Here is a 62913-nt window from a genome sequence, read left to right as displayed (position 1 = left end):
CCCTGAATTGGTGGCCACAAGTGAACACAATTATTCACGCTCACACTCATACCTAGGGGCAATTTAGAGTGTTCAACCAGCCTACCATGCATGTTTTTGGGATATAGGAGGAAACCGGATTACCCAGAGAAAACCAACGCAAGCCCGTGGAGAACATGCAAACTCCCCACAGAAAGATCCGAACCTGGGATTGAACCTTCGATCTCAGAACTGTGGGACCGACTAAACACTCGCCCACAAGGGCGCACTCTCTATAATCATGATCATACAATAACCGCAATTTAATTGTTTAATGTTAACATGAACAGTGCAAGATTGTTTTTGGCTATACTTCTGTCTGCTTTTTAGAGTTAATCAACAATCACAAATACAAAGTTACATTCTCGGCGAGGTTACCATCCGACTCTCAATCATTTATTGCTGCATCACAAGCAAGCACTTTGGCTTTTATTGGCGTAATAAAGTGGAGTTCCATTTCCACAAAAATCCTCCTGACCTCTGGGACCTCTCTCTCCTTCAATTTATTCATCACACAGTGAAGATGCTATTCCACATTCTGTATTTACCAGTCAATTATAATGGAACATTGTTAATATTAAGGATCACTGGGTCACAGAAATGAGATCTCATATTGAGAAATATGTTTTGATTAGTGTAATCATGAAAGTGATTTCTAGATTAGGTGAAGAATAAGCAGCACTTACTTTCTACATGAAAATACAGTTAAAATGTCATTTTGATGTTTCTTTCTGTAAACCCTAAGTAAATGTGATTAAAGGCTCCAATTAATGGTAAGGCATGTTTTGTGAGAGTGTCTTTAGATTAACCCTTTCAAGGGCTGTCATTTATCTCATTGGCTTCCACTGACAGCACGAGTTGCCCAGTCCATTCTAAATATAATGGCAGCGACTTTTCATCATATGAATTGAAACACAAGCATTCACAGCCAGTCCTCCCAGTTTAAATAAATTGAATGTCCATTGATGTCAATGGAAGGCAATGAGTTAAAATAAAAATAAAACAGTTGTAGTTTACTTGACATCCATGACCAGAGTGTATTTCTGCTTTTAACTCTCTTCTCATTCATAATTGTATTTCTCCCTCTCATCTCATCTTCTAAACCGCTTTATCCTCATTTGGGTTGCGGGGGTGCTTGAGCCTATCCCATCTGACTTCGGGCCAAAAGCGAGGGACACCCTGAATTGGTGGCCAGCCAATCGCAGGGCACAAGGAGACAAATAGCCATTCATGCTCACACTCATACCTAGGGGCAATTTTAAGTGTCCAATCAGCCTACCATGCATGTCTTTGGAATGTGGGAGGAAACCGGAGTACCAAGAGAAAACCCACACAGCCCTCTACATGCAAACTCCACACATGTGGACTGACCTGGATTTGAACCCAGGACCCCAGAACTATGAGGCCAACGCGCTAACCACTCAATCGACCGGGCCGGGCCGCCCCTTTCAGGGTTATCCACAACAAAACAAGGGGTGTTAGTGATTCGTTTTGTTATGGGTTTTTCCCCTGTGTGACCTGTCCATGTTGATTGCCCATTGAGTTCACCTGTTGTCTCCCAGCTCCTGGTGTATCTCCTGGTTGTTGTCTCTTGAGTGACCAAGGTGTTTCTGATTGTCTCATCAACCCATGTCTGTCTATTTAAACCCCTTTGTGTTTGTCAGTCATTGTCGGATCACCTGCGTTGCTATGCCCTTGTCCCATGATCCTCGTTTCTGCAGGTTTGATTTACTTCTTTGATTTCAAAGTATATTTGTTATTTTTGGAAAACCTTACCACGTTTTATTAAAGTTTTGTTAGTGCACTCAATTCCAAGTCCTTGCCCACTTCCCCGCATTTGGGTCCTTCTATGTTCCACGCTTCCGCAATCAAAACATCAGTGTTGTTTAATATAGAAATTAAAGGAAAAAATATTTAAGGGAATTCAGCTTTTTTTAAATTAAAGATTTATGGCTTGCTGTGAAAAGATGGGTGATGCAGTAGTTGAGGTAGGAAAGAAGGGTTTATAAATCCTGCGGTGCCCTCTAGTGTAACTATAGTAGTACATGCATAAAGGTTTTGCTGTCTCAAATTTGTAGATTTCTTATTTTGAGATAGTGTGGCAAATTTGAGCAATGTCCTACTCCCATAACAATAAATAATTATCATAGGTGTATTGAAATTGGGGATATCGTTTACTCTTTTTTTTTCCGTGGCAAAAAAAGTGAAACTCAAATTGAGTCTACCATGTAATACCATTCATCACCGCTAAACAGCAGTATTGCTTTGGAAATATCCGTATCGATTAGAATATAGTTATCATTTAATTGTACTACACAAAATTTGTCACAAATAAATAGTCAAGTAAACAGTCAACCATATTCTTAATTATCATATTATTGCTGCTAAAAAAAGGAAAATAAATGAGAAGCAGCAGGAATTATTGACAAAAGATGACTGATTGGAAAGGCCCAGAAAAAAAGAACTAAATTAAATGTGTTCGACGCACGACATCACACAAGACGTAACAAACATTAAAAAAATTATAACAAATAAAAAAAACATGATATTGTGAGGGGGACTTTGTAAAGTGGACGACTATAATTGTGTAAATTTGAAAAATGCCTGTCCACTTAACCCAACAATACACATATACAAAATCTTAATATCCATCTGTATTACGGCACATTTAAGACCTAAAATTGTTGGGTGTGGTAGCAACCATAAGGAATAAAAGCACCGCATAAAAGCTAACATAGGATAAAGTCCATCCTATCCATAAACATACTACTAGGAACTGTTATGAGTGCGTGCCTCAGTGTCATCAGGTCGCTGCTGATGTACAGATCATTTTGGATACTGCAGACATTTTCTCTCAAGCATTTCGAATCTGCATATACTCCTCGTTCTTAATTTAGTTGAATTAATAGAATCTTAAAAATCATGTTTAAAACGGTGTTAGTTGGACTTTTGTGTGGCGCAGCTGTGTTGACAGCAGGAATTCTTCTCGGACACTACGCCATTGAAAAAATTAATGACTTTGAGTTAGACTGGATGAAGGACGTGTCCAAGGATGTGGATGAGAGGCTACTCGACGAGTTGTTGTCCAAGGTGGACAACAAACACATTGAGGAAAACCTAAGGTCAGTTTGTGATCCAATAATGGAAAACATGAAAAAATGCCATGAACACTTTTTGTTCTGAAAGGTTATAATACTCTAGAAACACATTGTATTCATCTCTCATGATGGTTGGATGATTTATTATCTACACTGTTCTCTTTTCTTTAATCCTAACATTTTACTGCTATATCATACTCTGCCAAAAATCCTGAATTATAATGTCAAGGACCCATAATCGTTGTGAGGATAAGCAGAAAATGAAAGCAGGAATAATGTCATGAAATGGGCCAAAAGATTTAATCGTTTTAACCAGAGGCGGCATACTCATTTTTGGCACTGGCTAAATCCAGAGTTAGATTTTCGTTTAGAGGGACCGTGTCTATCAACTACTGCTGCCACGAATAATTCACTAATCAACAAATGAATTAACTAGTATGTCGATAGTCAATCCATAGACATTGTTAACCTAAGAATTGTCCAGAAGCAAATCTTTTTTTGAATTTGAATATCTATACATTGTACTATTTCTGAGAATGTGTGTATTTGTGTGTGTGTGTGTGTGTGAATGCATTGTGTTTGTCCGGTAACATCGGACAAAATGGAGACAACACCGTACATCCGATTTGAATGTGATTTTGAACAAAAAATGGCATATGTATGGCTTTAGGATGTTACCGCGCTCGATTTTTGAATTTGGATGAGTGGTTAGCACGTCGGCCTCACAGTTCTGGGGTCCTGAGTCCAAATCCAGGTTGGTCCACCTGTGTGGAGTTTGAAAGTTCTCCCTGGGCCTACGTGGGTTTCCTCTGAGTACTCTGGTTTCCTCCCACATTCCAAAGACATGCATGGCATGCTGGTTGGACACTAAATTTCTGGGATAGGCTCGACCCTCGTGAGGATAAAGCGGTTCAGAAAATGAGTGAATGAACAAAGGAAATATTTTTGTATTTTATGATTTTTGTTTTCTATCTATAATTAACATTTTTACTTATAAACTAAAGGGCTAACAAATAAATAGTTGCAGTATTCCAGTACTCTCCATTAATTTATATATATTTTTATTATAAAGAAAAAGGGAGCCACCTCATGGTGTAGTTGCAGGGGTCTCCAAACTATTCCAGAAAGGGCTGCAGTGAGTGCGAGTTTTCGTTCCAACCTCTAAAGAGGAAACCTTTCCACCAATCTGGTCACTTAAAGTGCAATCAGTGGATTGCACTCAGGTGCTTCTTGTTTCAGCAGAAACCTGTTTGGTTAAAATGTTTGTGTTGGATCGGTTGGAACAAAAACCTGCACCCACAGCGGCCATCGAGGACCCGTTTGCAGACCGTTGGTAGCGGTTGACTCACTTGACTTCGGTGCGGGCAGGCATGGACGCGATTCCCACTGGTGGTGGTATGATTGTGAGTGCAAATGGTTGTCTGTCTCTGAGTGTGCCCTAAGGCTGACTGGTGACCAGTCTGGCATGCAGCCTGCCTTTTTTTCGCCAGCTAGGACAGGCTTCAGCAACTCCCGCACCCCTTACGAAGATGCGCGGTGCGGAAGATGAAGGAAGAAAAAGGGAAACTGTTGATTTTGTTGTTTTTGTTTGTTTTTTTAAACCTTTTTTTTTACATGGATGTCACTTTTTTAATTTAAAAAAAGGGAATAACATTTGCTAATTTCTGTACTATGCAACATGAAGTCAAGGTGCATGATTTACTTTTACAGACCACACAACATCATGTAGTGGGCCAGCTCTGCCCTACCCAGGCTTCTCGTTTGGCACTTGTGCTTTGAGCAGTATTTTTTTTTCAATCCGAACCATATCTATCTGGCTCTAAAGTGATGGCCTGCAAGCCCAAAAGGTCACGTTATTGGATAATTATTATAAACAGTGACAATATAGCATTGTAAAATTGCCCCCCCCCCCCTTTTTTATCTCTTTATCGGGCATTGACAGCAACAATCCTTTCATTCGCTGCCAGCTCTACCAGTTCAAATGGAAAGGATGTCTATCGCCATCAATGGAAATCAAACATTCATTCACTCATTGTCCGATTTCTTAATCCTCACAAGGGTCAAGAGGGGTGCTGAAGCCTAACCCAGCTAACTACAGGTACCGGGCAAGGGATTTCCCCTCGGTGGCCAGCCAATCGCATGCTCACGCTCATGCCTGGGGGCAATTTAGAGTGTTCAACTGGCCAACCCTGCATCTGCATCAGTACCCGGTAAAAAACTTGGAGAGATCATGCAAAATCCACACAGTGAGGGCTGACCTGGGATCTAACCCTCGACCCCAGCACTGCGAGGCCGACGCGTTAACCACTCCCCAACTGGACTGGAACTCAAACTATGCCTCATTTAATTTCATTTTTGAAATGGCAAAACATTAGTAGACCGACTGGCGTCGCGAATGGTTAGCACGTCGGCCTCACAGCTCTGGCGTCCTCGGTTCAAATCCAGGGACCACGTGTGTGAAGTTTGCATGTTTCCCCCCTGTGTGGATTTTCTCTGGGTACTCAGATTTCCCCCTACATTCCAAAAATGCATGGTAGGCTGATTGGACACTCTTAATTGGCCCTAGGTATGGGTGTGAGTGTGCATGGTTGTACGTCTCTTTGCGCCCTGCGACCGGCTGGCCGCTGATTCAGGGTGACCCCTGCATCTGGCCCAGGTGGGATAGGCTCCAGCACCACCCGCGACCCTAATGAGGATAAAGCGGTTTGCATTATGAATGAATGTATGAAAACATTAGTAGGTATTTATTTGCAGGGAGCTGACCAAATTCCCCCACATGGCCACGACAACCGGAGACGAGAAAACGGTGCAGCTGATGCTCAAACGATGGCAGGATCCAGAAAGTGGTTTGGACCAGGCATGGAGGGAGGAATACATGGTCTACTTGTCATTTCCTGATCCTGACAGGCCTAACACCATCACTGTGGGTGAGTTGGCATCGGAACCAAGATATAGTGTCTTAAATTCACACTTGCTTTTTCAATTTGTTTCAGTAAACGCATCCAATCATGTTCTGCATATGGCCAGAGAGAAGGAGAAAGCTTACACTACCGACCAGGAGGATCCTGCTGTGGTTCAACCTTATGCTGCTTACTCTCCTAGTGGGCAAGTGCAGGTAAATAAAAAAACAAAAGCAAAAAAAACACTTTAAAGCCCCACTTTCACAATTTTTTACATGACTATTAAATTAATCCTGTATTTAAAGTACATGATCAAGACTCACAGATATCCATAACTATTGAAATTGTACCAAAAAACTCATTTATGTAACATTGCCATCAGCTTTCTTAAAAACTGATGATGTCACAAGAGTACAGAAACCAGCAGAAGTTGTATGCCTCAATAGAAAAAGACTATCTAAACAAATTCTTATTGGTTTTATCAAGGTGCAAAAAATTCAAAAATTCAAACCAGAGGCTGAAGTGCCATAATATGTCTGTGTAACTCAGAAAAGGAGAGGCACATCCATTGACTCTACAAGCAAACCTAGTCATTAAAAATCTAATTATTTATCATCTGAAATGAATAGATTTTATTGTTTTAGTGCACAATGCTGGTGGGTTAAATTGCACTTGGAAAAGCCTTGTTGTTTTGGTAACCCTAAACGCAAGAGGAAGTGTACGCGAAGAGCCTGTTCGTTCGTTACATAGCCGACAGAAAATAAATGAGATTAAAACGTTTTTTTTTTTGCACTTCTTTATTTTACAAAGAAAAGCACCTTAGGTTGGGACTCAGTCCAATCTATTGAATTCAGTAAACACAAACGCACACACATGCACGCACTCACACACAAACGTGATAGGTGGCCTTTAAGGACAGTTCTCATAACTGTTGATGAGACGGAAAAGTTGTAAAGACAAATCAAGAGTTTGAAGTCCATTCAAGCCTCAGTTCAATGTTTAGCTCAAATAAAAGGTGGAGGATTAAAAATTTGCAGGAGAATAATATGACTGAAAGTGATGAGTGAACTTGAACAATGTAAATATGGGATATAGTATTGTTTGGATACTTGAGTTATTCAGACAGAAAGTCCAACATTTTTTATTTAAAATTCAAATAGTTAGAAAGACATGTACTGCTTTTGAATCTGCTTTTATGTAACATACTTCAGAAATTAGAGATTTATTTTTAAAATTTTAATTTAAATTTTTAAATAATGATGAAAAACAATATTTCATGTTTATATTGTTTTTCAATAAATCAAGTCCATAAATACTAACATATCCAATGTTTATTATTTTTTCTTTGCTTTCAAAACTGTAAAAAAAAATGTTGTTTTCATTAATTTCAAGAATAAGCTGCACTTGATAGTTTTAATAGTATTTTTAATGTTCAGTCATTCATCAGATGTACCGTTTATCCTCATGAGCGTCACAGGGGTGCTGGAGTCTCTGCTAACTATGAGAATGAGGTGGAGTACATTCTGAACGCCCAAGATAATTTTAATGATGAGAAAGTTGATTAGTCGTGATCATCCTACAAAATCAAGACAGCCATTTTCCCCATATTCATTGCCATTGCTACAAATCCAATCCCTTATCAGTGGTTTTAGTGAAAATAGATGGAACGTATCAGGCCGTCATGGGCAGCGAACAATAACCTTGTTCCCACAACCCCGTGTGGTTAAACATGTGATTAAATGCCCTTGGGTTTCTGAATGTATTATTTTCAATGGTTTAAGGGCAAACTTGTGTACGCCAACTACGGGACAGTATATGACTACCAGCGGCTGAGCCAAAAGCTGAACCTCACAGGCACAATCGCCATCACAAGATACGGCGGAGCAGGGAGAGGAGACAAAGTAAGTTTTACTCAAACTCTCGAAAGAACGTCATATTTTCTATTATTGAGTAATTCCAAAATACAGTATTTTCCGCACTATATGGCACACTGTAGTTTGAAACACACTTTCAATAGACGGCCTGTATTAAAACGGTTTCTATATATAAGGTGCACCTCATTATAAAATGCAGTAGACGTAGTAAACGTGGTGATTGGCGGGTTACATTATGCATCTAGATCACATGTCTCAAACCGATTCCACCGAGGGCCGCAGTGGGTCCTGGTCTTTGTTCCAACCGATCCAGTGCCGACATTTTAACCAATCAGGTGTCTTCTAAAATAAGTAGCACCTGACTTTAATTAACTGATTACACTTGCAAAAGGTATCCGCTTGTTGAGTTGGAATGAAAACCTGCACCGACTGCGGCCCTTTGAGGACCGGCTTGACACCCCTGATCTAGATGGAGCTGCACAAAAGGGAATGATGGAATTTCATACTACGATTAGCAATTTTTCATCCACATATAAGGCGCACCTGATTATAAGGCGCACTGTCACCTTTGTGGTCAGACCTATAGTGCGGAAAATACGGTACTTAAATGTGTGTGATCTAGGCTATCAACGCAGCGCCTTACGGTATCCTCGGTGTGCTCGTCTACACGGACCCTTTTGACATTAACGATGGCGTGATGTCGGACCTTAACGAGACGTATCCGCATTCTTGGTATATGCCTCCTTCCGGCGTGGAGAGAGGCTCGTACGCCTCAAACTACGGAGACCAGCTCACTCCTTACTTGGCTGCCAAAGGTAACATAAGTGCTTATAAACAAGTTGATTGTTTTATTGATATTTTTACTACTGGCCTTGAAGTATATAGTGCCACATGACGGTGTGCTTTTTACAACAAGTCCCTCTCAAGTGAAAATAAAGAAATAAATCATTGCAGAGTATGCATACACAATTGTTCACTATTTGCAGAAGAAACTTACAGAATTCCAGAAAAGGACATCACTGGGATTCCTCCTATTCCAATTCAACCCATCGGCTTTGAGGATGCATATGTTTTAATTTGGTTAGTGGATGTTAAAATATCTTTTAAATATGGATAAAAATACAGCAGGGGCTCGAGTAACCTGATTTGTATTTTGAGATACAAGCCAAAATAAGCTTAAAATTTTCACTCACTTGCAGCCTGTATAGCAGAAGTGACTATTTTTTGGTCATTGAATTTGAATTGAATGCTTTCATTGTCATTTTACAAGTATGATGAGATTTAAAGCTTTCACCACAAAGTGCACATATAACATCCATAAACAAACAGGAAAATGAATAATCATTTAAATAGGTGATAATTAAATAAGTAGTCCAAGTGAAATCAGCAGAGTGAAGCGGCCTTGTTCCGTCTGAGTCCAGGATGAAGTTCCATGGTTTTGCAAACATTCAGCGCCAAGTTGTTGAGAGCACACCACTTTCTGAGTCTATGGACTCAAAAAATAAAAAATAAAAACACAATAGATAAATAAATAGTCAACACAATAGATAAATAAATTGCCAACACAATAGATAAATACATTGTCAACACAATAGATGAATACATTGTCAACACAATAGATAAATAATTTGTCAACACAATAGATAAATAAATTGTCAACAATAAATACGCAGTAGTCAACATGGGTATGTGGTACAAAGTGACTAAAGTGGCTAGAGTAATGTACCAACACATGGATACAAGTATGGTCAATAAACAAATTCAACTGATATCTTAAGGTACAGATGCATGTGATTTGAAACGGATTTGGATGTTTTAGCAACCTGGCTGGAGATGAGGCACCACAATTTTGGCAAGGAGGATTCAACTGTACATACAACTACGGTGGTCCGGGCTTTCGAGAGTCTTCTCACTTCTACGACAGGTAGTAGTCAACAACATGACACAAATGGCTGCCATTCATGGTAATAGATGTTTAATCAGTTTTGACAGATAGATTGGAAGTCTATCCCCATCATTGATACTGAAGCATTGTCATTCACTGCCAACCCTTATTTGTCCTACATCGCTGCATAAAAGACACATGTAATAAAAGCATGGACGGAAGTAATGAAAACAAGTCAACATTTTCATTATACTTATAGCAACACATTAATTAGAATAGCCTTATACAGTAATCCCTCAAACATTGGGGATATTGTAGAACAGACATGGCTGTGATAATAAAAAAACCACAAAACAGCATCATATTATTCCAACATATTCCATATTAGTACTATTTTTTTTTCATTTTCAAGTAGTATATAATAGAAATACACAGTTTTAAGTTGACAATAATTTCAGTTTGCAACTTAGTCGGTGACAAATCATTCAACCTCAACTTTACATGAAATTGGCTTTTCTGAAGCATGCTTGAGGAATCTATATTATGTTGTGACTTCAAAAATGTAAGGGAATCTTGCTGTGTATTAGTGACGTGAAAATGGACATATTCAACAAGGGCACGGTGAAGAACTCCTCTAATGTGATGGGCGTCATCAGGGGAAGCGTTGAGCCGGGTAAGGCCCCCTGGTCCAGGTTTGTTTACAAATAATGCCCACGTACGGCTTCTGAATAATGTTCCATCTTGGTCTGCAGACAGATACGTGATCTACGGGAACCACAGGGACAGTTGGGTTCACGGCGCTATTGACCCGAGCAGTGGGACGTCCGTAATGCTGGAGCTAACGCGTGTGCTTGGCAAGACTGTCAAACAAGGTGGGCCGAGATGGGAATGATTGTATTTCACTGCCACTGACGACGATAAACTTCCAATCCGTTTGAACGAGGAAGCAATCGTCCAATCCTCCTGGGCCCTGTCCAAATGCATTAGACGTCTATCTCTGACGATGGCTGCCCAAGTTTTGCAGCTAATTGAATATCAGATAACTGCACTTTTCAGACTATAAACAGCCTTATTTTTTCCTTTGCCAGTTTGAACCAATCTGCTAAATTGTTAGATGTCCATTGTAGTGCACAAACTACATTCATTGATAATCCTTTTATATTCATTTTTATCTAAAAAAAATACTAATACTCTTTATCGAGTATATTTTCTCCATTTTATTTCTCTTTTGTGTGTATTTTTAAAATTGCTTTAACTAAAAAAAATGGGAAAGTTATAATTAATATAATGAAGATTAAAATGCAAATTGATATTGTTTTTTTCTTCATTTATCAAAAATATAAATAAAACAGTGACTCTTCTTTTATTTTTAATACCAATACTCTTGGATTTCTTTAACAGTCAATATTCTTTTTTATCTTTATTATTATTTATTCTTTTTAGTTAGTTTGAAATTTTATTTCTTCACATTTTTTAAAATTCAATTGGGGAAACAGTTAATATTTATTTATTTTTAAATATTTAATGTAATAACCACTTGTTTTAATCCTCTTGAGTTTCTTAACAGTGGGACTCTACAGTGAAAATCATTTCATTTTCTCTATTTTAATTATTTTAAAATGAATTCATAAAGTAATATTAACAAATGAAACAAAATAGTTTAAGACAGTGAATAATCAAGTTTTTTCTTCTTCACCTGGTTTGCAGGCAAATGGAGGCCACGCAGATCTATCATATTTGGAAGCTGGGGGGCTGAAGAGTTTGGCCTTATTGGCTCAACAGAATTCACTGAGGTCAACATTCCCCTTTCAAGCAAAACAAAGACTTGTACTGTATGTCTTCTTTTTTTACTCGACAGCAATACTTTACCAAACTCAGTGAACGCACCGTGGCTTACATCAATGTAGATGTTGCAGTTCAAGGTAACGCAGTTGAGTCCGGGCCGCCGGCATTTGTAAACCTGCACTTGGTTAAAAAGAGGGCAACCTTTTCTCATATTTAGCCCCACACTGTTTCTGTTTCAAATATAAAATTTTCGAATGACTTTTTTTGCACATTAGATTGTAGCCGAGGGTTAATTTCCATTTAGATTTAGTGTTTATATTTAGCATTTATAATTAGGGTTTAAAGTTAATACTTAAATTTCCGAGTTAGATTTAACATTTAAATGTACTTATTTAGAAATAAAAATTGAAGTTGCTAAATATTGTTTATCCAAAAAAAGTGACTTGGACATTTTCCCCCCATATTTTAAACACTAAATATGAGAAAATGTTGCCTTTTTTTAAACTGATCACATCTTTACAAATGGTTGAGTTGTCATTTGGTTCCATTTGCGTTTTACTAAATCTTCTGCCAGGCAATGCCAGTCTTCGGGCATTAGGGATGCCATCGCTACAGAATGTCATCTTCACAGCTGCTAAACAGGTCAGAAGCTACTTGTGGATAAACTTGACCCACTACATGCAAAGTTGAATACAAGTAACATTATGTTCACACTTGTTGAACTCTGGCTGCCATTGACAACACTAAACGTCCAATTTATTTCCACTGAAACCGACTGATCTTGGTTACAAATTATCCAGTAGAGGGCAGGCATGTCACAGCCTTTAGCACACCCATATTTTATTTGGAATTTGTCCTTTTTGTGTGTGTTTTTTTTTCATTTGAAAAAGGTAAACCCTTTTTGCTTAATTCATCAAAAATGCTCCTAAAATAGTACTCTATTTTTAAATTGAATGTCTATCGTTGTCAGTGTCCGGCAGTGAGAAAAATACTTAAATATTTTTTCAACAAAATCAACTTTAGTCTTTTTGTCAGAACTAGAATATATTTCTGCTTTGCATTTTAATTTTATTATTTTGATTTGTATTAATATGTTATTCATTCCTAATTGTATTCATGAAAAATATATACAAAAATACTTATTGGAAAAATTCAAATATAGTTTAGACCCGGTGTACAAAAATGTACATGTCACATTTTAGGGGAAGGGTGTCAGACTCAGGTTGGTTCGCGGGCTGCGTTAACGTCAAGTCGTTTTCATGTGGACCGGACCATTTTAGATATAATATTTAGATATATTTTTTTATAAATGGATTAAAAGCCCTGAAAATTCAGTTTTTTTATAGATGTAAAACAATGTTTATTTTAGCTTTTTTAAATATATTTTTTAGATTTTACAAAATGATTTTTGAACTTAAAAACACAGAAAAAAATGATTAAAAAATTACAATTATTGATTTAAAAGGGGGAAAATCAGGAAATTCAATATACATCTATACTCTTCATTTTAATTTTATCCTAAAACAGAAAGTCGGCACTCATGATTTACTTTCTCGGGCCACACAAAATGATGTGGCGGGCCAAATTTGGCCCCCGGGCCGCCACTTTGACACGTCTTTTAGGGTCATGTAGGCTATGCTATACAAATGTAATATTGAAGCTTAAAAGATCTACAATGTGATGTGCCCATATGTAACCAACAAGTCTTTGCAAAGTTACCATATTTTCTAACCCATAAAGTTACTTAGTATATTTTCTAACCAACATAACCCAAACATTCTAAAAATGTGGTTTTATCTGATCCAAGTTTGTCTGTTGGTCAGGTCAAGGCTCCAGGTGCAGATTCAATGTCTGTGTATGACCAGTGGATCCAGTATTCTAACAGAACAAGCCCAGTGCACGGAATCATTCCAAGGTATTGCCCCACTTTACAGAAATGTTTCATCATTTCCCTTTAAAATTTTGATGTTCTTAGCCCTTCCTAACTTATAATATATTGCATTCATTGTACATGCAACAGAATGGGATATCTCACTGGAGCAGGTAGTGATTATGCACCATTTGTTCATTACTTGGGAATCACTTCCTTGGATCTTATGTACATTTATGACAGGGTAAGGAAAATGCCCGTTGAAAATAAAATATTTATAGGAACATCCTCTAGTGCAGTGGTGTCAAACATTTTTATTTAGGGACCCAGTTAGTTATGGTTTCCTTTCAAGGGACACATTTATAGGGCAATGATCATTATTATTTTTTTCATTTTAGCTAAAAAAAAGGGAACAATAGGAAAAAGCCTAATTTCCCATTTTAAATCTGTCCCTATTTTTTATTAACACATCTTTCATTCTGATTATGGGCCAGTTTCTTAGTAATATATACTTTTTGAATATAGTCAGATTTTTGTAGTCCTATTTCTTACATTGAGGATGACAGAAATTGTATTTAAAGTTTATTTGAGCGAGAAACATGAAGTCCAAGCATATGACTTTCGGGGTCCATAACAAAAGACACGATGGGCCAAATATTACCCCCACAATGCAAGTTGGACACCAACGCACTACAAAGGAATGATGATTTTATTTGAAATCAATGCACTTTTCCTAATATGATTTTCAAAAATAAATAAATCATACATACAAAATTAAATAATTTCTAAATGTCAAATTTAACAATTAGTGAAAAGATTATTTCACTATTGATTGTTTCATATACTTGTTGATTATTTAACGGAATTCATTTTTCTCTTAGTCTAAAACAAACGTCAGGATTTACCCTGCGTACCATACGGCCTATGACACATTCGACTATTGCTCCACATTCATTGACCCTGGTAAGTGATTTAATTTGTGCACATATGTATTGTCCTTTGTTTACAAACACTATTGTGATTGGGATGTTCCAATGAGCTCCATTTACAGTAGAGTGTTCCTAAAAGTGTGATACAAGAACCAAGGGTGATTGTTATGTAACCATTGTGTTGAAAATGCTAAGAATTGAATTTCTAGGTCATTTTTGTTCATTGGTCGACAGGCTTCTACACTCACCAGGCCGTGGCCAAAACCGCCGGAAGCATCCTAGTGCGACTGGCAGATAGTCTGCTGCTACCAATCAACTGCAGCGATTATGCCGAAAGCCTCGAGGCTTACCTGAGCGAGGCTGTGAAACATTATGAAGACACACTCCTTAAAATGAATATTTCCATGGGTAAGGATCCATTTCTCCACTTGCCAATGAGTTATGATGAACCCATTGGTGCCTGAAAATATTTGCATTGGAAGTAGATGATGAAAACATTCATTCATTTTCCGAGTGTCTTATCCTCACAAGGGTTACAGGGGTGTTGGAGCCTATCCCAGCTAACTGTGGGCATCAAGCGGAAGACACCATGAATCGGTGGCCACCCAATCGCAGGGCACAAGGAGACGGAAACACATGCCCAGGGGCAATTTAGAGTGTTCAAACAGCCTACCCTGCATGTTTTTGGGAAGTGGGAGGAGACCGGATTACCCAGAGAAACCCCACGCAAGTCCAGGGAGAACATGCAAACTAGACACAGTGAGGACCCACCATGGGTCGAACCCCTGTGGAGCCGACAGGCTAACCACTCGACCACAAGGTCACTTTTTCATGGGTGTTATCGCCCAGGCTAACAAGCCAACCCTCCCATTTCAAATGGTTTGGCCGTCTACGCGATTCATTTCATAGCAGGAGGATGATTGGACTTCTAGCGTTGTCATGGCACCGAAAGAGTTATTATGTCTACATGTAAAATCAGGCACCAAGGGGTTAACCATTAAGCAGTCGAAAATGTACAGCGAGTTTTACAGTATATATATAGTACTGTTCAACATAGAACTCTTGAAATTCCCATCTATAACCATTGTATCTTGTTCCAGAGCCAATAAAACGATCAGTGGCCAACTTTCGCCATGCAGCGACTCGCTTGGAGCACGTCATTCAAAGCTCGGACCTGGCGAATGAAACGTAACACACGTTCCCTGTACACCAGATATCCATCCAAAACTAGTAATCAATGGTCATTACATTTTAAAATATTGTTTAAAACAAAAGGAAAAGGAGAAATTGTAGGAGTGCTGGAGCTTATCCCAGCTGACTCTGGGCCAGAGGCGGGGGACACCCTATCGCAGGGCACAAGGAGACGGGCAACCATTCACGCTCACACATACTTAGGGGCAATTTAGAGTGTTCAACCAGCCCACCTTGCATGTTTTTGGAATGTGGGAAGAAACCGGAGTACCTGGAAAAAGCCCACACAAGCCCGGGAGGGAGGACATGCAAACTCCACAAAGGTGGAGCGACTTAGACTTGAACCCAGGTCCCTAGAGCTGTCAGGCCGACGCGCTAACCACTCGCGACACCGGGCTAAAGATCGGTACCTAAATCCTATTTACAGTACAAGTTTTATCAGGACTTTGTTTTCTGTTACAAAGTACATTTAAAATCAAAATGTAAGACCATTAATAGAACAGAACATTAAATAAGGGATAATTTACACATGAGCTAATTAGTCGACTCCTTACAAAGTAATCAGTAATTGACTATCAGATTAATCAATTTGGGAAGCTCAACGTATGCACTTGACTCTGTCTTACCTGGTTTAGGCCACTGAAGGTGCGAAAAATCAATGACCAGCTCATGCTGCTAGATCGTGCTTTTTTGAGGCCTCCAGCATTCCCAAGTCAATATAGGTGAGCAACATTGATTTTATCTCAACACGTGGGCGTCTTTTCCTAATTTTTTTGGCACATGTGTAATGCAGGCACGTGATCTGGGCACCGATTGAAATCAGCTTGGCGACCTTCCCCAGTTTGAGCAAAGCCTACTACCAAGCGAAATCGTCGGGAGAAGCGAGCGCGTGGGCCCCAGTGCATCACCTCGTGTCGGTCATGAGTCAGGCCATCGAAGGCGCCGCCCATATGATGCTCGATGTAATCTAGATGACGTTCAAGATGTCGCCAACAGATGTGGCCAAGTGATGCCACTTCCTGTTGATAGGGTAATTATGTCTGCCACAGTGAATCGACTAATTGATTAGGAAAAGAATGAAATATTTTGTGACCTATTTTCACGTAAAAATTCCATGAATTATTTTCCGTTTTGTTTAAGGGAAAGCAGCAAACCATCTTACCTTTAATGCTTTGTTAGTTTTGAATGGAAAATACAGGACAATTGTCAACTTTTAAATAACATAATTTTTCTTAAGTTATATTTTTAACTCAAAAGCTTTTACATTTTTTAAATAGAAAAAAAGAATTTGAAAAAAATGAATGGGAAAAAAATCTGTAATATTTTAAAGAGACGGTCTTTTTAAAAAAAAAAAAAGGTAAATTGTATTTAAATTTTATTTTGGCAGAAAATAATTTATTTTCACTAGCCGGATCAGATGGTATAGTGGTTCACTCACCTGTCTTGGGTACGGGCAAGCGTGGGATCAATTCCCTCTCGGTGGCGGTGTAATTGTGAATGCAAATTGTTGCCATTGCCTGTGTGTTCCCTATGACTGACAGGTGACCAGTCTGGCGGGCTACCTGGTTACTGCCTGTGCACAGGTTTGCTAGGATAAACTCCAGCACCCCCCGTAAGCCATCTGAGGATGAGCAGTATGGAACATAAATGAATGAATGAAAGGATCTGGCCTAGGGGTTCGAGTTTGGTACCAGTGCCTTTCTCTCCAAAGCATACCGGTAGAAAGAATCTTGTTTAGTAAATAACAGATTTTCGTTTTTCTATCCCAGCTAACTACAGGCATCAGGCTTGAGATACCCTGATTTATGGCCAACCATCCGCAGGGCACAAGGAGAAAGACAACCATTCGCCCTCACACTCATACCTAGGGGCAATTTAAAGTGTTCAACCAGCCTAGCAAGCATAATTTGGGGATGTGGGAAGAAACCGGAGTACCCGGAGAAAACCTACACAAGCCCGGGGACGACATGCAAACTTCCCTCTTTCCGACCTGGGATCGAACCCTTGATCTCAGAAATGTGGGTTCCACATGTAACCACTCGTCCACCAGGCCGCCCTAACTATCAAAATTGTGCCATAAATAATAACCTAACAGTTTGCCTCTTCATGGTGGAAACTGATGTAGAAAAAAAGGCTGAGATTCCAACAGAGCGTGTATAACTAAATATAATACAAAACTCAACCGTTTGTTTTTGCCAGTCACTAGTTTTATTAATATGTACATATAAGCCCCCCGCCCCTCCCCCTCGGTAATTAAATATCCCACTTTCCACCCCTCCCATTACCTCCCTCAAGTCCTATCCCCTCTCAGAGAAAGGAAGGTTGTCTGGCTAAAAGAGCACACTACTTTTTGTGCAGCATATTGCTTCTTAAGACATTTGCAAAAAACAATCCATAAATTAAAAAATACTACACTTCTTTCATTTTTTTTCTCGTTCTGAAAAAAAACCTAAAAAAATAAATCTTTAAAAAAAAGAAAAAGCACACTGTCCCTCAATCTGCCTACAAAACAGGGAGTTCAGTCACACATGATTGAAATACTCACCGCGTTCTCATCAGTGTCCCTCAATAAAACCACTCTGTAGTGAGGGCTTGGAGAACTTTTTGCGTTAGGTGCACAGGCAGAGTGAAGGGCAGCGTGGTACAAACGGCACTCGAGGAAAACTTAGGTGTTGAAGTCACAAGGCATGCAAGTTAAACGTGAGTCACCACCAGATGTGTGAAGTCTGTATTCAGTCAGGTGTGTGTGTGTCTGCGTGCGTGTGTGCATTTCTTTGTATGGACTTTTCACCCATCTTGTATCAAGAGCGAGTCCTGTAGGCAATGGGCTTCCCTCCTGAAATCTGTCAGTCCGAATCCGGAAGCACGGGGGAGAGGGTCACACACGGGGGGAGTATTTTGGGTTACTTGGCACCTCGGTGAAAGACTTGAGTTCGTAAGGGATCCCCGTGTCAACTTCCACGGGCTTGCGGGAGAATAGCAGCCGGATATCGTTGTGCAAGTAGATCTTCCCAGATTTGGAGCTGTGGAATCTGAATGAGACAAAAATAGGTGAATTTAATAGTACCATCAGCTTCAAGGAAACCCAACCTTTCGGACTATTGGTCGCAGCAGCCCCAAAATTGAAAGGCTGTGGTCGTAAATTGTGGTACCTGTAGCACCGGTGGCGGTAGAGCTATATTGCAGGTGTGTCAAACGCTTCATTGGTCGTTTAATTGTTTAGCGTCATTGTTGAACTAACAATGAGCTGATTTGTCTTTTTTCAGCCTTTTCATAGCAAATACTGCTTCATGTATGCGATGCGTTAAATGTTATGGATAAAATGGGAGCGCAAGAATAAATTTGTTATTTCTTCATTTTGAATAAAAAAAGAGAATAAACTGAAAAATGTCCTATTTTCATTTTTTGGTATTTAATTAATTCATTTTTATTGGATATTTTCAAGAGGGAAATCAGTAAAATTATCCAAAGGGTCTTTTTCAAGTCTTTTAATAACAAATATTCTTTTGTTTTATATTTATATTTTTATTAGAAAAGAAATTAGTAAATTTTAAAAAGTACATGTATTATTTATTAATATTTGTTTTTAATTAAAAGACAAAAAATAAAATATCACTTTTTATCTCAGAATTTTATTGACCTATTTTAATTGACAAGCGGGAAAACAGAATATAGTATTCTCTTTAATTTCATTTCTGAAATGTTTAAAAATATTTTTGTTTTATACATTTGAAGGACATTTTTTTTGTTTTAAGATATGTCATCTTGCTCTTTTAAATTTTGTTTTTGCCAAGTTATATGAGATCCATGCACATACTTTTTGGGGGCCACACAAAATCAGAGAGTGACTGAATTACATTTTAAATTGATGATACTATAATCCACTATATCGATTATCATGTTAATTTCGGTTAAATGTAAATTTAAACATCAAAAGATTTTTAAAAAGTAATGAATCAACAAATAAGCATTTGGGCCTACTACACTTTTATATATTTTTGTGACTCACATTTACGAAAATACGGTATATTCCGACTCTAGTACCTGAGATGTATCAAGTAGCAAAGAGTCTTCCTGCCATCAAGCGGTGCGCTTCCTGTTGATGCTTGTTTCTTGGCCTCCACCTCATCCTCTACGGGCATCAGGAAGATGCGATGGCGAAGGAAGGTCATGTGATTAGTAGGCATGTCGTCGAAGTTGTAGGTCACCAGGAACATTTTTACCACAGTTTTGTTGGGATTAAATAAGGTCTGTTGAGGAGAGGCGATATACAATCGACATTTCAATCATTTGAAGTGGGAGGGCTGGCGGCCAATGAACCAATCACTGAGTTAACTTACCACTTGAATGGTCCCTGCTTTGGGAATGCTGTATCCTTTTTTTCCAAGATGCTCCAGGGAGATCAAACCCTAAGACACACACAAAGAACACTCCGCTATTCTTAAACACGCTCCCAGTGTTTCCCTCTTTTTATATTGCAAAAATCTCATGCCACACCAGCAGCGGAAAATCTTTCTTTTCTTTAACTCTACATGAAATATGAAGACAAGTGGGCTCCGTTTCACTGACCAGGAAGGGCGAGGGGGCACTTTGCTCTGAGATGTCGTAGTATGTAACCTGCACGGGCAAGGTGACGTGCTGCGGGCAGTACGAGCCGCTCGCGCCGATCTCCGCAGTGAAGCCTTCGATGCGGCCCGACGGAGAAAAGCGTCCCTTTAGCATGGATTCCTTGGACACACAATAAACAAAACAAAATGGAAATCAAGTAAAAAAGTTAAGATATAGAGGTGAGATTTAGCCAATGGTAAATTTTGGGAGATTTTCACTCTCATTTTTGACATAGTAAAGACTATCTGACAGTACAGACGCTCCACTACTTACGAACGAGTTAGGTTCCGAGCGATTGTTCATAAGTTGAATTTGTTTGTAAGTTGATTCAGTGCTATATTTTGTATTATAATTTATGTTTAAGGCCTATATAAGTATATTGAAGGTTTATATAAGTGCATTTGTATGTTTAAGGCTTGTATAAGTAACACACATTGGTTTGTACTGAAAAAAAAAAATTAATAAAATGGAGAGAATATGTACAGTACTGTATAGAGAGAGAGAGAGATTTATGTATTAGAAACTGGCCAAAAGAAGCGATCGAACGACGATTGCACAGTTTTCTTCTTTTTTTCATCATAAATGATGCGGTAGCACTGTATGGCATCATTCAATTGATTTGCAAACTTTGTGCAACGTTCAATATTTGGGTCCTGCTGCTCGATCTTTCTGTTTATAAATGGTACTGACGGTCGAACGATTCAAGTTGTATGACCGTGCAACGCTCACCACTCTCACGCGCATCAAGCTTCGTTATTATTGCCACTCGTTTCAAATGAAATGGCTTGCCTCTTCCTTGCAACTCCCTCACTAGAAGCATTTCGCTTTTCACCAACCATATTGAATAATGGCTGCACGAGATATTTCATGGTAAAAAGGAAAAAGGTTCTTTGCGCACTGGAGATACGTCACGCACTTACGCAACGGTATTAGCGGCGGAAAGAAGCACTACGCGCTATACAAAATCGAACTTACGAACATTTTTCGACATAAACGCAATTTGCAGACATGTTCGTATGTACCGTTGTTCGTAAGTCATATGTTCGTAAGTAGGGGAGCGTCTGTATTAGGAGGAAATTTGTGAATATTTTTTTCTTTTATTTTTATTTTTTTACCTCAAAGTTTCCTAAAAGTGATCTGCTGATGGAAGAGGAAGGCCAGCTTGAACGGAGCAGGGTTCTGCTGTCTGCATGTCTGCCGCTGCGCAGCTGCCGGCTGACCGAAAAGATAACAAAAATGGATGACATAAGTTCACAAGTTTTCAGTCACGTTGGACATGACAAAAAAATACAGTAATACCTCGGGCTTCGTGGATGGACTATCGCAAATTCACCACGTTGAAACATTTATAATGTAGGAACAATAATACAAACAGAAAATGTGGAAAAAAAGGCAAGTCACAGTTGGAGAGTATTTCCCTGGCCACTAGGGGGAGGTTATACCTCCAGGAGTTGAACGTGAGCTCAGAGAGGTTTTAAAAGTCCAAATAATATTGCACCATAAAATACTTATCCCTACGTCGCAGTTATTCACCTATTGCTGCACGTCTCGGAACCTATCTACCACGATAGACAAGGTATTTCTGTACATGTTTTCAGATATGATCTCATTATTATTATTATTATTATTGGTTTCTACTGATGGCGTTTGACGTCCAATCCATCTAAATTGGATGTCAATATGTGACAGACATTTAAAATCACACCGGGATAAAGAGCCACCTGATTGGACGCCAGGAATCATCGTGGTACTGTAAGAGTTAAGGATATAATACAGGCACCAGGAACCATTAAGTTTGAATTTGTACATTGATGACACTCACCTTTTGACACGTGGACCACTTTTCAGTCGTCTCCCTGACCTCGTACAGTCTGCGGCACACTAAAAACAAAAATATGAAGTTATTACTGTTGAAAATGACACTTTTTGAATACAGAACCAAGATGGCAAGTCATTTTCAGCACCCAAAATATGATGAACTGTCATATTCATTCATTCAATCATTCATTTTCTGACCCGCTTTATCCTCACTAGGTCGCGGGGGGTGCTGGAGCCTATCCCAGTTGACTTTGGGCCAGAGGCGGGGACACCCTGTATCGGTGGCCACCCGATCGCAGGGCACAAGCAGATGGACAACCATTCACACTCACACCCATTCCTAGGGGCAATTTTAGAGTGCCCAATAGGCCTACCATAAGAATATCAAATTTAAAAAGTAATGAAACTTAAATTAGAGAATATACAACAAAGATTCAGCACACCATAACATTGTTTTCGGCACGTGAAAGTCAATCATGTGTGTCGACATTCTCACTAAAATAACCCTTCCATCATCCTCAATGAAAGATCAATGAAGATGAATCAAAAAATTATATAAAATATTTACAGTTTTGCCCCCCTTTGTTTTTTGAATAGGAAAATGTAAATTCATAAACTACAGTGTGTCTTGCGACAACGCTGGGTTTGACACCCCTGGTAGTATGTCATCTGATTATAAAATCAATAAGATTTTACACCATTTCATCGAGAAATTAAACTAAAACTGATAAGTTTTGTAATTTTCAAGAAAATATTGTATGTGCCAGCACTGGTCGAAAGACAATACTAGTCTTCCCAATTCATTTAGACTGGGAAGGTAACAGGTGGTCCCAGCAGTCTCTCACCACTTCACTTATTGAGCTGTGAACTCTACTATTCTAGTCACATCACACCACCGGCCACAACCAACATTCAAAGCTCTTTCTGGGCTTCCTTGTGTTTGCATATTCACTTCCAGAACTGTTGTATGAGTGGATACACGCGCATGTGCCATTGTGTGTATTTCTGAGCCTGTTATGAGCCCAGTCTAACTGGAACAATGGATGCCTGACATGTGAATGACATTCATTCTGGAGACGTTTGCGCTGTTCCAGACGTATGCTGTAATCTTCCACTTTTTTAAATTATTTTTTTTAGCCTATATTTATTAACTATGAGGGCTGAGACAAATTGAGGGTCGAATAAACCATGATTATTTCAATAATTCCCTCTTAGACAAATAACATTTTATTTCACGTTATCTTACTCTGGGCTTTGTACTTTAGCTGAAAATGTGAAAGTAAAGTTGACTAAGAGTATTTACAAAGCAAAAGCAAATATCAATTAGAGAAAATATTCATAAAATATAGAACCATCTGCTTTTAATGAATACTATATGTGCTGTTTTTCCTATTAAAAAATGAATAAAAATTTAATAAAACAAAATGAACAAGGAAAGGCATGTTCCAAAAAATATATATTTTAATAAATATAATGTAAATAAGTAAAGGTTTTATGATTTTAAAAAAAAGTAAGAAATATTTACTATTAAGAGGCAAAAATGATGTTTCCAGTGTTTTTTGAATTTATAAATTATCACAATAGCTGTCGATTAATTGGATAAAGAATAATTTGATGACTTGTGGCAGCCCTGCCATCTATTTTAATTTCAAACCTAAGGTAAATGTGGAATTGAATCATTTTGAGTGCATTAGGCTCAAGAAACTAGAACTGGAAAATCATGCTGCTTTCTTATGATAAGTGTTGTTCAAGTACACCGAGGAGCGTCAAACTCGATCACTGATAACCGAGTCATGTAGTGGCTGTCATTTACCGTGAAAGAGAAGAGTCGGTCTAAAAATTGGATGGTTTTGTGGAAAAATATTTCTTTTGTCCCCAATGAACCTTGTAATACAGGAATAAAGAAAGAAGTTAACTGACCCGTAATCATATGATAACAAATGATTCAGTATATGATGGCAACGTCGCATTCCATTTTTACGTATTTGACTGAATATGTATCGCAGTCAGTGGAAGCCAAAGATTTCAATACATGTTGCACCACTATTTTGTATCGTGTGGGGTAATATGTCAAAATGTGCATTTTTCACATGGCATGTATTTCGAAGGTTAAGTTTGAGAACAGTGGATTCTCTTTCAGGGGTTGGTTATCGCCTGCTATAAATCGACAACTTGAGGTTAGTGTGACACAATATGAGTTCTGAAATGATCAGAAGTTGGGGTTGTTGTCAAAATTGCGGATAATAGACGCCCAGCCATGTGGCTCTTTTCATCCTTCTACTATGAACTTATATTAACTTATTACAAGTAGACGTCCAATAAATTGGAACTAGGATGGCTGATGGCGCTCCCAATTCCAAAAGGATTAGATGTCTATTGGCGTCGATGGCAGCCAGTTGTAATAAATGAATTGCTAATCGAAGACATGTTGATGAGAAGATAGTCGTGTAAGAATTGAAATTGTGACAACCATGCATGTTGTCCCTTTCTGTGTAGGAGTGTATGCTCACCTTAGAAGGAAGAAGGTGGTTCCAGTAAGGAGCAGCTTTAGCGTCAGTGCTACGACAAGATCCCAGGCCGGGAGCCAGCAAGGAAAGCCGGCTCCTCTTGGAGGTAGAAGGTCCCTCATCTTCCGAGCACGACTCGGTCGTTTCGCTCGGGGACAACAACCTCTTCTTGGCCGGCCAGTGGCCCGCCGATGACAAACGGTGGCCATTACTGCTTGGTGTCTTCTCCCATGAAGCCAGCCCGTTGGACGAGGCGGCGGTCTGGGTGGCGCTCCGCTCAGGTGGGGACGATTCCAAACCGGCGTCCCATTCTGTGGCTTCTCCTGGTTCCTGGAGTTCCGAGCGGTGCGGCGGCGAGAAGGGGCCAGGGGGGCTGGTGGGACTCGGGGGCTCGTACGTGGGCATCTCATACAAATGAGGGCTGGGTTGGCCCCCGGCTGTGCAATTACTCTCATTTCCAGGGCTTCCTATGGAATAGATGGGTGTGCGCCCCCCGCTCGGTGGCTCAGGTTTGGCGGAGTTTCCCAGAGAATAGCTCTGCTCACAGAGGTGCCCGTGAGGGTCACACATCGGGGGGGATTTTGGCAAAAGGGGAGAGAACACATCAGGGACGGGCCTGTCATGATTGTGCTGAGTTGGACGACGGGAGGGGTTGTGGCTGGGGGAGAGTGGGGGAGATCTGGGTAAAACCCCTCCCTCCGAGTCCCTGTGCTCCATTTGTGTGCAAGAATAGAGAGACCCACAACCGCCAGAGCTCTTTACTAAACCCATTAACACTGCTGGCATTGGTGCTGACCCACACAGCACTCCACCCTCGATTAAGTCAATGTCAGAGCAGTCCGCCACATGAGAGCGCTTGTGAGTCAACTGAGGCTCCTCGTGTCCCCGTTTCACACCCAAGCGAACAGGCCTAGCTTGGTTGTCACTGTGGGACTCCGTGGAGGTGCAAAATCCACCCAACTGGGAAAATATGGAAAGCTGGTAGACCTTTTGATGACGCAAATCCCCTTGGTCAAAGTGCCTGGCTGCTCCCGCTCTGACCCCCGAATCGGGGCCCTGTGCGGGGGCCGTGGGAGGAGGCAAGTCTCCCTCTTGGGCCGGAAGCTCCAGTGGAGCTTTTTTGTGAGATAACTCCACATGAATGTGCCGCATGCTTCCTTTGTTTTGAAGATGACAGTTGTGACGCACACTTTTGCAACAAGGTCCTCAGCACCAGGACAAGACAGAAAAGGACGTTCCACGGAAATGGGAAGTCCTATACTTGCTGCTTTGGGACTGTCATCCAGTGGGAGTCAGCAACATGAGGCGCACAGCCCCTGTTTGGAACAAAGGTTTTGTATTACTGTTTACTATGATCTGTCATTGAAAATGATACAAGATGTGAGGAAAAAAATTATATAATATACTAATACAAACAATGATACTTGCTTTTTGGATTATTACTAAGAGTTCCAATCAAAACACTTTAGTTACTTTGACGTTACATGCTAGGACTGCCATGAGTAATCAACAAACCAACAACTGTTTTGATGGTCAATAAATTGTTCAAAGACCATGTTGACCTAACACATCTTGTTTGAGCCTCTAATACAAGGTTGGGAACGTTTTTGACGGGGAGAACCATAAACAATTCATATTTTTTACATGTTATTTCTTGAGAGCCATACTGGGAATTTCAAATATATAGATAGTAAGTATAGATAGGTACATAAATAGATGAAAATGTGTGCGTTTTTGTCATTCTACCTATTTTTACAGAACAAAAAGTCTCTGGATTTTTTTGACAACATTGTTACACTATTGCTAATCAACAAGTATGAATGAGAGTAGTATTGCATGCAGTCTAATGAAATAAAGAATTATGATTACAGTGGCGCTAGAGGTAGTGTCAGCGCCCAAGTGCTGAGGTGACCCTATTGATGGGTTGGGACTCATCTCTCTCACCAGCATTTTCCATATTTTAGCTCACAGGTTAACAGAGGGCCTTATGCAGCCATCAAAAGAGCCACGTATGGGTTCCGAGCCATAGGTTCCCTACCCCTACCTAATCTAAAACGTAAGTATTCTCCTTTTTACTTATTTGTACTTTTTCCAAAATAAACAGAAGAAAAAAAACATCCTTATTGAGACAGTTAGGGCTAGAATAAAAGAAGAGTAAATAAGACATCATAAATGTCAATTTATTGACTAATATAATAATCATTTTTGGCAGCTCTATTATGGAACATTGTCATGCACAAATTACAAATTTGTTTCATTATCTCAATTGCTTTGTCTTTTTTCACTTGCCCCATTTTAAGACAAAAGATTAATAGTCCATCAACATTAACTCAAAATGTGACAGTTTAAATCATGTAGGTCTTAAGGTTATTAATATATTTACTAAATGATGTTCTAAATTTGCAAAAATTCTATCTATGAAACTCACCTCTGTGCCTGTCCAATTACTCGGCCCATGCAGACACGCAGCATCTGGAAGTTGTGTGGTAAAAAGTGTCTAAAAATGCAACATATCTACCACCCAAGCATCTGCCTAGAAAAGCGATTTTGAAAAAGAGAAGAGTTTAGAAATTTGTCAATAAATAGAATCGTTTATCCTACCAAAGTGTTATGTCAGTGTTTCAGCTGCCTCCTGACTGAAGGTCCTCCTAAACCACCAGTGACTCTAGTGGGACTCCATCTATGATTGGCCGATAGCCACACACGGCCGCCTTCGTCACCTGGCCGTGGTTTGGAGAGTGATGTTGACATCATGTCAGAGTCATAACACCCACAAATCCTGATGAGAGGAAAACAACAACATCAAAAAAACAATACAAAGACTTTAAAGAGATGTCATTTTGAACCTTTATAGGACATTCATCTAACCAACGGGCTCCCGTTGATGGTGCTAGATGTCCAATCTATTTTGACGGGGAGTGCCTGGCAGCGAATGATTGATTGCTCATGATCTTTCTCTGCAGAACTTCCAGTTCAGAAGGATCAGACAATGGTATTATTTACTTATAATTGAGACCTGGCATCCACATATGTGAACATGCCATTTTGGGTATTATCAAACTCACTTTTACACCAAATGTTAATTTTGTCCACCTCTACGGAAGCTGGTGTTTTGCATGTTAAGGCTTTTTTTAATGGCCAATTTTTAAATGACCAGAAATAACATGATTACATGATTGTGTAAAGCAAACAAAGTAGAGCTATCCTCCATACAGATTTTTCTGTTTTCTGATCAGATTTTTTTCGCAGGTATTTTGCTGATACCAAGAAATGCACTGTTTGCAAACTTTTTATAAGGCTCTTTTAGTATGTTTGATTTTTTACGAGAAGTACAGTAGACCAAAAAAGTGAACATGTTTGTCTAGTTGTTTGCTTTACAACAGTAGTAGTTTTGAAACATATGTGAATTGTGGATTGGATCGCTTCTTGTCACCAAATCTGATAGTCCAATTTTCCAAAAATAGCCATATGAACATCGGATTGGGACAACAGTAACTGAATAGCATCAAAACAACACAAACTCCACATTAAGTTGGGAATTTTTAAACGGTGATGATGAAAAGGAGCACATTATATAAGAAAAATGACATGTCTTGCTTAACAGGATCGAATTGGGATGCTGCCCTGTGAGGCCTGCCTGACCCACTTGGAACAGAACTTGGGAATGTACTGGGGGGATGTCACTGTGAAATGTTGCTGTGGCAACAAGTAGCCCAAGGATAACAGTTTCTTTGTACTTCACCACAAAGAGGAAGGAGAAAAGCATAGGGAGCAGCAGAGGTGTGTTCTAGGGGGACGTCTCTGGTGGCAATGGTGGGATTGGGACTGGTGGTGGGGGCTACAGAAAATGCCCCAAGAAAATATTTGCAAACAAACCTGGTTAGTAGTCGTCGTTTAAAAAAATCCCAAATTAGTTTATGCAAGTTGTGGATTCACGATTTAATAGACCACGTGCCGGAATAGAAGAGTGTGGATAATCATCATGTGATCAAACCCACTCTATTAAAGATGTTTTCCTGCATTAACAATATAATCCAATTTGGGCGCATGTAAATACTTATTCCAAAATGTTGGCAAAAACTTTTACAGCGCATGTCTGGATTATTTGCATCTGTTATTCTACGGAACTAACAGAAGCATAGCGACAGATAAATATGTGGTCGCAAGACTGAACCGATTGCTGGAGAAAAATTGTGAAACTGCAAAATAATGTCGATCCTCATCATATGGAGTTGTTGGATGTTCTCCCCTGGGCTTGTGTGGGTTTTCTCTCGCACCCCGAAAACATGCAAGGTGGGCTGGTTGAACACTCTAAATTGAGGGTGTCAGACTCGGCCTGGTTCGCGGGCCGCGTTAACGTCAACTCGATTTCATGTGGGCCGGACCATTTTAGATATAATATTCAGATTTTTTTTTTAATAAATGGATTGAAAGAACTGTATTGAAAGCCCTGAATATTCAGTTGTTTTTAATAGATCTAAAACAATTTTTATTTTAGTTTTTTATATATATTTTTATATTTTACAAAATGATTTTTGAACTAAAAACAGGAAAAAATGATTAAAAAATATAATATTGATTTAAAAGGAGGAAAATCAGGAAATTTAATATAAATCTATACTCTTTATTTTAATTTGATCCTAAAACAGAAAGTCGGCACTCATCATTTACTTTCCCGGGCCACACAAAATGATGCGGCGGGCCAGATTTGGCCCCCGGGCCGTCACTTTGACACGTGTGCTCTAAATTGTGCAAAGGTATGAGTGTGAGCGCAAATGGTTGTCCATCTCCTGTTCCCCTGCAATTGGCTGGCAATCAATTAAGAGTGTCACCCGCGTGGTGCCCATAGCTAGCTGGGTGAGGCTCAAGCACCGCCTGTGGCGACTTCTATTTCTACTAGTTTTAGTATAGTTGGTGAATCTGAATTTGTTCTAACTGAAAGTGTGATGCATGAACACACAAGCTCTAATCTGATCAATATTCTTGGTGTCCATGAAAAAGTGCATCGAAACATTCTAATCTGAGTTCTGATCAGATTAAATTTTTCCATGTAAACATATCTGATTCAAACAAAGGTGCATGTGATAACGTGTCATAAATATGTAAGGAGGAAGGGAGGCAATTTAGTATTAGTTAGATTAGCATTAGTTAAAATGGCACCAATATTGATAAGATGGCTACCAAGGCTCTTCTTGGAAATACTGGATTTAATTTTATGTTTTGGGCCACTATTACATATCAGAAAAATACATTTCAGTTTTTCCCCCAGTTTATTAATTCACATCCTGGCATTGACTACTATTGACATTTAATTTATTTCAACTGGTAGGAATGCTCACATTTTCATGCAATTGAGTGTGAGTGAAAATCCAATCCATTTTTATGGCAGGCAATGAGTTAAACGAGATTCTTTCAACTGTGACGCACAAGATAAAGGTGTTGTCTTTCTAAGGAAAGGACTGCCCCACCTCACCTTCCACCAAAATGTCCCTTTTACAGAGGTGAGCAACAATCCCGCTTATGCTCCATAAATTTACACTTTCAAACCACACTGTGACTAATTCAACTTGACTGCTTGGTTTCACAATATATAGTAGGGCGATAAAATAGACTTCAAAGTCCAATGTTTTGCCCAAAGACACCATGCTATCAATGGATATCTATATTCCTAAAAGGGATTAATTGCCTGGCAACCATTAGCAATATAGTAGCAGGTACCACAAAAGAAAATGAATCACCTAGAGACAATGTACGGGGAGAGCATTTTGTCACCTGTAATTACACTGCTGACATATGGTGATATTAAAGCAGGCAGTATTTCCTTTGGGAAATTGTGGCAGAACACAAGTACAGAAAAAAACCCATACAAACTCACATTTGATGCTTCATTTGAACAGCATGTTGCTTACACAAAAACGGTGGAAGGGTTCATTATGATTTAATGGCACTTGGGCACCAAGAACCGAATAATTGTTTCATGCCATCCAGTTGACAAATGAAAAGATGAAACATATCTCCCTATCCCTTGTGAAGGCAGGTGGGGTCCCCCGAGGCAAAGGCCCCAAAGGGTGGGACAGAAGGCAGGGGGATGGTAAAAAGGACAAGAGCTAACCGAGAGTCGGCCATGAGTATTTATAGTCGTTGTCAGAGCTCATTGGAGCCCCCAAAAGCCCGCTGCCAGGTCCCACTTGATTTCTGACCCTGTTTTGAACTGGAGAAAGACAAAACGGATTGACTCATACATAAAGATTTGCGCGAACTTCAGTTATTAGCATTACTTTTTTTTTTAATGGAACAATCGTTCTTCCATTTAAAAGTGTAGTTAAAAAAACAATAAGTGGATCTACTTTAACCTTGTATCTATTAAAAAATACTATATTTTTAAATACATAAAAAATTCAACTTGATTACCATTTTCGATAATACATAAGAAACTCAATATTAAATATTTTTTTATGAAAACTTTTGATGCCATTGACAACAAGATGCCCAATCATGTGCCTCTTAAAATCGAAACTCTGGAAATAGGTTTATCATTAGTAGATGTCCAATCAAGTTGAACTGGGAGGTTGGCAGCGACTGGATATTGTTCTTTAGCTTTAAGACCTCCCACTCCAAATGAATTGTAAACCAAGAGCCATCAATGGCAGTCCATAAGTTAACAAAAAAGTTATGAAAATATCCTCCAATAATCGAAAAAGCAGTGCAAAATCAAAAAAGAGAAAAAAATCAACAACAAAAAAACTAAAAGGGAGTGAAATAACAAATTCATTTTTTAAATCTAGAAATTAGCTTTGCCACAAACATAAAATAATGAACATTTCCCTTCTAGAAATGAGAACAATATGGTGAGCTTTTCAAAAACAATTGTGAAAAGTTTCAACTCAAAACTGATAATTTTACAATTACAGTACTCCGCCATAACTGCCACCTCATTTTTAAGCCGGATATTAGGCGCTTTGGATTTTAGTTTTAAATTTCAAATCCAGATGGGATTTTAAAAAGTATTTAAGATAAAGCCATGCTGACATTACACATTCATTATTAATTGAGAACTGTGCAGATGCTCTGTCTTGATTGTGACAACCAGGCACCAGCATGGGGAAATAAATGTCCAAATAGGCCTTCCGAATAGAGAAACTTGCCTTTAGAAACTATGCTAAGCCTCGGTAAGATTCATGGAGGAGAGGACTGGGGCAAAGTTCAAAGTCAGTACCAATCTTCGGGAATAAAATAGGTGTAACAAACAGAGAAGTGAAAAATAAAAATAATAATGTGGATAAAGTGGACTTTGCTGAGCCACAACCCTCCTTCCGTTTCTTTGTACAATACATAAAAAAAGGTTAAAAAAACAGTTTTAATCCCATTTGGCCATTGGCGAGAATACTACATTAGTACTACCAAATGAGGAAACGAACGGATGGGCTCTTGGTTAATATATGAGTGCTGTGTAGGAAATTGGAACAACACGAACACTGCTGATACAAGCATTCTTTCATTCATTAATTTTCTGAACCGCTTATCGTCACGGGGGGTGCTGGAGCCTACCCCAGCTAACTAGGGGCACCAGGTGGGGGACACCCTGAATCAGTGGCCAACCAATCGCAAGGCTGATACTCATACCTAGTGGAAATTTAGAGTGCTCAACCAGTCTACCGTGTATGGTTTTGGAATGCGGGAGGAAACCAGAGTACCCGGAGAAAACCCACACAAGCCCAGGGAGAATATGCAAACTCCGCACAGAAGGACCGAGGCCGACGTGCTAACCACTCAGCCGCCGGACCGCCTAATATAATTATGTATCTATTTTTTTTTCCATTGGACCGGTTGGTGAACTTAGTTGATTGAAGACAAAAAGGAGTGTATGCAGCCGGTAAGTTTCATATTTAAAAAACTTGTAATTTTGTATTCCATGATAAAACCAATAAAGACTTATCTACGTACTTTGTTTCTATTGAGGCATCCGCCTTCTTCTGTACACTGGTCACATTGTATTTTAAGAAAGCTGATGGTAATGTTACATAAATGATTTTTTGGGGTAAAATTTCAATAGTTCTGGATATTTGTGAGAATTAATCATATGTTCTTAAATACTCTGACAGGATTCTGACATTTATTTCATGTTTAAAAAAAGTGGGCCTTTAAAATTAATTACACAGTAAACCACGGGTCTAAATGTGCAGCCTGCGGAGCCGATTTGGCCTGTCATGTGAATTTGTGTGGCTCGCAAAGGGCCATAGTTTTTATTAATTAATAAATAACTTATTTTAAAACTAAAGAGAGTAGATAGTTTTTTTCCCCAATTTGAATTAAAAACGAAGATATTTTGTATATTCCACTCGAATTTCAATTAAAAAGTAAAAATAAAAGGATCAATTTAAAAAATGCTTATTAAAAACAAAATAGAAATTAAATGAATATTTTTGACTGTGGACTATTTTTCTGAAAAACCAAAAGGAATGCAGTTTTAAAAAAGGCTCAAATTTAAATGGATAGGGAAAAAAAACATGAAAGCAAATATTTGTTGAGGATCAAATGACAAAAAATAAACACAAAAACAAATATTTGTTGAGGATCAAATAAGAAAAGGTTTTACGTAAACAATGTCTCTACAAAATATAACTGGCTATGAAAATATCTTACTAATTCATTATATTATTATATAGAGTAATTGTTTAGTTTTTAAAAGTGCTTGCTACCATCCCTCCCACCCTAATTGGATTGGAAATCCAGTCATCAACGGCAGTCAATGTTTTGAAAGAAATGAGTATCTTTTTGTTAGAAAAAAAACAATGTAAAAATTAAAATTTAAAAAACAAACATGAAACTGTTGCTAAAATAGAGGGACAACTCAATTTTCCAGTTTTCCAAGATTAATTGAGACAGTAGGGACAGGCTCCAGCGACTGGAATGGTTGGTCTTTCAAAATCATGTTATCTTTTCTAATTATATCTTAAGATTTTGTTAACAAAGGCATTGCAAAAATGAGAGGAGACTATACCATATTTGTGTCTAAATGCATACATTTTCACAAACCATGATTAAGGATCGATTAGAAAATTGATGACCAACAATGTGACAACCTCTTCATTTTAATGATTTCTTACCATGATTTGACTAGGTAAGAAAAATTCTAGACACAGCACTATTTTAGCAGTTTTATATTCATAGGGAAGTCGTGCTATTCTATCAGTGTTGAGCTATATTAAAACAAGCTTTGAACGACTCATACATCCATTTTCCTTCAACTGTTTGTCCTCTACCTGATAGAAGGAGAAACTGGTTTGCTAACTGGTACTTTGACTCATACTTGGTATGACAAAGTATACAACAGGCCAACTGGGTCAACATATTAAATTTGTGCATAATTTTTGCTTTGCTTATTTTGTGCAGTAATAAAATATATGTTTTTAATTAGAAAATTGTTATTTAATTACAATTGGTCATGTTGATGTGGGTCGGAGTTTGTTGCTTATTTTAAAATATATATATATATATATATATATATATATATATATATATATATATATATATATATATATATATATATATATATATATATATATATATATATATATATATATATATATATATATATATATATATATATATCATTGATACCTGATGGCCACATACACGAAGATCACATTTTGGGTCACAAAGGTCACAATAATAACCTTTGCTGGTCAAGTGTGGCCTACATGACCCAGAATGTGATTTACACTTGTGAGGATGTGGTGTCTCAAATATAGTATTTAAAATTGGGAGGACTGTCTGTAAATGCTCATGAACGAATGTTCAGTCTTCCTAGTAAAAATGGGTTCCTAACCTGTCCGTGGGAGCCAACATATTAAATGAGTGGCTAATAAATGGTTACGAACCACAGGTCTAAACACAAAAAAAGTTTGCAAAAATTGCTTGTTTTAGGTGTCTAGTGTAAACCTGTATGCTAGGTTAAAGGCTTACAAATGTGTAGAACAGCAGGTGTTCCCGACATTTATCAGTGTCCTCGACATTTACAAGCATTCTCCGTCTTGCTAGAATGACATGTCACTTTTCTGATGACCTCCATGCAACATTTCACCAAATAGAGGTGCGATTGCATCAGTATGCCAGTCAGCAGCCGGCCTCCCAAATTCCTCTTGATTGTCTCATCAGCTTTAAGCCAGACCCCACCCGAGTTCAGCTTAGCCTTTAAACTTGTCAAACACACGTGCATACTTTCGACATAAAACAAGCAGAGACTGAGCTCCTCTGGCTTAGCCATCAACCTGGTGATTAGATTTCAGGAGCCACGTACAGTTTGGAAATCTGATGTCACCTCGTAGACAAGAGGATGGAATGACAGCTGACTGTGGGCGTGCATATGTGTTTATGTGTGAAAAGAAAAAGAGTGATTGAAACTTATGAACCTCCGAGTACCACGGTGATTCGCACAATAGCTCCAGCCATTTAAAATAAGCTGGCTGAGGGAATGCATAGTTGCTGAGAAGGCTTTTTGACACAGGGTCCCACTCTGGATCACCCTCCCTGTTTGTCTTTCTGTCATGTGGCCATTTTGGGAAGAGTCAACCGACCCGGCCTTAAAAACATCACAGCAATTAAGATCTAGTTTTGTAATGGTGACAGCAGAAGAACTTGTGACACTCACCCTCAACTCATTCAAGCTTGCGTCCGCTTCCTCTGTTTAGTCAGATAAAGGCGTCTGGGTCGCGTACCGGGGTCGGGCCGCCTTGTCCTTCTTTGCTACTTCCTCCAGAAGAGTTGAGACTTGCTTGTTTTGAGTCTCGGCTTTCCTCCCTGAGTCACACACACGCATGCAGAACTCAGAAAGTCATCAACAACTCTCAGCCCCCCCACCCGCTCTAGTCTCTGTAGCACCCCCTTCCCTTTCCTCCTTTTTCATTTCTCACATTCGCGCCTCTCCACGCCATCTCAAGCACAAAAGCCCCCTCACATGCTTGGTCCTCTGGTCCTCACCCCCTCATCTCGTCCTCTCATAGTGCCTTCAGCACCTCCTTTAAAATTGTCTCTCAGGATCGCACCCTCCCTCGCACTCTTACTGTTTTCTTCCTTCCTCTCAGCTGTTAATACAGCAGGCCTGCTTTGCTCACTCAGCAGAGAGTACATATACAGAGTATGGAAGCGGAGGGGGGAGTGCTATGCTATCAGCCGATTGGACAGATAAAAGGGGGGGCCAACTGTAGTAGTCGTCATCCTGATAGGCCCGTGTAGGGACTGAAAAAGCTGGGTGGCGGAATAGGCATATGCAACGCTCCACCCACCTGCTACTGCTTGCCTTTAGTTGAAGTAGAAAAGGAGCATTCTTAAAGTGAGCATGTGTTTGGAACTGCAAATGACATATTCAAGCACACTGGAGTCTTGGTCTCCATGCATGGCTGAGGGGGTGTACAAAAGTATTTTATTTCTATGCCTTTTGAAAAATACCACAGATCATCTTGATAAAATGATCTCTATTCATTTTTCACACACATTACCCCTTTTCAAATGGACTGGACTTTTATTAGTGTTAAATTCATTTAAAGTGATAGTTTTTCAGAGCCACAAACATACAATGCTGGACATCTATCATTGTCAATGACACAGAAAGAAAATATTTAATATAAATTTGCTAACTACAACAACATTCTCCTGTTGTACCGTATTTATTTGAGTATAACGCACACCCGTGTATAACGCACACCCATAATTTGTGACAAAAAATATATTACATATTAAAGATAGATTATTTATTCAGTTTTTGTCAGCTCACACCAAGAATTGGACCGGTACTAGTAACTGGCATATGCTGAACACATGTCGCCATGACAAAACATTTATTCAAAACATATGGTACAAAAACCTGGTAAAACAAACTACTACCAGTATGGACACAATTTTCCAATGGCATTTAAAATTTTAAATCCTTAAAGTCTATTTCATCATCAGTCTGATTTATTATCATCAGATTCACCAAACAATTGATTGCATTCTTCTTAAGCTATCTTAAGAATAGCGCTCCCTGAACTTTTTCACCGGCGGAGGGCAGTTTTTCATGTATAACACACCCGAACTTTGGCGCGTTATCCTCGAATAAATACGGTATTTAAAAGATTTCTCCTCTAGGTGAATCCTGATGATTTTGCAAAATTATCAGTCCTTTAAAGTTTAAATAAACAAAAACCTAAGATGTAAATATTTATGTATTCTCCCCTTCCCTTCACTGTTATCTTGCGAACATACATGTGGGGGTGCGCCATGTGAGGTGGCCGTCACCTCCGGCCTGCTCATGAAAGGCTTATCTCTAGCAAGTAGTACAGATAGAGAATGTGGAAAAATTTATCAGCTGAGCACCAGCATGTAGGGAACGTGTGCATTGTACCATCTGTGTGCTAATAAGGGGCATAGTGATGACGAAGCAAGAACTATTTTCAACAGCGGTAGGTGGAGATTAAGAAACATGGCTAAAGCTGTCAAGAGGACTGCACACTACTCATTTCTCTTTGTTGCAGGAACAAACACAGCACAATGGTTGACTTTTATCTTTATTTAGCAAACTTGGGATTGTTATCAGACGTGTGCTGGTCCTGACATGTGAGACCAAAAGCTATTGATAGCATCATGCGACTGCCTTCCTCGACATCAACCTATGTTCTCGGCCAGTCTCCAGCAAACGACACAAACACTTAGTGAGGTTAGGTCTTGGAAACAAACACACTCTGCTTCATTAGGCAAATGTAAATATGCTGCCTGGCCAAGAAAAATAATTCCTGAATCGGTATGCGCCCATGCAAAGATGTTAAGATTAACCCCTTTATAGAAGGCAACTGCATACTTATGGCCATTTAATAAAACTTAGTATTGATTCTACTACTATTATAATTACTACTACTCTTAATGACTATTTTTCATAATTTTTTTAACACATTTATCAATTAATAACATGTTAATAAAAACTTACTTGAATAGAAAATGCAATTTCTGGAGAAATTGTATTGGAATGCTTTACTATTCTGGTCAGTAATCTTCCATGAGTCACTTCCTGTTGATTTTTGTTCATCCCTGTTAATTTTGGGGATACCCGGATAACATTCTTTTAATTTCTGGTCCCTTGATGAATTTCTAATATGAACAGGAAGTGAACTGGATCACTTTCTGTTATGTATGTTGACAGTTCCATAACTTTCAGGAACCATAGGTCAATTATTGTTGACTGTGGGTCTCAATTAAAAAATAAATATAAAAATCAGGATAATTAAAAAAAGGGGGGGTTAACTTGAAAGAAAACGTTTCTACTCTGTTCCAAAAGTTTCAAATCATTAACCGGCATGAAGCATAAAACACATTTTAAAATACAAATTGGGTAAACAATGTTTGTGTTGTTGCTGCTGCAAAAACTTAACAGGGACTTTCTGTACTTTCACCTATCTACCAGCTAACATTTTTCTGTCTATTTAAGAGCCCATGTCACCCTCCATATATGGCAAAAACAGGCGTGTCATCACTATAAAGCCGAGCCCTCCCATTCAATGGCAGCTTGAGTGCAGCTGAGGAGACGGCAAGCACTGAAAACAACACTTTGACATTCCTTTGCTAAGATGCATTGAAGGGCCAGGGCACATTGCACTGTTTGTTTTGATTTCTTTCTAATATTAAAAGGGCAAAAGCTTGATGCGCTATTATAAAATGATCTCTTTAGAATATTGAAACAGTATTAGATTGACATGTTTGAACAAGGAGAGGAAAAGGTGGAGGAAGGGTGGAAGAGGAAAGTGTATTATGTGTCTGTATGTGAAGAGGGTTGAAGGGGGGTTGGTTGTTTTCATACTTAATGTGTTTAAGCGGTATGGGCTTCCCGTGCATATGCTAAGTGTATTTTTGTATAAATGTGTGTTATATATCTGCTTTATGCTTGGTAGGAGCAAAAAGCAAAGAGGAAATATGCAATGTTTCGCCATTTCCACAAGTACAAGCAATGGCAATGTGCTTATTTTTATGATGCAATGGGTTGGGTTTTACAGTAATTTCGTGTCATGTATATGATGTAATGGAGTAGAAATACTGAGGAAAAACGACATCTCATTACATGTGGCATTAACTCCTTGGTTCCCGTTGGCGATGAGAAATTCCAATCTATTTGTGTTAGGAGGGCTGGCATCGAATGAACGAATGTTTATTCACTATCAGGCCTCCAAGTTCAAATAGACTGGACATCGTTTAAAAAGGCATTTAAATTCACAGCAGGAAAGGTCCACGATTGGAAGTCTACGGCTATCAAATGGCACTGAAAGAGGTACCACAACATTAAAATCCAGGTTGTTTTTGACCCATAGTCTTCTCTATATCAAACATCTAACAGTCAAGTGATTTGAGGGTTGGGTGGGAAGGCATGTTTGAGCAGCTGGGTGTGGATATGTAAGCTTAGAGAGTGGAAATCACAGTATTAGCATACAGACTTTATTGTCCTTGAAAACACAGGGTGTGCCTTCTAAAAAATATAATAGCTACTAAACTGGAAATGTAATGGAATGATTTGAGTGTCATTTGCAGACAATGTGAGCTGATAAGTTACATTGACATGGTGCAAACTGATCATCAACTTGAGAATAATTAAGAATCAAGTAACTTGGTATTGACTATTGGCCAAAACTGTTTCACATGTAACAAACATTTTTGTGTCTGAAAATGACTCACAATGGCTATATATTTGCTAGTAACTCACTCTTTGGACGCTATTGAGGATGCCACTCAACAAGCTGTTTGGCCATACTGGACTCCAAGACTCAATTTATTGAAGTGGCTGGGGGGAAAATTCTGGATTAAATCAAGGTTTCCCCCAGAAAAATGTGTTAAAGATTACTTTGAAATATAAAAATAACACCCAGACCAAAGTAAAAAGCACTTTAAAGTGTATTCAATTTTTATCATGGTTTTCTCAATTAACTTATTGGCTGCCTCAACCACCTTAAACACCCAACCCAATCAGATTAATTTCAATCGCCATCAATGGCAGGCTTTGAGTTAATTTATGTCTATTTTATTTAATGATTTTTCTTAAATTATTTTTAATCACTCATAATTTACTTTTTAATTCATTTTATTTTTGTTAACTTATTTTTATTTGATTCTAATAATTCTGTTGAAACGTATTTTTATTTGATTCTAATTATTCTGTTGAAACATTTCTAATTGATTGTATTTATTCTGTTGAAAATTATTTTCATTGATATTTGGAAATGACTTTTAGATCTTATTTATGGTATTTAACTTTTACGATCTTAATTGGCTAGGATTGGCTCCAGAGATGGTGCAGTCAGTGGTTTATTCGCCTGACTTTGGTGCAGGCAGTCTAGGTTCGATTCCCACTTGGTGGCAGTGTGAGTGGTTGTCTGTCTCTTTGTGTGCCCTACGACTGACTGGCGACCAGTCTAGGGTGTAGTCTGCCTTTCGCCCAAAGACAGTTGGGTTAGGCTCAAGCAACCCCCGCAACCCTTTCGAGGATGAGCGGTATCGAAAATGAATGAATGAATAAATGGCTCCAGAGACCCCCAACCCAAACACCCTTATGAGAATAAGCGGTACGGAAAATGAATTTAGTTATTATTTGTCTTAATAAAGCATAACTAGATAGTTTAATTTTTTTTTTTTGGTTAATCAGCATTTGAAATGATTTTTTAATTTCATTGGTTTGTGGTCATAATTAATTATTCTTAGATTATATATATTTTCTTTTGTTAAATTAATTTTTCCACGAAGGCAATATGCTACACTAATACTCCACATTAATATCAAGTAGGTTGGTGGAAAATATTGCCTTCTTGGCAATTATAATTGGTCGTCTCAAACTTCAAAGTCATTGAAAAGTGATCATTGAGATAGAGCTTTCCCAGTTCTAATGAATTTGACATCTAAACATTACTTCTATAAAGAGTAAATACTAGTAGTTTCCTGTGAATTACATTTCTCCACCCACGAGAGACAAATCATTCAAATATTTTCTCATGTTACAAAATAAATACTAGGGTGGAGAGAGAAAAAGTGGAGCATGTGGAGAGAAAAACCAAACCACATGACTGATCTGCAGCGGTAGAAACTTATGAGACAGTCAAGGGTGGAAACGCAATGATGGGAGGAGTGTGGCACCCTGAATCTTTAGCGACAGGCTGGCCCAGCTCAGAGGATGGAATGTTCCACAGAAATATGCTGCCTATTCATGAAGGACAGAAAAAAAGCAATCTCTCCACCCCTTCACCCACCAATTTTTAGGGTCCTAATTTTGCTGCTTTGCATTGTGGCAACGTTTGTTTGTCTTGTTTGCCATTCTTCAATCCCCTCTGGACAACTCAATTCATTCTTCCCAACATTCCGTCAAAAAGAATGTTTCCCATTTGGAATTGAGCAGTCAAAGGAAATGAGTCCCACAGACCAGAAAGTTTGTTGTACAAAATAATGACAATTGTAGGCTCAAACCACTCATTATAGACTCAATTCTTTCGAGGCATAGCAGCTCATCCAGTTCAGGCTGGGTGGGAAAGGGTGTTGCTAGGATGAAGGGCAGGGAGAGGCCGTGCAAGGGTTAATCCTGAGATAAGTGCAACACACAAAAACAAACCCGCAGTCCTTAAGCAGCAGTTAGAAGATTGACTTAGTGGTGCAGGAGTCAGAGCCTTGTTTTGAGAGCCTGAAGGCTCACTTTTTTGCAGCTTCAAAATCAAATGTGGACAAGTTAGCGAGCACACTTGACAGCAGGACTAATGTCTCAAAACTCTCAAATGATAAGAAAAACTTAGCCCCTTCAAAAGAATATTACACTTTACTTCAAAAGAATTTTGATATATGATGTATTAGACACCATATTTTCTTAATACCTTATTTTTTTTCTCATGAGGGTCACTCACAGGGAGCCTATCCTAGCTGTCTTCGGGCTCAGGTGGGGGACACCCTAAATTGATGGCCAGCCATTCGCGGGGCAACCATTTGCACTCACACTCATACCTAGGAGCAAATCAAGTGTGTTCAACCTAGCCTGCATGTTTTTGGAATGTGGTAGGACACCAGACTATGTGGAGAAAACCCACGCAAGCCCAGGGAGAACATGCAAACTCCACACAATGATGACCCACTGACATCGAACCCTCAACCACAGAACTGTGAGGCCGATGTGTTTATCCACTCGCACAAATAAAATTATGACTGATTTGATTTTTCCTTTAAAACACCGGGAATCGGTTAATAATGGCTAATAGCAACAATGACAGGCCGAGAGTGGGCGAATGGACATAGTGACGAGGCAAAAGATGAACCCAAATGGGGCAGAGTGAAAAGGTCTAAACTCGATAAGCTCCACAGTGACCTATTTAATGCACATATTTTTATCTCAACTCAGACATTATGCATTCAGTGACTTTGGGAGACAAAAACCATTGGAGGAGATTGAGAGGCTGTTGTTAATCTGTAACTCATGGCGCTATTTCTCAGTGGGACCGTCTACACTTTGTCATGTCAGGATCGCTGATAGGAAATGATAATTGGTTGGAAGGATCCTCCCTTTCATTGATTCATTCATTTTCTGGAACGCTTATCCTCACAAGGGTCACAGGGGGTGCTGGAGTCTATCCAAGATAACTCTGGGCACCAATCGTGAGACACCATCAATTGCTGGCCAGCCAATCGCAGGGCACAAGGAGACACAACCATTCATACACACTCACAGATAGGGGCAATTTAGAGCCTACCCTACATGTTTTGGCGATGTGAGAGGAAACCCACGCAATCCTGGGAAGAACAAGGAAACTCCCAACATGAAGGCCTGGACCTGGAATCGAACCCTCGATCTCAGAACTGCGCGTCCGACATGCTAACCACTTGTCCAACAGCCCGTCTACGTTATTACTTTTTTCCATCTGAATGAACAGAAGACTAAATTCTTATACTATTTGACTAAGACTATTCATTCATTCATTTTATGAACTGCATATCCTCTTTCACAAGGGTCGTGGTGGTGCTGGAGCCTATCCCAGGTAACTATGGGCACCAGGCAGGGGGACACCCTGAACTGGTGGCCAGCCAATCGCAAGGCACGAGGAGACGGAAACCTTTCATGCTCACATTCATGCCTAGGGGCAATTTAGAGTGTCCAACCACCCTACCATGCATGTCTTTGGAATGTGTGAGGAAACCGGAGTACCACGCAAGCCCGGGGAGAACATGAAAACTTCACACAGGAGGACCGACTTGGGTTTGAACCCATCACTCGAGAACGGTCCGGCCGACACACTGGCAACTCATCCACCAGGCCGCCTTGACTCAGCATCACACATGGTAACAGGAGAAAAGTTTTTTTTGGCTTGTTCGATGCGTGTTCATATTATAAATGTGACAGATAGAAATCTGATTTTTATTACATATTTTATCTATATTTTATTTACTTATTTATTTATTACATATGAATGACTATGCGTGTTGCATATGTACAAAGAAATGGTCATTTGCATACCACAAAATAACGCTATGCAGGACAACTTATTTGATAGTTTGACACACCATCAGCTATTTCTATTTAGTGAACATTCCATGCTTGTCGCGCATAAATTTGCTGTGTAAGAGAGACAATGCTTTATTTCAAATTTACATCTGCCTCTAAAGATCAATCTCTTTATCGTGTGAGATATAATTTAGAACTACAGCGTGACCACAGTGCTCCCACGTCCCATTCTATCATACACGTACTGTGTTGGGATCAATATAGCCCCAAGCAGTGTTGAGTACTGAATCTAACCCGCATAATCATGTGTAATCTCTGACATCAAATCCTGCAGTGACACACTGTAGTGCTGAAAACCAACCCTCATCAGCTCAAAGCGTTTTGATGGAGTTTGCACACACAACAAGCAATGGCAGATATGAACGCCTGATGCATTTAGCAATTCTCTATTCATTGCTGAGTGCGTGTTCTGTGCACAGGATGAATGGTGGCCCTCGAGTCAGATTGCATCTGACCTGCGCATGGATGAATGTGCCACAGTTTGATTCCAGGCATGAGGCTGTTCATCCATTCTTTAGAAAAGAAGGAATTCTAACGGGCTTGCCTGGTAATCAGGTTCACATTGCTCACGATGTACGGTAACATGTAAATAACCTAATTAGACCCTGTTGGCTCCATGTAATCGTGCGCGATTTTAGAGCTTCTAATATTAATCACCAACTATTCTCTTGTCAAACTAATCAAGAAATGTGAAAGTTGGTAGATTTTGTTTCACCTAAAAACTGTCAGAATCCAGATTTTTTTGTGAGAATCTTGATAGTGAACATTGTCTTGCTTATTTCTTTCTTTTATTATTCATTCATTTTCGGAACCACTTGTCCGCACATGTGTCGCAAGTGGTGCTGGAGCCTAGCCCATCTTACTAAAGGCAGCAGGTGGGGGACACCCTGAATCGGTGGCCAGCCAATCAAAGGGGTCTAGGAGACGGACAACTATTCAGGCTCACACTCATAGGTTCAATTTAGTGTTCAACCAGTCTACCCTGCATGTTTTGGGGATGTGGGAGGACACCGGAGTACCTGGAGAAAACCATGCAAGCCCGGGAAGAACATGCAAACTTCACACAGTGAGAACCGACCTGGGATTGAACCCACTAACCCACAACTGTGAGGCAAACATGCTAACCAGTTAGCCACCGGGGCACCCAGGCCGTCTGTGTAATATTTTTTATTATAAATAACCAATACTATTTTTTTAAATAAATGTAATGTTTTTTATTTCAATCAAAGAAAAAATATGATGAACTGAAATCTGATATTTTTCATCATCAAAAGCAGTTCTTTATAATCCACCAAGATGAGATATCAGAAAACATCTGTTTTTGCTTTGGAGAACAATGCAATTGCAGTTATATAATATTCAATATCAGAGCTTAATATTTTGGTTCCAATGCACGTTTCATCCTAAAATGTAAAAGCTCTGAGTAATAGAACAGCAAATAACACGTGATTTATACATGAGCAAATCAGTCACCTCATTGTTGAAGTATCTGTCGTCTATTGACCATCAAAATAATCATTTGTGACACACCTGGTGATGATAACTAACAAGAGCTCTATGAAAAAATGACTTAATGAGCTTCAATACGTGAGACTGTAAATCATTACATTGGGCGGTAAAAGCATGGGTTGTGTATAACATTTTACATGAACTCTGTGCTGTTGACGAGGATAGACTTCCAGTCTTGTGGCTCTTTTGATCCTTCTGATGTAAATTCAAATTAGTAGATGTCCATCCATATGAACTGGGAGGGGCGGCGTCAAGTGAACATCAATCGGTGCCCTCCCTCTCAATCCAAATGGATTGGACGCCTTTCACTGTCAATGAAAGCCAATGAGTTCCTTAAGGAAAGAATTGAATTAAAAGTACCTCTAGAGGCCCACTCCATATTGACTGGGAGGGGCTGCCAGCAAACTCCCAGTCCTAAAGGATTGGACGTCTACCGGTCATGACGTCGCACTCAGCTGAGGACAAAGCCCAGTGGTTTCTCCCAGACAGAAAGGTGGGGAGTGGGGGCTGTCGACTTGCAAGATGAAAGCCCACCCTTACGTGCATGCGGGCTAACAATGTGAAATTGTGTATTGTACGGCTAACACAAACTGGTGAGTGTCAATGCAGAGATAACGTATACATCAATACCACCATGCCCTGCTTGTCAGGACACGGGATGACCCTGCCGTGCACGTGAGCATTATATCACTACCAGGAATGACTGTTCTCTATTGCAGCAGTGCATCGGAGCACTGCATGTAATCCCCCATGAATAATTGCTTCATCCACAGTAAAGAAATTTGGTAGGAATTCTTCCGTGCAGAATCCATGTTTCCTGGATTAAATGAAGGCAAATATTGAACACAGTGTGATTACTATCACTTTGTCCCAATGCAGCACAGACTGCACACAAGAAGGCAGAGTGCTGAAGGCAGACAAAGCAGGGGAACGCCCCCCTCCACCCAACAAGCTGCTGTCAGTGCCATCAACTGGTTCAGGCTGGATTCCAGGCATTCTTGTACGCATCATACACATTAGTCGACCAAAAGCAAATTGATGTCCACCATGGAAAGAGTGGACCGACAAATATCCACGGACGCCACCACGTTGGCACCATTCAGGGCTATATTTTAAGTTGGCACACACACAAAAGATATCGCAGCTTGGGTTAAGAATAATGAAGGATACTTACCGATTAAAAAAAATGTCCAATGAGAAAAGAGAGTTTGGATGGCGGCCTCTTCTCAGGGGTCGTTTGGCCTTTTAGAATGCTTTGTGTCGTGGTGGTCTCTTTGACGGACCCCAGGTAGGTAGCCGAAACGTAAGGGGCCAAAATCCACTTCAGAGCTACACGTTTGACGTCTAACGCCCTAAATACACACCAAATATCTGTAGCAGTATGCTTTTAGTTTCGTTTTCCTACTCTTCCGAAGCACATAGCTGGTCTTTTCTTGTGCTATGTCTTTCGATTGATCGCAGCTGTTTCCGTTGTTCCAACCTTGTGCCTGTAATTTCCTCCCCTGTGCCTTTAAACAGCGACGTTTCCGGGGTTTACTACTTAATACATAAAGGGAGGGCCTTAGGTGCCAGCTGAGCGCTTGTCATTTACTCGATTGGCTGTGCTTGGGCTATATAGCCAATCAGATTCCGGAATTACGCCTGGTTCAAAACATGTAGATTTATTCAAACACTCTGCACTGTGATTGGACGTTGGATTCACTAAGGAAACGCCCAGTACACGTGCGTTTAGACGCTCCCTGTCCCAACTATTCCTAAATCTAGTAGATATGGTTAATAAATCCAAAAGATACGACAAAATAACCCTCTCCGTTTGATAGGAAATGAAACATCACATTTGTATGGTTCTCATTATAGGATGGCAACGTCAATCGTTAAATCATGCGTCACGGGAACGCGGTGACGCTGATCTTTTCCTCATTTTGAGCGGAATAGAATAGTCATGTTGTCACTGAGCTAAAAATAGATATTATATTCCCATTTGCATCTGTAGTATCCGTTACAGCGCCCACCGAGCAGAGAGGTCTGAGAACAAAATTCTCCAGATGACATCAGGCCCTAGGAGTGCAATCTAGAATAGTTTGTTAATTATTGCAACTGAATTTGTTCTTACTGTGTTTTATATGCAGACCTAAATGATAGCCACCACAAAGGCCCGATTGCATACATATAACTGTAGAAATGCTTGATTACATTTTTTTAAGAAACATGTTTTTTAGTATTTTTTCTTGCCTTATTTTTTTATACCTTAGGTATAGAGAACATTGAACCTTCAAGAAACTGAACCAAATCAGTATTACATTAGTGTATATTTACACGCATATTCAGCAGGTAGCAAAAAAGTGGTATTCAGAATCCTAATCTCAATTGGACAAACAAACTTTTGCCTGTGTTATTGAATTGAATTGAATGCTTTTATTCTCATTATATAGGTATAATGAGATTTAAAGCATTCACCAGGAAGTGAACAAACAACAACAACAAACAAACAGACAAATAAATAATCAATAAATAAGTAATCATTAATTAATAAATAAGTAATCAACATAAGTAGTCACAACATAAATAAGTAGGGAAGTGCACAAATAACAACAACAAACAAAATGATAAATAATAATGAATAAAGCATCAATAACTCATAAATAAATACACTTTTGTCATAGTTACAAGAAAAACTGAGCGCAAAGCCTTCTCATCTCATCTAAGTGTGTAATGTAACTTTTTTTCCAGAAATAATGGTCTTATTCACGTAAAAAACACTCAACCCAATTAGAAAGTGTTTCCAACAGAATTAAACATCTTGAAGCGCCACTAGACAGGCCGTAATCATACTAAAAGCAGGAATTGGATGCAACATAATCAAAGAAGGTGAGCAAATATTTTTTTAGCAATAAAAAAGTGTGGATTGACAGCACATAACACTCCGGAAAAGGAACTACAGCTAAAAACTGGCGGATCTATTTTTATGTGGCATTTAGCGGAAGTACCGGCGGAACTATTTTTATGTGGCACCTATCGGAAGTAAACATACACGCTCTGCTCTACCCCATCTGCTAAATGTATGTATATTAGCAACTATGACCTCTGTGCAATATTTACGGCACTTTGTCAATGAGCGACTCACTGCTGCCGCAACGGAAATATTTGATGTTTTCGAGAGAACCATTGTCGAGTATCAGGAGGAGCTTCAGCGTCAGCGTCGAATGGTGGACACCCTCAGAAACCCCCAAATAAAGTTGCATTGCATAGGTTTGGAAAAATTAGCTGTCAAGTTTGCATCAAAACACAAGGAGAAGGTTTTGATGTAATATTTCAACACGTATGTGTCCATCCAGGAGTCCAGAACGATGACAACGAGCAGATCTGCACTGAAAAGAAGGTAGAAGAGGTCAGGCAGCATGGAGCAGAACCTCTGATGGATGTGACTTCCAGCCATGAATTAAATCCAGGTGTGTGAAAAAAATGATAGCGTATAATGTAGTTATGATTATGTTTCAGGGCCATTGACGGTGAGGAACGTCCAATCTAGTTGACTAGAAGAGGCGGGCAGTGAATGGTCGTATTTTATGGACAATAATACTTCACTCTGCCTGCCACTTATACTCAAAGGCAGTTCATATAGGTCCTTTTTTCATGCTGACAGCCAAGGAAAGCATGTGCTAGATGTCCTACTTACAGAATTGGTGGAGTTCAGAAATCATACTGAAAATGAAGACTTGATTTGGTATTGATTTAGAATGAGAATGAGTGTTTAAAAAGAAGTTATGTTGATGATCGCAGTAATAAACACCAGAAGACCAGATTGCTCTATTAGGTAACAGCAGACAAATCAGCAGTAGATATCAGCAGACACAAGCTCTACCCTGCAAGGAAACATTAATTTATTTGTTCTGACTTTTTAATTAAAATTATTCAAAGACAAGTTTGTTTAGTTGTGCAAGTTTCCTGTGTGTTAGTGATAAACAGTTTTGCTGGTGCAATTTATAATCTGGAAAACATGGTAGTCATCGGAAAATGAAATGTTACTGGTGGATTTGTGGTTTCTACACGTATAAAACCCAACTAATAACCTCCTGGTCGGTCTTTGTGTGGTTTTAGGAATACAGCAGGTCGACAAGAACCAGCAACTTTGTTGGCCAGAGCAAAATTCCTTTGCTCACCAAGAGGAACCAGAACTTGCACAGATTAAAGAGGAACCTGGCACCAGTCGTCAGGATGAACAACTAGATCCTTTCTTTTCCATTCCCGTGGTTGACCATCATTTTAAGAGTGGGGATACGATCGTCTACTCCAGTCCTGGTCAAAGTCCGTCCGAGGATGTCAACGCTCACAATGAGATGAGCAGAAAGTCATTCAGGTGTGACTGTTGCGGTAAAATATTTGGTTTTAGGTGTAAGCTAAAAAGACATATGATGACCCACACAGGAGTGAAGCCGTACTCCTGCAAAACTTGCGGGAAGGGATTTAACCAGACGTCCAACCTGAAAAGACACCTAATGATCCACACGGACGAGAAACCGTACGCTTGCAAAACCTGCGGGAAGCAGTTCAGGAACACTCATGAAGTCATCACGCACGCTAGAACTCACACGGGCGAGAAGCCGTACACTTGCAGCACGTGTGGGAAGACGTTCGCTCAGTTGTCCATCCTTAAGAGACACGTCATGGTGCACACCGGGGAGAAGCCGTTCCTTTGCAAAACGTGCGGGAGAAGTTTCAGCGACTTGTCCGTGCTGAAAAGGCACGTGATGGTGCACACAGGAGAGAAGCCTTATGTGTGCGATTTTTGTGGGAGGAGATTCCGCGCTAACAGCAACTTGAGCATCCACAGGAAAAGGGTGCATGCGGCCGAGGAGGCCGCTGGCTTGGAGACCTGAGATTGGGGGAAATTTGTTTTTACACAGGTTTTAAAAATACATATTTATTTATAATCAGAGGTTGATGATGAGTATACTTGTCCATATTTTTCTTTCATATTGAAACTTGCAAACAACTTACCGTATTTTCACGACTATAAGGCGCACATAAGTCTTAAATTTTCTCCAAAATAGACAGGGTGCCTTATAATCCAGTGCGCTTTATATATGGACCAATACTAAAAATGTTATCACGATAAAATAAATCAGTCGATAGGGTACAGCATCCTCTACAGCTCTCACAACTACGGCAAGCAGCCCCCGACTCTACTATTTTTCCCGTAGAAAAAGTACTGCGCAGTGACTGCTGGGATATATAGTTCTTTTTTCAATACACCCAGGATGACGGCGAACACACTAATTTGGTGCTCACCGACCGTCATTTCGGCTGTATTTACAAAATAAATCCTGCCACTAGATGTTAGCGTCAACAGAGCATTAAAAGCTAACTGCGAACTATATATATATTATATATGGATGAATATCGAACCGCAACATGAGATTATGGCTACGTGAGGCGTATGTCAAGCGACCGGATGGCTTTTTTCACGGCTCGCCGTCACTTTTGATTTGCGACCAAGTTACGAAAATGAAATGATGACGTGAGTACATTGTAAAATGGCTAAATAAAGTACAACCAAACTCAGTTTTGCTTCCGTTTCCTTTTTAAAAATGTGTTTTTAGCGTGTGGGTGTAGCCTGCATGTTTAAACTGGTGTATGTTTTGCCATGCCTGGCTGCGTCTATAAAAACGGTGCGTCCTTTGTGTGTTTAAAATACAGAAATAGCACTCGTTACTGACACTGCGGCTAAAAATACAATGCGCTCTATAGTCGTGAAAATACGGTAATTGACTCACAAACACCATGCGATGGCAACAAAACACCATTTTAGATGTGAGACGATAGTATTCCATTTTGTGCCCACACGACAAATTGATTGAATTACTTGAATGGAAAAGGTAGTCTTATTTTTTCATGGGTGAAAAAATCTATTGTTTTATTGGTAGATTTGCTGTGTATATCCATATCCACTGAGTTCGGTGAACTTTTCATATTCACGGATGCTTTGACTTTGTTACATCATATTCACAAAAACCTGGTTCATATTCCTCCATGTTGGTGTTTTTCTTTTATTTATTAAAAAAATAAACAAATAACATGGTTTCATCCAGTGGTTGAAAATGATATGTCTATTTATACAAATAGGTGTACCGTACAGACATTTACATTTAATTAAACAAAAAAGTTAAGTGAAAGTATTTTTGTACATATAGCAAAAAAATCAGTTTTAGCATTAGACAGCATGATTTTCCGCTACTTTCAAAAATGCAGTGTTGGGAAACGGAATAGGTTAGAACTCATTGGGCTATTCATTTGGTGTCTTTCTCTTTTTAGTCCTTTTATCATTATGCTTCATCTTTCTCTTCATTTTGTTCTGGCCTTCCTCCTGTCTGAACTGGTGTCTGTTTATAAGAAAACAAATTACTACCTCTGAAAAAGGCAACAGAATTTAGACAAAGCTCAGCGAGCTTAACTGTCACCTCGACTGCCAGCGTCTGCCGCTGTTCCACACGCGACCAAAGGAAGGCAACCAGTTGGCGTCAGTGTGTGAACTGTGGTCAAAGTTGGCTCCCACTCGGTTCGGGGGGAGCTTCCTCATCTTCTCTTGCTCCTCTGAGTAAGGAAAATACACAACATTGTTTGTATTAATGCGTGTCCAAATTCATTACATTCCAAAGCATTCTCCAAACTCCAAATGAGTCCCTTTTCAGCCATTCTGACCAATTCAGAGGAATACGCCGCTTCTTAAAATGTACTTACTGGCGCTATCTACTGGCAACACAACACAATTTTACTGCACTGTTTTTAATTATTTGTACATCTAATGCCATATACCTACGTTCAATCAAAACTACCAAATTCAGTTCAAATATGTGACTGTTATTGCAGTGTAATAACACTAGCGTAACGCTACAAAAACTTCATTTTCAAATGTACAGTGGCTCCTTCATTTATATTACTTGAAATGGACATGTCATTCATTTTCGGAGACTATTGATCCAAAATAATACATATTTCAATTTTGGACATTAGAAAAATGAAGTATTTGAAAGACGAGCATTACAGCTAAAGGAAGCTAAACCACCCTATTTAGCTACATGGATGTATGTCATAAATAAAGATAAATAAATGCATTCTACTCTGTTTGAGGAACTCCTGAGCTGACGGGCCAATTTCAGGAGGTGCCCCACTTGTGGATGTTCCTTCAAGAGGATCATCTTCCTGGAGCCACGGAGGGACGCCGCCTGTAAATTGACAGTCAATGCAACATCAATCTTTACAGCGAACTGAACAGCAGCTTATTGCTGCTCCTGTTAGAGTACCTGTGTGTACATTTCCGCTATTTGCTGAATCCTGCAACAGAGAAAACCACAGTAAGTGAAGGCTTTCATCACCTTTGAGGAATTCAGAAGCATTTCTTCTACCTGATAACCAATAAATGTCAGGCCATCTTGGTGCGCGTCAACCATCGAGTCAACGCTGCTGTTTATCCGCTGGTGGGCTCCCCATGATGTCTCTGGAAATCTATCACTTCCGTAGGTAAGAAGAAGCACGCGGACTAAACAATAATACACTTTTGGTGCTTTGGATGTTACCTGGCACTGGCTTGGGCTGCCAATTCCGGTCTGTTCGCTCCATTAATCAATGCTGGTTCTGCTTCATGCTGATTTTGATTCAGGAAAAGCCAACAGTGGTTCACAGAGGAAGTCTCAACACTAACAAAAACTCTTGCTAAGACATCCAATTCTTGGAAATGTTTTTGTTTTATGATGACTGATATATAAGATTTTAACCACTCATGGCTTCACACTTTTGTCACATAGTTGAACGTTTTACATGGTATTTTTTTAGCTAGAATTTAGTGCAGTTCTCTTTTGCAAGCCTTAAAATTCTAAATGTAAAAGCCATAGTTATGGATACCACCACTGCATCCAGAGAAACAAACCTCTGGAAGAGACTTAAGAAATTCTTGGCGCTGTTTCTCCTGCACCCGGATCAGCTCGGCTTGCTGTGGACACACAAATTTAAGAAATTTGTCAACACATGTAACAACAGCGACCAATCCTTTAAATCTAGGTGAGGATGGCAGCATTTATTCGGCCAGTGTCAAGTCCGTGAACCACCGGATGAAAATATTAGCACTAATAGAAAAATGACCTCGGGTAAGTTTATGAAGTTAACCATAAAATAACAGTTGGCATTACCTGTTTAACGAATTCATCCTCCTTTTCCACATAAGTCTCCAATACCTTTTCCACCTCAGATTTGAACCTAAAGAAAATAGACATTTAATGAGTCATTTTTGACATTATTCAGCTTTTCTCCATACTTGGAAACTCAACAAAAGGTTGGATGGATTGATTTGAAAATTATACTCACAGTCCAGTCTCCTCTTGTGTGATGAGGACTTTGTCTCTCAACTTGGGATCAGCTTTGTTCTCCCACCAGAACTTGTGGGTATTCTTTCTGTGTTCTGATCTGAAATTATGGATGCATTATTAAATATACAACACTATTTTTCATGCTTTACATCTTTGCATAACGTCACTCACGTGGCCATGTGCTCCAGCAAGCCACCATGTAGCACAGTCATTTTGCCATCGGAAACATTTCGTTCAACTTCCAGGCCACAACAAAAACACCAGAAGGTTTTCTTGTGTTCGGTGCAATCAAACCTTTCGACTTCTGGTTTTTTAAGTGTCCGTCGTGCCTCTTTCACCTGGAACATAAAATTTTATCTCATCTCATCTCCTGAACCGCTTTATCTTCACTAGAGTGCGGGGGGTGCTGGAGCCTATCCTAGCTGACTTCGGGCAAGAGAGGGGGGACACCCTGAATTGGTGGCCAGCCAATCGCAAGGCACAAGGAGACAAACAAGCATTTACGCTCACACTTATACCGAGGGGAAATTTAGTGTTCAATCAGTCTAGCATGCATGTCTTTGGAATGTGGGAGGAAACCGGAGTACCCGGAGAAAACCCACGCAGGCCCGGGGAGAACATGCAAACTCCACACATGTGGACCGACCTGGAGTCTAACCCAGGTCTCCCCACTGTGAGGCCGACGCGCTAACCACTCATCCGCCAGCCCGCCCTATAACATTTTATAAAGGATTAAATTAATTTATAGGGGGAGAGACCCGCTAATTAAAACCAAAAAGATAAATCAAAAGACACAAATAAAAGACATTGTTTTTTACTGACCTTGTCTATGAATTTCATTAATACGAGCCTTAATCTGCTTTGATGATGTTTCCCGAAGATGTGTCCTTTTCCGTTGAACGAAGTTTGCCTGCAGATAGCGCAATAATATGCACCCATCTAGTCCAATGAAAAAATCAATAACATATAATTATAACACTTTAGTTTAAGCCTCATACTAACATTTAAATATTTGTTTTCGAGTCAGCGGAGAACAAAGGTAAACATTAAAGGAGGATGTACCGTCTTGAAATACGTCCCCCTGGAAACAGTGGAGGAAAAAGTAAAAATAAGATAAATAACGATAATTATGGATTACTGCGATTAACTAGCAAACAATTCGGGGGTTGACTGGTACAGTCTCCAACACCCCCGCAAACCTGGTGTGGATAAGCGGTACAGAAGGTGAATTAATTAATAATTGAATAATTCCCCGGCGTTGACCACCGGAAACAAAAAGCCTGACACCTAACGGAAGTCAACCCTATACATAAGGTTAGCCATTTAATTCTCATCTCTGAGGAAAAACAACGGCTTTTACATTCAATGTCGGTCACGCAAACAACCATGTCTAAACTCCATCACTTGCGAACGTTTGTCAACGAGCGATTGACTGCCGCCGCTGAAGAAATTTTCGGGGTTTTTGAGAAAACCATTGTCGCCTACGAACAAGAAATGGACCGTCAGCGCAGGCTTCTGGACGTCTTCGCCTGCAAACCTGCCGCTCATTCTCAAAGGACAGGTTCGTCATTTTACTCATTTTCTAACCCTAACCCCAAACCAAATTGCGGTCTTATTTATTTATTTTTAACATGAGTATTTATTTCCACGAAAAGACGACATCCCGCAGTAATGAAAACGAATGTACACACATATATATAATGAAAAAAGGCTCATGAATTCAAAAGCGATCAATTCCTGTCAGGCTTCTTCAATATACACTGATTTATTTATTTCCACGAAAAGACAATAAATTCCTGTAGTGATAAAAAATAATTAATTGGTACCAGAACTTTTTTCGTAAGTTGAACATTTCGTAAGTAGAGCAGTACTTTATATGTAAATTATCTAATTAATTCCACGGTGCTCACACATCTACCAGCAAAACCCAAAAGTACATAAGAAGATCTTGAAACACTGATAGTGGTTGTTGTGAGACAGCCAATAAGAGCCCAGTAGAGTGCACCTAGATTGTAAATTGAGAATCAATGCATCTGTGACAATTTCAAAATAAAACAGCGAATATGGGAAATTTATTGACGTTTGAGGGGATTTCGTAACTTGGATCTTGTTTTCGTGTCTTGAAGCATTCATTTGCATACAAAAAGCTTTCGTAACCTGAAAATTTCATACATATGGACATTCGTAAATTCAGGTACGACTGTATACACACACACACACACACATACATACATGCATACATACATACATACATACGCACGCACGCACGCACACACACACACACATATATAATTAAAAAGGTTCAGAAATTAAAAAAAGTGCTCATTTACTGTAGGTTCCTTAAATATAGTAGACTGAATTTCTGTCGCCGTTCGGTTAATCGGTTAATCTTAGTTTTGTCTCAGATGTGCATGCATAATACATTGGTTGTTTGGTCTCTGTGTTTCTTATTTCATCACTTTCTAATGCAATAATCGCAGAGTCTCCACCGGGTGGGTCGTGTACCCAGCAGAGCATCACCAGTGTGGCGCAGAAGCACCAAGAGCCGCTTCACGTTAAGGTTGAACAGGAGGAGCGTTTCTCAAACTGTGCAGTGTGGCCAGCAGCTTTGAACTCTGACCAGAATGGAATTGAAGCAGACAAAGACGCCACAGAAAACGTAGCCTTTGACACCTCGGAACCAAGCAGCGATAATCAAATCGTCTTCCGTGGCTACTATCCGGAAATGAACGAAGATTACGTCAGCGACAAAGTGACGTCTACCTTGACAAGGAGCGTTAAAACAGAAGATCTCGAGCAGGAGGACAGGACGTACAGCTTGGAGAACCCGATGTCAACTGTCCACCCTCAAGCACAACCCTTTGGGCAGCATTTCCAGAGCGGTGGCAGCTTCTTCGCCGATTCGGACGTATGCACACAAGTCAAGCCTTTCGTTTGTGACATCTGCGGAAAGGGCTTTGGATTTAAACGTTACCTGGCGCAGCACATGATCACGCACTCAGCGGAGAAGCCATACGCTTGCAGCAGATGTCGCAAAACCTTCCGGCGTATGCAGGCGCTGCAGATTCACATGCGTTGTCACACGGGCGAGAAGCCGTATTTCTGCAAAACCTGCGGGAAAAGATTCTGCCAGAGTTCGGCGCTCAGAGTTCATCTCCGAGTTCACACGGGGGAGAAACCGTACTCATGCGACACCTGTGGGACCGGATTCAGTAGCATGCCGGTGTTGAGAAACCACATCATGAGGGTCCATGAAGGCAACACGCTGTACGTTGAAAGGAACGCCGCCGTGTGGCCAAGTTAAAGTGTCGTAACCAATTAGGTTTTCAGACCGGTAATCCCTAAATATGAACTGTACCACTATAGTAGCAGTGCATGTACCGTGGGGCAAATAAGTATTTAGTCAATCACCAATTGTGCAAGTTCACCTACATAAAAAGATTAGAGAGGCCTGTAATTGTCAACATGGATAAACCTCAAGCATGAGAGACAGAATGTGGGGGAAAAACAGAAAATCATTTGATTTTTATAGAATTTATTTCCAAATTAGAGTGGAAAATACATATTTGGTTACCTACAAACAAGCAAGATTTCTGGCTGTCAAAGAGGTCTAACTTCGTCTAACGAGGTCTCCACTCGTTACCTGTATTAATAGCATCTGTTTTAACTCATTGTCAAGTTATCTCTACTTTCTTCAAATTTTGCCCCAAACTTGAAAAGGGGCCCCGATCTTATCAACGCAGGAACAACTCAAATCCTTCCAGTTTACAATTTTATTGAAGTTTATGGTGATAGGAAGTGGTTAGGTTGATAACCTTAAAGAAAGGGGGAAAGAAGGAAGCATGTGACGTCATTCAAGTTTCACGTTACTATGGTGATCAAAGTGTTGCTCTTGAGTTTACTAATAACATCTTGACTTTACTACAGAAAAGGACAAGAGCGTTGAAATGAGAGAGTGGAAATGCATGGGTACATTAACTGATTGAGTAAATCAAACACAAATATTCACTTTACAGAGATAGGTCATAAGAGTAATCCAAGTTAAGGGAAAATACAAATAATGCAACTTAAGGTTGTGAGGAGCAAATTAAGCATCAATCAGCTGGCATCTAGGTGGTACTTATTTTATCCTACCAGTTGCGTGTGATCGGGTCTGAAGGGTATTCCTTGCTCCTTTCTCGCTTGTCTGCTTTCAAGGCTTGAATCTGAATTTTTATATCCTGGCTCATGCCCTATGATCTCAGGCAGGAAATGAGGCGAGGTGACTTTGATTTGGGTTTTCTTTTCTGCCCCCTGTTGGCCTGGAGGAGGGGCAGACATATCTTCTCCAAAGTTGACTTGACACTCATTATCGGTATAAAAGACACCTGTCCACAACGTCAGTCTCTCTCACTCCAGAATACTGAATTGCATCCAAAGAACACCATAACCACTGTGAAACATGGGGGTGGAAACATCATGCTTTGGGGCTGTTTTTCTGCAAAGGGACCAGGACAACTGATCTGTGTAAAGGAAAGATTGAATGGGGGCATGTATCGAGATATTTTAAGTGAAAATCTCCTTCCATCAGCAAGGACATTGAAGATGAGACGTGGCTGGGTCTTTCAGCGTGACAATGATCCCAAACACACAGCCAGGGCATCAAAGGAGTGGCTTCGTAAGAAGCATTTCAATGTCCTGGAGTGGCCTAGCCAGTCTCCAGATCTCAACCCCATAGAAAATCTGTGGAGGGAGTTGAAAGTCCATGTTGCCCAACGACAGCCCCAAGACATCACTGCTCTAGAGGATATCTGCATGGAGGAATGGGCCAAAGTACCAGCAACAGTGTGAAAAGCTTGTGAAGAGTTACAGAAAATGTTGACAATTATAGGCCTCTCTAATCTTTTCAAGTAGGATAACTTGCACAATTGGTGGTTGACTAAATACTTATTTGCCCCACTGTACATACTTACTCCAAAGTATGACCCCAAAGCATAAATATGAATTCAGGTTTCTCTGCCCTGCAGGAGTATTAAACGCATATTTGTCTGAAGCCATTTTTTTTGTTATTGGTTGCTTCAGTCTTATGTTTGCTAACTAGTGGTGAACACGACTAATTGACAGATGATTAATAAATGAATTGGTTGTTTAAAGATTTTGTTGACCAACAAGTGGTTGAAACCCTTTTTTGAGCCACTAATAATCATAGAACATATTCTCCAATGTTTCATTTTATTTACATTTTTAAATAAAAAAACAAAATTGGAGGCAAAATATTCAGTTTTAATTCATAATTTCTTAATTATTAAAACTTTTTTTCTTTCTCTCTGAAACAACTGTTAATTTTGAAAAAATGATTATGTAAATATTTTAAATTAAAACAGTCAATATTCATTTTGTTATCTAAAATAAAAAAGTACCTAAAGGGGAACTGTAAATATTTTGTGAGTCCTGTACTCCTCAATATATTATCGAGGACTGCAGGATATTTTTTTCAAATTTTATTTTAGCGAAACTCATGATTCATTTTTGCGGGCCACAGGAAATTATGTGGAGTGCCGGATCTGGCCCTAGGGCCTTGAATTTGATACTTTTGGTATTGCATGGAGTGTGCATGTTCTGTCTCCTCAATTTCCAAAAAATTACATAAGCTTTTTTAAACGTAATTTACAGCCATTGGCAATGATAGATGTCCGATGCATTTGAACTGGGAGGGCCGGATCTGACCCTTAGCTGCCACATCTCCAGGTTCAAATGGATTGGACATTTATCATCATAATGTGCAGCAAATGAGTTAAAAACCAACAAAATGGTGAAAGGTGTCAAAGGGTGCTGGAGTAGTAGAATAAGTCACCCACGCCCCCGACCCTCCAAAAAAATATAATAAAAGGAATTGCTATTAAAAAACAAAAAAACAAAGGTTGGATGGTTTTATGTACAGTACTGTATTTATTTTCACCAGCTGAGATAAGCTACACCTCTGTAAATAATTTAATGGTCAAAACATATCATGTTGTAAAGAAACTGAAGTTTACCATTCTTCCATGCACTGTAAGTTATTTTTATGTCCCCTTAAAAATAAACTACCTCAATGATTCATTTTTTTGTTCATTTTTACATGATAACCTGCACACTAGGCATTTGTTTTGTTCTACATGTTTCACTAATAATTGGGAACTCTTTGTTTTTATACAATAATTAAGGCGCATTTCTCAGGTTGTGTAATTACGTACATTCAAAATCCAAAATTATGTACATTCAAAATGTAACAAACCACCCGGCGAGCCATTAAAAAAGATGAAAAAGGAGCCTGTTTATTTAATGGAAATGCTTCAATGATATTTGAATCAAATTCAGAGTCGCAAGGACACTTCTGAGAAAGCCATCAGTCTTTTCACAAAGCTTCCCTGACAAATAGCATTGACTGGCCAATACGCAAAATCACAAGCATATGCATCGTGGGCCAGACATTGTGCCCTCAAAATGTGCCGCTTAACCAACCCTGTCATCGCTCAAAGTTTATGTCCCCGGAGTGATCCAATCAAAGGCTTGAGAGCAGAAGAAACTAATTTACTGATAGGTATGCTTTTCTAAGGGACCTCGTTTTTGTAAACCACCAGCTTCATATATCCCCTATAATTAATTATGTTTTTATAGCCATCTAAACTCAAAACGCTGCCTTGTAATTTGATGGTTTCGAACATAGCAATTTGCAGACCCCAATTTTGATTTGCCTGCTTTTTATTTCCAATTTTGTTTAAGGTGGTATCTGCACATCGCAGCTATTTCAACAGCTAATGTATGCTTTATTATTAAAACAGTAAAATGGTGCATACCATTTTTTTTTCCATAGAGTTAAACACGGTTCATTCCAGATGTTATTACAATACAATCAAATGTAGACGTCCGATCCATTTGAACAGAGAGGGTGGCAGGGTGTCATCCGAATGGCATCGTTCGTCTCTGGATAGACGGTCTCCCGTCCACATTGCTGACCCTCCTACTTCAAGTGAAATGGATGTCTAGCACCTTCAATGGCAGCCCACGAATTGGACCATGCAAAATGAATGCAACACATTCTACATGGCTCTTGTTTTCATTCATTCCTTTTCTGAACCGCTTTATTCTCACTAGGGTCGCGGGGTGTGCTGGAGCATATCCCAGCTGACTTTGGGCATGTGGTGGGCGACAGCAGCCAATCGCAGGGCACGAGGAGACAGACAACCTTTCACGATCACACTCAAATTAGAGTGTCCGATCAGCCTACCATGCATGTTTTTGGAATGTGGGAGGAAACTGGAATACCTGGAGAAAATCCACACAAGCCCAGGGAGAACATGCAAACTCCACACAGGTAGACCGACCTGGATTTGAACCCAGGACAGCAGAGCTGTGAGGCTGACACACTAACCTCTCCTCCACTGGGCCGCTCGCCCGCTCTTTTTTTCTTTTATTATTATTTTAAATGGCCAATGGGCTGGACTTTATTTAAAAAAAAAAATAAACAATGGTTTACCGGAGGTTCTGTGTTTGAAAGTGCAGTGTTAAAGAAAGCTCAAGTACAATCGAATTAACTCAGATTATTATTTAATGGAATGGATGTAGTAAAAGGTTTGCTTCAAGGTCAACGTTTGAATTTACAGTTGAAAAGATGAGTTTTGTGGGTGATGCTGATCAAGGTTGGACAGGCTATATAACTTAATGACTCCTCCAGCTTCCCAGCATGAACGAAGATGAATGTTCGCCTCTCAGCAGGGCCGAGCACAAGCAGCGAAAATGTGGCAATAATTTAGTTGGCCTGCAGTGAGAATATGTCTCGCAGAGGTAATGGTGCCCTCAAAGCTGCTTTGACTGCAGTGAGGAGGAGACATTCATCAGCGTGCCGTTAATGTGAAATATTGACCACCTTTCTGAGAAGAAGGAATGAGTCCGTTTATAGTGTGAACATTTTTTTTCCAGAAAAGTATGATGATTCCTCACACAATGTTCTTCAAGTCAGTGCCTGCAATTGGCGGCGATAGATGTCCTTTCCTTTTGGACTAGAAGAACTGGCAGCGATCATGTTTAGCCAGCCTCTCGCCAATCGATTGGACGTCTATTGCTGTCAATGGCAGTGAATGAGTTAACCCGGTCTTCGTTTTTGTGTGATTTACAGTATGAAGTGGTTTACTGTCAAAAATTACGATTGTAAGGACTTATTTTATTGAATATAATTGGTAAACTCCTTGGCTGCCATTGACGGGGGTGGATGTCAAATCCATTTGATCTGTGAGGGGCTGACAACAATTAATTTTACGTCAATTGCTGACAATGATAGCTAAGGATTTAGATATTTTATACAATAATAAGTAACTTTCTCAGATTTTAATGTTTCATTCAGGCAGGTCTGCCACAATTAATCGACTAATCAATACCTAATTAATTCCAAAGTTAATCGACTACTATTTTGATGGTCAATTAATCGTCGGGCCCAGTAGTTTGAGTGGTTAGCACATCGGCCTCACAGCTCAGGCGTCCTGGGTTCAAATCCAGGTAGGTCTACCTGTGTGGAGTTTGCATGTTCTCCCCGGGCCTGTTTAGGTTTTCTCTGGGTACTCCGGTTTCCGCCCACATTCCAAAGACATACATGGTAGGCTGATTGGACACTAAATTGCCCCTAGGTATGAGTGTGAGCGTGAATGGTTGTCCGTCTCTTTGTGCCCTGCGATCGGCTGGTCACCGATTCAATGTGTCCTTGATGGGCTCCAGCACCCCCCGCGACCTAATGAAGATAACGCGGTTCAGAAAATGAAAGTTTCATTGTAAGGTGCATGTTCGCTGTGAGAGATAATCTAAAAAGAAAAATCCAGAAATCACAATGTATGATTTTTCCCCCCACAATTTATTTGTGTGATACAGCTGCAAATAAATATTTGAACACCTAATTTCCTGTAGTTTTCCCCCAGGTTTGTTTTCCTAATCTTCTGTTGACATTCTGGGTGCTCATCTTGTGATCGTGGAGTGGTTCTCTCACCAGCAGAGGGTGCCATGTACCTTAAACTGGGAGCAGCTCAGCTTTCAATTTTACCAGTTTCACTGCTGTGGGAGTTTGAAGTTTTATAATGAAGTATTAAAGCCACATTCACATTCTGGAGAAACAGAAAAGACAATATTTCCAGTTTCTAATACACACAATACATTAAACTACTACAATTCAATTCAAATAGCTTCTTTTTGGTATTTTACATGGGCCTTTCTCATCTCTCTGCTCAGCCACTCCCCAGCAGAGAGCAAAAGCAGCTGTGAGAAAGATGAGGTCGTCAATCTTCCTCAGCTAGTGGTGGCGTTGACTCAGTGACCCAGTGACACCACATCAAAAGAGACCCCCACCTTCCAAACCCTCACCCCCGTCTCCAAATGAACTTTTTGCTGAGGCCGTCTCAGCTGGGCCAAAGGCACGTGTGCTTTTTCGGGGTTGTTTTGGCTTGTTGTAACACATTTGCTACAAATCACTTCAACTTCACAGTGCTCCTTATGAAGCCGACATTTTTCTGTCGGTGCATAGCCACAAATTCATTAAAGTGATGATTTGATGGTTGCGTTTTAAGACTAAATTGACTTGTGTTTCTAATTTTTAGAATCCGTTTTTTTTTTCTTCCCTATTGGATCACCCTTGATTCACTTCATTAAACCGAATGATTGCCTGGCCACTGAGACTCTATCACTTATTCAGTTGGCTTTACGTGTCAGAGACTAAGCAAACAGAGTCGTGTGAGCGAGCAACATCGTAACTTGACATTCTTGAGAGAGCTGTGCAGCTGTGCCTTCCTTTCTCTGCACCAATCAGCATTCTCCGAATATCTACCCTTCACTTCTACCGTGTGAAGAATGCCGCAGCAAAAGGGATGGATAGATTATCACAGTTGATTTTCTTCAGTATCTTATTTTCATAAAAACAACAAAATTGACATTAGGAGTGGTTAGCGCGTCGGCCTCACAGGGGGGACCTGGGTTCAAATCCAGTTCGGTCCACCTGTGTGGAGTTTGCATGTTCTCCCC

The 62913-nt window shown here is 39.6% G+C and overlaps 4 protein-coding genes across 7 annotated transcripts; 2 read left to right on the top strand and 2 right to left on the bottom strand.

The window, feature by feature from the left end:
• The first annotated feature begins 2940 nt into the window (after positions 1-2940).
• Positions 2941-16856, top strand: naaladl1 (N-acetylated alpha-linked acidic dipeptidase like 1). The gene is made up of 19 exons (XM_077600755.1): positions 2941-3140; positions 5871-6043; positions 6110-6231; positions 7798-7917; positions 8513-8705; positions 8877-8970; positions 9710-9814; positions 10363-10448; positions 10528-10647; positions 11483-11568; positions 11634-11697; positions 12135-12202; positions 13384-13475; positions 13581-13674; positions 14312-14393; positions 14594-14767; positions 15460-15547; positions 16186-16272; positions 16344-16856. The coding sequence occupies exons 1-19, from the start codon at positions 2941-2943 to the stop codon at positions 16519-16521; spliced, it is 2226 nt and encodes a 741-aa protein (XP_077456881.1). The 3' UTR covers positions 16522-16856.
• A 964-nt stretch (positions 16857-17820) lies between these two features.
• atosb (atos homolog b) lies at positions 17821-35620 on the bottom strand. Of its 3 annotated transcripts, none has more exons than XM_077600752.1 (11): positions 35464-35620; positions 35135-35283; positions 27085-27262; positions 26912-27016; positions 24487-25799; positions 21981-22039; positions 21274-21373; positions 20120-20278; positions 19891-19959; positions 19595-19800; positions 17821-18582 (listed from the first exon to the last, which is right to left on the bottom strand). In XM_077600752.1, exons 5-11 carry the CDS (start codon positions 25633-25635, stop codon positions 18429-18431), a joined length of 1896 nt encoding a protein of 631 aa, XP_077456878.1. In that variant the 5' UTR covers positions 25636-25799; positions 26912-27016; positions 27085-27262; positions 35135-35283; positions 35464-35620; the 3' UTR covers positions 17821-18428. The 3 variants fall into 3 exon arrangements, with proteins under 3 accessions (XP_077456878.1, XP_077456880.1, XP_077456879.1); XM_077600754.1 differs by having other exon boundaries at positions 35397-35596; XM_077600753.1 differs by having other exon boundaries at positions 35441-35596.
• An 11920-nt stretch (positions 35621-47540) lies between these two features.
• On the top strand, positions 47541-58974 carry LOC144074364 (uncharacterized). Its single transcript, XM_077600759.1, has 5 exons — positions 47541-47785; positions 47872-47985; positions 48635-49411; positions 54185-54457; positions 55377-58974. The coding sequence occupies exons 1-5, from the start codon at positions 47614-47616 to the stop codon at positions 56198-56200; spliced, it is 2160 nt and encodes a 719-aa protein (XP_077456885.1). The 5' UTR covers positions 47541-47613; the 3' UTR covers positions 56201-58974.
• On the bottom strand, positions 50554-54534 carry cenatac (centrosomal AT-AC splicing factor). 2 transcript variants are annotated; one of them, XM_077600666.1, is made up of 12 exons: positions 53719-54534; positions 53543-53608; positions 53068-53234; positions 52895-52993; positions 52720-52786; positions 52461-52523; positions 52111-52178; positions 51940-52039; positions 51838-51868; positions 51655-51759; positions 50995-51127; positions 50554-50916 (listed from the first exon to the last, which is right to left on the bottom strand). In XM_077600666.1, exons 1-12 carry the CDS (start codon positions 53833-53835, stop codon positions 50820-50822), a joined length of 1113 nt encoding a protein of 370 aa, XP_077456792.1. In that variant the 5' UTR covers positions 53836-54534; the 3' UTR covers positions 50554-50819. The 2 variants fall into 2 exon arrangements, with proteins under 2 accessions (XP_077456792.1, XP_077456793.1); XM_077600667.1 differs by lacking the exon at positions 53543-53608 and having other exon boundaries at positions 53719-54526.
• Positions 58975-62913: the final 3939 nt, after the last annotated feature.

The sequence above is a fragment of the Stigmatopora argus genome, chromosome 5 (assembly GCF_051989625.1).
Source record: "Stigmatopora argus isolate UIUO_Sarg chromosome 5, RoL_Sarg_1.0, whole genome shotgun sequence".
NCBI classification, from domain to species: domain Eukaryota; kingdom Metazoa; phylum Chordata; class Actinopteri; order Syngnathiformes; family Syngnathidae; genus Stigmatopora; species Stigmatopora argus.
Note: the sequence above shows the minus strand (reverse complement) of the source record. Positions and strands in the feature narration are given on the sequence as shown.

Bases quoted from the DNA above. Each gene is read 5' to 3' on its own strand.
- naaladl1 (XM_077600755.1), top strand. From the start codon at position 2,941: ATGTTTAAAACGGTGTTAGTTGGACTTTTGTGTGGCGCAGCTGTGTTG. The intron at 7,918-8,512 runs GTAAGTTTTACT...TGTGTGATCTAG, and splicing joins GAGCAGGGAGAGGAGACAAA to GCTATCAACGCAGCGCCTTA. The intron at 13,675-14,311 runs GTAAGGAAAATG...TTTTTCTCTTAG, and splicing joins TTATGTACATTTATGACAGG to TCTAAAACAAACGTCAGGAT.
- atosb (XM_077600752.1), bottom strand. From the start codon at position 25,635: ATGCGGCACATTCATGTGGAGTTATCTCACAAAAAAGCTCCACTGGAG. The intron at 21,374-21,980 runs GTGAGTGTCATC...CTTTTCGGTCAG, and splicing joins AGTGGTCCACGTGTCAAAAG to CCGGCAGCTGCGCAGCGGCA. The intron at 18,583-19,594 runs GTACTAGAGTCG...TGTCTCATTCAG, and splicing joins TGCTACTTGATACATCTCAG to ATTCCACAGCTCCAAATCTG.
- LOC144074364 (XM_077600759.1), top strand. From the start codon at position 47,614: ATGACCTCTGTGCAATATTTACGGCACTTTGTCAATGAGCGACTCACT. The intron at 47,786-47,871 runs GTTTGGAAAAAT...GTGTCCATCCAG, and splicing joins AATAAAGTTGCATTGCATAG to GAGTCCAGAACGATGACAAC. The intron at 47,986-48,634 runs GTGTGTGAAAAA...GTGTGGTTTTAG, and splicing joins CAGCCATGAATTAAATCCAG to GAATACAGCAGGTCGACAAG.
- cenatac (XM_077600666.1), bottom strand. From the start codon at position 53,835: ATGGGTGCATATTATTGCGCTATCTGCAGGCAAACTTCGTTCAACGGA. The intron at 53,609-53,718 runs GTCAGTAAAAAA...AAAATGTTATAG, and splicing joins TAATGAAATTCATAGACAAG to GGCGGGCTGGCGGATGAGTG. The intron at 51,760-51,837 runs GTACTCTAACAG...GTCAATTTACAG, and splicing joins TAGCGGAAATGTACACACAG to GCGGCGTCCCTCCGTGGCTC.